The sequence below is a fragment of the Glycine soja genome, chromosome 4 (assembly GCF_004193775.1).
Source record: "Glycine soja cultivar W05 chromosome 4, ASM419377v2, whole genome shotgun sequence".
NCBI classification, from domain to species: Eukaryota; Viridiplantae; Streptophyta; class Magnoliopsida; order Fabales; family Fabaceae; genus Glycine; species Glycine soja.
The window spans coordinates 42853476-42914423 of record NC_041005.1 but is presented as its reverse complement, the minus strand read 5'-3'; the positions used below and the strand labels follow the sequence as shown (position 1 = coordinate 42914423).

The 60948-nt window shown below is 35.4% G+C and overlaps 1 long non-coding RNA gene and 3 pseudogenes across 1 annotated transcript; 3 read left to right on the top strand and 1 right to left on the bottom strand.

Annotated features, from left to right (window-relative positions):
• Positions 1 to 2474: 2474 nt before the first annotated feature.
• LOC114408195 lies at positions 2475 to 4182 on the top strand. Its single transcript, XR_003665849.1, has 3 exons — positions 2475 to 2581; positions 2678 to 3394; positions 3479 to 4182. It is a non-coding gene; the product is annotated as an uncharacterized LOC114408195 (long non-coding RNA).
• Positions 4183 to 13217: 9035 nt separating this feature from the next.
• Positions 13218 to 15054, bottom strand: LOC114410830 (annotated as a pseudogene).
• A 4193-nt stretch (positions 15055 to 19247) lies between these two features.
• LOC114410829 lies at positions 19248 to 27997 on the top strand (annotated as a pseudogene).
• A 25262-nt stretch (positions 27998 to 53259) lies between these two features.
• On the top strand, positions 53260 to 59613 carry LOC114409748 (annotated as a pseudogene).
• The last annotated feature ends 1335 nt before the right edge of the window (positions 59614 to 60948 follow it).

Sequence of the window (60948 nt, the reverse complement as noted above, 5' to 3'; positions counted from 1 at the left end):
CCTTAACATTAAAGGCAAGACAAAGGATGGTTTGAAGTGTCGTCAAGACTTGATTGACATGGGTATACGTCAGATGTTGCATCCTATCTCAAAAGATCCGCGAACATATCTACCCCCAACATGTTACACAATGTCAATTGTCAAGAAGAGAAGTTTTTGTCAATGTCTGTGTAGTCTGAAAGTCCCACAAGGATATTCTTCAAATATCAAGAGCCTTGTGTCTGTGAATGAGCTTAAGTTGGTTGGCTTGAAATCCCATGATTGTCATGTGTTAATGCAACAACTTTTGCCTGTGGCAATTCACGGTACGTTGCCTGACAAGGTTCGGGTTGCAATTACTCGCGTGTGTTTCCTTTTTAATGCTATAGGTGCGAAAGTCATTGACCCTAAACAGTTGGATGATTTGGAAAATGAGGTTGTCGTTGTGCTTTTTCAAATGGAGATGTATTTCCCTCCTTCTTTTTTTGACATAATGGTACACTTAGTTGTTCATCTGGTCAGGGAAATACGGTTGTGTGGTCCTGTGTTTTTACGGTGGATGTATCCAGTTGAGCGCTACATGAATGTGTTAAAGGGTTATACCAAGAACCAACACTGTCCAAAGGAATCAATAATGGAAAGATACGTTGCTAAAGAATGTATTGAGTTTGCCTCACAGTACATTGAACCATTGAAATCTGTGGGGCTTCCTGCATCCCATCATGACCAGGCAAGAGCAGGGAAGGGTACACATGGATACAATGTCGTGACAATGACTCGACATGAGGTGTCACAAGCACATTTATCTATATTAAACAACACAGTAGAGGTGTTAACATACATAGAGGCTCACAAAAAACATGTCACAGATACTCACCCTAAAATGAACATGATGAGGGTGTTGCAAGAGCACAATAAAAATTTCATCAATTGGTTTAGACAAACAATATTTGCTGATAACAGTGGTTCCAAAAGGCTAAGATTGTTAGCCATTGGGCCAAATCTAAATGTCCCTACTTGGAAGGGATATCACATTAACAATTATTCCTTCTACACAAAGTCACAAGATGATAAAAGTTCTGTACAAAATAGTAGGGTCAGTGTTGATGTTGATTCGGATCACTTTTGCAATACATCGAACAACAACCCCATTTGAGCATCGATGTGTTACTTTGGCATCATTCAAGTTGATTATAGTGAATTTAGAGTGCCTGTTTTTAAGTGTAAGTGGGTGAACGAGACTACGGGTGTGCATCAAGATCCATTGGGATTTACTTTGGTAGACCTTAGCAAGGTGGCTTATATGGAGGAACCTTTCATTATGGCAAAACAAGCTAGGCAAGTTTTCTACGTCGAAGATCCATGTAATTCAAGATTGTCTATGGTTTTGCAAAGAAGACCAAGTGGAATCAATTACCATAATGATGATTCAACCCTTGACATTGGTGAAATGCTTGGTTTTTCACAAAAAATGCCTCGTATGAATGAAGCTGTTGATCTCGATGATGGACATGCAAATCATATAGATCATGATGAAGGTTTATGGGAGAACATTCCTACATGACAAACTTCCATTGCGTAAGACTTTGAGTTAACGTTGGACATTAATAATTTTTTTGTTTTTTTTTTTTCACAGGATCATGGCCACACCTTTGAGGTCTCCTCCCCAGTCCGATGGTCAGTCAGAGGCCACTTCTAAGAGGAGTAGACAAATGGCACGACTTAGAAGCTTAACATTAAGAGCCGTGGATCAGCCCAGACCGACGGTTAATGTCGATCCCACTACTGGGAGAGGATCAAGACCTCAAAAGGAAAAGTTCCACAATTATCTAGGGGTAGTTGCTCGAGAAAAGGTTCCCATTGTCCACAGTAACTAGAAAGATGTACCTGAAACGCTGAAGGAGCTAGTGTGGAATGACATTTTAGTAAGTCCTCAAATTTGTGTTTCCTTTATTTTGATGTTATATTTTTAAAGTATATCTTTAAATTGACAAAACATAAAATAACAAATGTATATATGCAGGCTAAATTTGATATCCCAGAAGCCCCAATGGTGAAGAGAAGGGTCATGTCAACGGTTGCGACAAGATGGAGGCAAAGTCCACCTTGACTAGAAAATTTGTGTTTGGTAACATTGAAGGCCAACAAACGCAGGATGTTGTTACAAAATATGGGCTAGATCTCGAAGCTTGGAAATAATTTGCAGTAACCCGACCGACACCTAACTGAGAGGTTAGTTTTGCATGGCAGCCTAAGTTCAAATGAATATTTCTACACCAATTTCATTATTTTGATTTGATAAAATTGATGGAAATTATATATGCGACATTACAGGGTATTAGGAAACGATCACAAGAAATTCAAAAACACAACGACTGCGCTCACCTACTTTCACGTGGAGGATATGATTTGCTTAAGAAGAAACTATTAGACGAGAAAAGAAAAAAACTAGAAGAAGAAGCACTATTGACTGAAAATCCAGGAAATATTGAGGACCCTCCCCCCTATCTCCAATTAAAAGACATGTTAAGTGGAAGGTTGCTCGCACCAAGGCTTATGACAATATGACATCTAGTCGGCACAGGAAATATCAGATAAAATAGTGAGTTCACCATTATTGTTGAATTTCATTTCTTTATTTATTTTATAATGACAATCACCACACATTGTGTGTTTGTCTCTGACATGCTTTGTGTAGGACTCGTTAGAAGAGCAGGTTACACAAGGTAGCTTTGTACCCTATGGTTGTGACGACATACTCAACACTGCCATTGGGCGACCTGACCATGGGGGTCACGTTCGTGCAGCAGGGTCAGGTGTGACTATTACTCAGTACTATGGAAGGGCATCATGTACATGCAGTAACTCGTCCACATCCATCAACCAACAACAATTAGATGAAGTTCTTGCAAGGATTAAGGAAGACATGAGTAGTTAGATTAGGGAAGAATTGAGGAGTCAGCTAGAAGAGGAAAACAAGAAGAGCTTGGAAAAAATGACTATGGCATTGAAAGAGACCATTAAAATAGAGTTGTCACAAAAAGGATCCCCGGGCTTACCCCCAATTGAGCTGGACATACAACAATTAGGTGCTCGTGTCAGCATAAAGGGAAGTAATGCTGAAACCAATGTGCACCCTTCAGGGGAAGATGATGCTGATGTCATACCAAGTATGGGATTGTATGTGCAACGTTATGATCGTACACACTTGGTGGCATTGAGAAAAATATTACAGGGGGGTTCCACCATACACAGTGTGGCTTATGCATATGATGTGGTAAGGGTCAGTGTTGAAAAAGTCATCGATGCTAACGCTGAAGTTCTGTATCCCACCTCAAAAATTTAGTATGTCAGGCAGGCCCTTGACACATTCATTACATGGCCCACACAGCTTGTCAAAGTTGTATCACATGAGGTAACACGTTTATTATGTTGTACATGAAGTAACACATTCATAGATTAGACATGAACTACTGACGCACGTTCATTAACCATGCAGGATGCACAAATTACTCCATACAAAGTGGCTGCACATGTGCCAACACCGACTAATGTGGACGCAGATGATTCGATGCGTGGGATGATAAAGTTGAGTTTTGATATTTACGACAAGCCAATAGAAATCAAGTTTGATGGGAGTAAATTTGGAATTGTAGATGGAGCTACATCGATATTCCTAACATATTCTGATGTTAGTGAAATAATAGCAAGTGACAAAAGTTTGAACATATCTGTACAACAATTATGGATGATGTAAGTCAAATCCTTATTTTATTTGTTCCTTATTCAATCTATATACATGATCCAGTCCATTAATTTCAAATGTCATCAATAGGTATATGGATGAGTGGAGTCAAAGCTTGGGTCATGGTTTCGTGTATGCATTCCTTGAGCCACAACCCTTGAACATTTCAAAGGATAGACGTGATGAATGCCAACAATATATTGAAAGATAGCTTAAGGAATCCCAACGAGAGGTGTACCTCGGAGCTTACTTCACATCAATAAGTGATGTTTAACAATAATACTTTAACCGATGTTTGTGTTATACGTATGTAATGTGCATGAAATGCAGGGCATATTGGCAACTGGTAGTTTTGTGTCCTAGGCAACATGATGTTGTTTGGTTGTGTTCGTTACGTATAAAACCTGATATTCATATCAAAGCCGCAATTAACAGGTTAAATCATAACATATAACTTTTTCCATGCCTTCTTTAATGTTCATCATTGAATATGTTGTCATTCTATATGCGTTGATGTGGTTTTTTTTAACCAATGCAATGAACAAATTAAAGACGAGTTCGTCTGGTGATACTAAGCCAACTGCACCTAAGTGGATTGAAGTTAAGGTTAGTCATATCTAGCATGCCTTATTGTTGTCTACTAATGTGATGTAATATTGTAATGTATAGGATATTCAATTATTTTTCATATGTAGAGTCACGCTCAAATCGGATGTTATGAATGTGGATATTACGTGATGCATTGGATGTGGAACATCGTAAGCGGGGAGATGAAGAGTGATTGGTCCCTGGTATACATAAAGTCCACTTTCTAAGATTGTTGACTATGAGTTGTACTCAATTTTGTTATTTGCATTAGTAACTTTTAAATATTAAAACTTGTAGTGGTTTGGTGATGACAAGTCATTGGACAACGACACCATCACAACAATTCGGAAGAAATGGGCAAGTTATTTTTTAAAGAATACAGACATTGGGCGGGTGTAAAAAGGCTTAATGATGGGTTAGGAATAACGATTTTCGTGTATTTGAGACAATTGGTATAATTTTTTTATCAGGACTTATACTATTTTTGATTCATAGTAGTAATACAGTTATATTTTTTTAGTAATAGAGTTAGTAATACAGTGAGGAATGACAATTGATATAATGCTCATGTGCATGCCCATTGTGGTCATCTTTTTTTATCTGTAGCATTGTCATTCCTCTTTGTAGTAATACAATGAGATTACTCCATTCATTTGCATTGCCCCTGCATTTGATTCATAGTAGTGAATATTGCACCATTGTTGTTATTGTGGCGTATGTCATGTCTGCTTTTGTGTAGAATCATGGCCACCCTGTATGTTATTTTTGCCACTGGTACATGATTTTCCATGTGGAGTAGTTTAGTGTTGCTCTTATTTTTCCCACTGAAGCAGTTTAGTGTTGTTGAGGGGACCACCAAGATTTTTGCCACTGGTACATGATTTTCCTCAACGAATGGTTGAAGTTGGTCAGCAACAATAGTTAGTCAAAAAATACAGGTAATGCTTGTTGGTGTTTTGTTGTATTACATTCAGATCCCTCCTTTCATGTGTATTGTGCCTGGATTTAATTCATGTAAAAGCATAATCTGCTCATATGCATGCCCATTGTGGTGATCTTTTTTTAGCATTACATTGTCATTCCTCTTTGTAGTAATACAATGAGATAAGTTGGATTGATTCAAATTTAATATTTTTAAGTTGAAGTGACCCATCATGGGAATTGAATCTTATCGGTTTTTTTATTGGTAAGTTTTTAGTTTTATTTTATTAGAATTAAAATGTTATTGTAAGATTTAAATCTACCACATGTCCACGTCTCCTCTTCCTTTCTCCCTTAAACTCTTTAAACCTTCTTTCCAATCACCAAGCTAACTTACTGGAATTGAGACAAGCCGTAATTTGAGTAATCTTAAACGTGTGTTTATCGACTAATTAAGACAGGAAAACCTCATGAATGTAATGAAACTTGCCTTGGGGCAACAAGTTTCAGAAGCGACAACAAAAGAACAAGTGCATTGCTTAAATTAAGAGTGAAAGAAATAACATCATTATGTGTTGTAGGGAGACAAGTGCATGCGACCACCTCTTCCTTTCTAAGTGCCAAGTGCAAACGACAATGCCATTTTCTACACTCTCTTCCTTTTGTTTCCCTTTCTTCCCTTATCACTTTCTTTGTACCCCTATAAATACACACCTTGACCTCATCTCCAATGTCCTTCTCTTTCTTTCTCTCTCTCACACTCTTTCCTTTGTGTCATCTTGTCTATCTTTTACAATTCTTCACCCACTTTTTGGCATTTTTTATTAACCATGCCCGCTACCAGTGTGAGGGAGAGGGTGCTAGACACCCTGTCTAGGTACCGCAACGAGTTCATCTCTTTTCTTTCCAGGTGAAGGTTAAGTTGTGATTGGCAACTGGGTATTCTTAAATTCATCTTTATGAATGCTAAGTATGTGTGCTTGTGTGTAATAAGTAAATAAATAATTACTCTTTTTGTTGCAAAGGTATGTTGCTGGGGCAAAGGAATACTACAACCACACAACCTGCTGTACGAGGTAGAAAAGCTTCTTGAAGAGGATGAAAGGATGCATAAACTCAAAGATAGCCCTTTTGTCAAAGATGGTGTATGACCCGACATAGAATATGCTTTTTAACCGATGTAGAAGGTCCTTTCTTTAGTAGTGATATGTATGTATGTATGTATATGTATATGATGGATCTTTTGATGAAAGTGAAGTGATCAGAATGTCACAAAGAAGGGGGGTATTGTGACTTTGTCAACTTTAACATTTATGAACTTTTACTCAAGATTACCTTGGTGTTTAGAAAATCTTAACAGAAAGGTTCAAGCACTTAAAGATTTCTAATTTCTAAGTGGTTAGTCACAACACTCATTATTAAATGTTTGATATAATTATAAGAAACTAATGTCAATATGCATTTGCTCATGTACAAATGATCATTACATAGACAATGTATCTCTTAATTGTTGTGAAAACACAAATTATCACTACTAAAAGAACATGATTTTATGACGCACATTCGACATCGATTCTTCGAAACCATCTTAAAAAAATAATCAGTGGTATTTTTGTAATTATTATGTGTTAAACGATGATAGTTTTGCTCAACCCATCTTGAAATGAACAATATAACGACAACTTTTATTTCCACCATCGTAGAAATGAGAAATCCAAGATGTTGCTAGTATACACCGCCGTGGTATGCGCTGTCAATTAAGTGAATAACCCTTGCACCTGAAGTCACTAGTGACTCATGTTACATTTTCCCCCTCACTCAGCTCACATCTTGGCCTCTGTGACTTAATGGTCGTCGTAGGTGTCTTCAAAAATCGTCCCGTCGTCGAACATCGCACGCGCTGTCGTGGTGTAACATTGACATTGTTCAAGGTTTGTTTTGAGTCTCTCATTTTTGCCTCTAAGTTTCATGCTTTATAGGGTTGATTGTGTAATGAACTGTTGGGGGCTGAATAGAGCATTAGTTGGCTCAGTTGAATGTTCACCCAATTCATATTTTGAACTCTTTGATGGTATTTCAACACTAGCTAGGCCGAGGTCGTACTATTCCCTCGACAGGTTCTTCTCTAGGTCACTGTTACTATCTGTGCTTCATTTTTGTCCCTATGGTGTTTTATTTGACCTTGATGCCAAATGAATAATGGTCATTCATGGTATTCAATGTAATACATGGAAAATGCTTGTCAAATTATACTTACTATCATTTTCCCTGATTTGTTAACATAACGTATTATTATCAGCGGGTAGGTTGCCTATAAACATCTGGTTTTATTAATAATTTAATATGTTGGTGATGTTTTAAATAGATTAAAATCCATACGAGCTACTAAAATTTTGTAATGATATGTTAAATGTGTATGTTGTAGCATGGCATTGGTTAAAGCAATTCATGTTTCTTATCAAATATAATTATTCAGAAGAATGAGATAAATGCTTGTCTGATGAGTTTCTACTTTCTACATATATCAGGATACACCATTACTTTGAATTCTTATAGAATTGACTGTTGATGCCATTACTCCATCTCTCCCGCCCTCTGTTGCAGACTCATTAATAATTTATATTGATTATAGGAAAAAGTAGTATTGCATGTGCTCTGACTCCAATCTTGCACTCCAAAGGGAAATTGTGTTACATCCTTGAGGGTGACAATATTTGAGTTGGTCTAAACCAGGATCTTAGTTTTAGAGCAGAAGATCGTTATGAAAATATTAAAAGGATTGATGAGTTTAGCTATATTTTTGTTGGGTAATTTTCCCCCAATTTCTTCCAGTCATATGTTGTTTTATTAATAGTGTGGCATGACGATTTTAAAAATTTTAGCTGAGGTGGCATAACTCTTTGCAGATGGTGGTGTTATTTGCTTCACTAGTTTAATATCATCATACAAAAAGGATACATATGCATGCAGAGCACTACTTCCAAAAGGAGATTTGATTGAGGTAATATTGTTATTTTGGTGATCCAAAATAACAAATGTTAAATCATGCCTCAATTATTGGGTTATACTTTATATAAATAGGTTAAGGAACAACAATTCTTTTACTGATATGTAGTAACCATGTGTGAACCAATAATCGAATCATTATCAACATTAACCATAGAATTGGTTAATCAATAACTGAGTAACTATTAATTGGTGTAAAAATGGTGTAAATCTAAAGGGAAAATTGGTTATGTTTTGGATGGGATACTTTATTCTATTTCATTTTCTAATTTGTTTTCGTTTTGTTTGGGTTCTTTAATGTTTTATAGATAGATCATAAGCTTTCCATATAAGCCAAATGTTTCATAGTTATGAAGTACTTGGCTTTGAAAATTGTTACTAGTACTACCTATTTTAAGTTTGGTTTGGCACGAACAAACTACAAAGGCTTCTTGTTTAAGTAATGTTCATTTACTTGTGCAGGAGTTGATATTGTGTATAGTTTAAAGTCGTTGTAGTCAACCATAAGCTGAAGTTAAGAATTGCTTGTGTTTTTTAAGCCATTGTTACCATTTTCAAACCTGAAACCAGGTTTAAATTAACCTCTAAAATGTTGATTATTAAATTATTAATTAATCTTGCATTGTATTATGAGTACTTCTTCGTTATGAATGGGGTTCATTTAAAGTAGGACTATTATTATCACTTTTAAAGGACTAAATTAAAATTACAAATTACATATATAATACATTTTGAAATAACAAATTAACAATTTGGTCAAGTCATTGTAGCTGTAAGCCTATATTAGTTCCCAACTACTGATTAGAAATAACAAGTCCAGTTGGAGGTAAACTATATAATCAAATGTAATTATAGAAGCTAATGTGGATAAGCACAAGTCATTAAGGATTCTAAGTTAACTCTTATTTTCTTTATGGACGTGGGTTCAATTTTGTATAATACCACTTAAATTTTGCTTGGTGTGAACTCTTCTCAAGAAGTTTACTTAATGCTTAGAGACTAGTTAAATAACTACAAGTTGATAAAAAAAATGCTTTTGTAATTTTGGCCTCTACAATAATCTTTTGAGTAACTCTTTATTCTTATATGATAGTATTGAGTATATCTTTCTGTTCTTCTATTTTTGACTTGAGACCAAATTTGTAACATTTTTTCCTTATAAAACCATATCAAAGCCATTCCAGTCATTTTTAAAATGATTTATAATTTGGTAGTAATCTTACTTATAGACTAGGCTCCTCTTGTTGATAGCTATGGCTACCTTTTAGTCTTACCTTTGATGATAATATCACCACTTTGCTAGTCAGGCCACATGTTTGTTTGCCATTTGAGACCTTAATAGCAGTGCATACAATTTTGGATGCTTTTAGTACATTGGTAGCTATTGCTGCATATGGGACACAATCGTCTAAGCCTATATGAAAGGAGTGCAAATTTTGCTCTATACAAAAATATTCATAGAAACTTGTCAAACACCATTTGCATTGCATTTTATATGTATTGTTCATCTTTATAGCTAAGAGCATCACCATAAACGTTTGTTTATTGTTGGCAATTTAATTTTCATTTCCAAAAGCTCAGAATAGGCTTGTATAAAAGATTTTATGAGCTTCCCCTAAAAACTAATTGGGCAAGAGCCATGCTGAATTAGTGATTACTCTCAACCTCTAGGCTCTATATAGGCAACTTTTCCCTTGTTTAACAGCGATGAAGAAGAAGATTAAGGGCACCACATCAAACAACCAAGATGGAGTGCAATGTATCACACATTTACATTACACCAAAGCCAAACAAACAATTCTGGAAACAAAACAAAAAAGAAACAACTACTATATACATTTTAGGACTTTTTGACAAATAATAGCAGGCATATTACATATTATCTAACTTTATTTTTGAACACATGTTTTTATTATTGACTTAGACCTATATATGACAATATGAGTTATTGTTAATTAAAACTTGGGTTGTCGGCCAACTGCTAAAAGGACAAGTCTTTCAAGGATTGCATTGGTCATATCATATTTTAGTTGCTAGTATGTTGCTCTAAATGGATTGGGGATCTGGGGATGTGATGTTGCTGCTGCTATTTTACAACATTATTACTAAATTAAGGTATGTCAAACAATTATCTTTGATTGCTGGATTAGGAAGACTCTGCTACCAAAGTCAAATTCTATTTCATTGTGTAATGAATCATACCATATGGGCTAGGTCTTAGTGTCATACTAATCCAGTGATGCCTCTGGAATCAAACAATTTGCTTCTATTTGCAAGAAATTGGAAGATTATTAGCTATTGGCTTCTATTTAAGATGCTATGTGTTACCATTGACATTGACAACTTCCCATTTGGAGTTGAATTAGTAGTCAATGACAACTTCCCATTTTATATTGTATTAGTAGTCATTGTCATAAGCGCGGTGTCTTTTGTCTTGCTTCTGAATTTCATACAAGGAGTAACAAACTGTAGAATGCCTCTATAATCATGCCCAACTTTGTGTCCTTTAGCAATTGAAGCAAAGGTGACACAATGGCAGGTCTAATGGCCCTACCTTTATTTACAAGGTTGATAGATAAGTTAAAAAGAACTCTAATAGCATGTTTGTTCCCTTTGTTAGTGTCCCATTCCTCAACAAATCTACCAAAGGCTGAAATTTCCTGTTTGCTGTCTATAGGACATATTTCAATACCTCAAGAATTGTATTTTGTTGGGAGTTTGAAGTTGTTGTTGTCACAACATTCTTCAATGAAGCTTTTCAAAGATTCTAACTCCTTCAGTCCAGTCAAATAAGGGATGTTGCCTCAGAGTTTGTTTTCCCCAAGCCAGGAATAAGCAAATATTGAAAAAAAAAGAAAAAAAAACATGATTTAGTTCCCCAAGCCACCTCTCAGATTCATTTCCTTCATTTTCATTGCAACCTCCACAAATCATCTACCACCACCCAACATAAGCCAACCTATCTTTTCCTTTTCTCCTCAATACAATCCTTCAATTAACCAAACCATCGACAACCTAACATGCATGTACGTGTTCCTTCTTTTTATTCCCTAAGCCAAGCTCTTCAATAGCTTAAGTAGGTGTTCTTAACTCATCAGCGGAGCGTCTCCTTCTCGTAATATAGGAAACAAAGCAGTTTTATAAAATTGTGTCTTTATGTTGTAGTCCATTTTATAATGGAGAAATTCTGTTAATTGACCATGGTGTGATTAGGAATGCTTCAAATATTTAAAATAGATCTCTGAATGGCCACAAAGGTATAAGGTAAGGTAGTTCATAGAGTTGCTTCACAGGCCAAGATTGAATGTCAAGGAACAACAATTACCTTGACATATTATACATGTGTGTGTATTGTACAAACTGATGTTGGAAGTGCATTAACTTCTGTTATAAAATTCTGACTTTAGAATTTATTCATGATTTGAATGCTTTAATTTATATGTAATATGATTACTTAGAAGTTACATATACATATGATATGAAAATGAGATTCTTTAGACACTTGTTCACCAATGGATGTGTTTCTATATTAGGAAAAGCTAGATGAAAATGAAAGTTCAAAGGAAAATTCTTTGCCATCCCGTGGTCATTTATTGTTGATAACAACCTTGTAGTTAACAAATCTTGTACTTAATGATTTAGTGCTGTTAATTCATTTGCAAGGACCAATTTGAGAAAACAGTTTATTTTTTTTTTAAGAATCAAAACATTAATAGAAGAACATTGGCAAGGCCACAAGGAGTGACCAGACCAACACAACAAAACAAATCATGTAGAAGTTGTAACATATAGATGACCCCTTGCCCAAGCCCAGTCCCAACCATTAAATTTTAGAGAGCCCTCTGCGAGTACCATAGTCGAACCAAATCATAACAGATTACTGAGAATAAGAGCTTAAGTTCTACATAATGGAGAAAATGCACCAAACGATGTGGCATACCTACTTCTGAATCAAGCTGCTCTTATCTAGTTGAATTGATTATTCTATTGATAGCAACCTTGTTACCCTTTTACCTTTATATAGCTTCTAACCTTGAGTTTACAAAGTAAAGGGAAATAGTAACATGAATTTTCATAAATGGAGTCAAGCTAATCTGCTCTGTTTCCAGGTTGATAAAAAGGAACAAAAATAAAAGAACCAAGAAACTTACAAGAAGATATAGTGAATAAGGAGATCTAACATCCTGTACCCATGTAATGTCTTGACATTTGTTCAATCATTTAGTTTCAAATTGCCCACCTCAATGGAACCGTACCATATTTGGAATAACTACATATCCAATAATACTATTCATCACTAATTACTAGAAAATACAAATTGCATACTGGAATTATTTATAATCCATATCACTATAAAATTCAGAATAGTCACAAACAAAAATGCTAAGAAAGCTACAATAACACCTCAAGTTTAAACAGACAGGCAATAAGGCAGGATTTGAATCCTATATGTGCAGTGAATTGCCCGAAAAATTGACTAACAAGGCAAAACTATTACTCATTGACCTCAAACAACTATTGGACACTACCCAAGAAAAGGTTTTACGGTAATGGTAATGCCCTACCACATTATCTCTAGCCTCTAGGACAAGCATGTTTGAACCTTACACATAGAAGTTCAAGTTCAAACATTTTGCAGTTTACACTTAAAGTTATTGTATAATTATTTGGTGATGACCCAAAGATAAAGTTATTGTTTAATTATTTGGTAATAATATTAGTGATTTATTACCAATCTTATTAATATTGAACACGGTAAAAAAAAACATTCTCTCTCTATATAGAGAGAGGGAAAGGATCACACACATACACCCAGATACAGGAAAGGGATCTATTGACTTAAATAAAATTGTCTTCCATATACGATATATGTAATCTTAAACAAAAAAGACCAAACTCGGATTTTTCTTTTACTTGTTTGTTTGCAACATTATATAGATATTTTGAAATAAAAATTCATTCAAATATCTCTTAATTGAATCAGCATGAAAGAAAAAACAAAGACTGGATCCAAGACTACAATATAATAGGAAGCTCAGTCCAAGCCCCCCTTCCTTATACAAAAAGAATATGATTACAAATGATGAATCCTTTCCTGACACCCGGTGACATTCCCTGTTACTCTTCTTCCTTTCCTTCATTTGCAACTTCATCCTTTGATCAAATCAATCCTTCCACTCTTGCCTTACTGCTGTTTAGTTTAGCAGTTGTCCAATTAAAAAAAAGGTTACAAAATAGGCATGTCCAATACTTGCAAGACATCTTTGAACTCAAAATCATGTGTTTGTCTCTTGAACCTCTCAACCAGTTTGTACCTAGCATCATTCAAATAAAAAGACTGAGCAGCTTCCAAAAGCCATTTTGCCTCCGAGTCAGTAAGCTTGCTGGTAAATACGACATCCCCACGGATCAGTACCAAGTCCTTGCTCTCTGCAAATTCTGTGTAAAAGGACACAATAAAGTAAGGAGCCGCTTGTGTTCCCCTGGCCTTGTAATCTTCAAGACCTGTAGAAACCATGTGTGGCGTCTGGACTGCAAGAAAAGAACGAATACGTATTGTGAGACTACGATGGAAGTGTTGAAAAAGAAAACACTCGGAATAAATAAATCATTTTTTACATGTTTTTTTAATAATATTTCAGTTTCTGTAAGTAGAAAATTTGTTAAGAGGAAGCATGTCCATAACTATGTGCAGGGAGAGATTAGAATTTGATTTCTTGATAGGTAAGGTATATCCAAAGGGTGTCAACAGTAGTTTATATGAATCTAGAAACTGTCCAGGACCTAGTGGCAAATTATTAACATCTTTTTATATATGTAACTAAAACTGCATCTCTTTCTCCAGGCTCGGGAAGTACATGAATTAGCTACTAGACAAGATTTTGTTAAGTTGTATGGCCAGCTAGATCTTCTCTTTCTCACAAAAGGATCAAAATAGTCACCAAATATGATTTGTGTATGTTTATTAATGCTTTCACTTTTGGTTGATTTTTAATGGTTATGTTATTTGCAGTGTACTGTACAATCTAACCCTTTGAACTTGCTAATTGCCAATTAGGATATCCTTATTTGCTTAGCGGATAACAATAGAGTCCATGAATATAAGTGGACACATTACAATATCTTTGACCCCCGTCTGAAGATATTAATATCAAGAAGGAAAAAGTCCCTATCTTTCTAGTTCTTTGATATACTCCCAACCAAGTAATAGATAATATCATAATAATACCTATATATAATGAGAGAGAAAATATTTCTCTCTCGGTCTTCCCAAATACAAATTAGCAATCAGGTGGATTCAAAATAATTATTGATTTTTTAGAAATAAATAAGAGAGTAATTTTTGTCAAACCTTGAACAAACATTGTCGTGTATCCACTTCCCCTCCATAAAGGAATGACAAAAATATCGGCTGCCAAGGATAAAGAAAGAAAGCTGAGAACATAAAATCTAGGATAGCACAAATTCATAGTATCAATATTGAACAAAATGAATACCATTCTGAAGCTCTATGCTACAGCAAGTAATAAAGTTTTGCTTTCATTGTTGCTCCAATATGACCTCTTCCTATGTCATAAAGTTTTAGCTGTCCACTTGTTACAATAACAAGTTTGTTTCAATTTTTCTGCCTTAATTAATGTTCAATGTTTAAAAATTGGTTTTCTTTGTAGGTACAAGTATTTGACTCAAACTTAGGAAGTCAAGTCTTGTTGGTCAAGCAGTGTACTTGAGTCCATACTTGTGAACACCATACCAGTGCCATCTTCACACTCCTTGCTTTTGTTAATGACCACCTTTCCAGGTATGTACTTCATTGTCCCACTCCTCTGCTTATTACATTGTTGTTGTTATATGACTATTGCCACATGTAAGCAATTATGTGCATTGAGAGTCAATCTTAGTTTTTCGTTTGAGATTGAATACAACTATTATTTCGGACAATTTGCATTAATCAATGTATTCAATCTTGAATTGTCCGTTTGGATAGTTTGGGAAGACTAATTTTTTTTATAGTGAATTCATACTATAGTATAATTGTCTTTTGTTAAATTTGATGACATTTTGGTATACTACATTTCACTTTGTTCTTCGAGTGCATAGTTGAATGTGGTGGATGATGACATGCCACCGGTTTCATCTTGTGTACTTTGAGACCAATGCAAAATACTGTTGAAATTTCGACACATTTAACAAAAAACAATTACCCTTTACGTACGAAGCTACTATAAAAAATGTCTTCCTGAATGGGATAGGGCCACAACTTTTATGAAAAAAGTTAGGTTTTCATGCATGTTAGATAACTTAATTAAGTGTCATAGCAAAGGGGAAACATGGATCGAAGTTGGATGCAAGCATCATGCATTAGTGAGATGTATGAGAATGGGGTAGAACAATTCCTACAATTTGATGAATATAATGCATCTTCTTTGCGCGAGAAATTTTTCTGTCCCTATGTTAAATGTGGGAATGGGAGACGCCAACCTGTAAATAACATAAGATCACATCTTATATGTGACGAGATCATTCCTTCTTACACAAAATGGATATGGCATGGTGAATTGCCAGACATGCCAACTGCCCCTCAAACTCAGTTGGTTGATGAAGACATCAGACATTGTATAGAAGACATGATTTGTGACCTTGGGCAAGATAGTTTTCAGCAAACACATGCACCTTTGTATGAGAAAATAGAAAATGATTCTAAAAAGCCTTTGTATTCAGGGTGCACAACTTTCACAAGGTTGTCATCGGTGTTAGCTTTGGTCAACTTGAAGGCACGATTTGGGTGGAGTGACAAAAGCTTCACTGAATTTCTAGTGTTATTGAAAAAAATGCTTCCTGAAGATAACACGTTGCCAAAAAATCACTACGAGGTGAAATTTTTTTATGTCCGGTGGGAATGGAGTACTAGAAAATCCATGCATGCCCTAATGATTCCATTTTGTATAGAAATGAGTTTGTAGAAAAGTGTAATTGCCCCACATGTGGGGTATTAGGGTACAAAGTGAACGATGGGGAATGCAGTGTTGATGTAATTGCAAACAACAGTCGTCTAGCAAAGGTGTGTTGGTATGTTCCAATAATACCAAAGTTTAAGCAATTGTTTATTAATGGACATGTTGCAAAAAACCTTACATGGCATGCAGACGCCAGAAAAACTGATGGATTCCTCCAACATCTGGCTGATAGTCCGGAATGGAAGGCAATCGACCATCTGTATCCTGATTTTGGGGACGAGCTAATAAATCTAAGGCTTGGTCTAGCTTTGGATGGAATGAATCCTTTTGGAAACTTAAGCACTAACCACAGTTCCTGGTCTATTTTGTTGATGATTTATAACCTCCCTCCTTGGTTGTGCATCAAGCGAAAGCACATAATGCTTTGTATGATGATAGCGGGTCCAAGGCAGCCAGGAAATGATATTCATGTGTATCTTTGTCCGTTAATTGAATACTTGAGAAAATTGTGGGAAGACGGGATTGATATGTGGGATAAGAATCTGCATTAGACGTTCGATTGTGTGCAATGGTATTTTGTACCATTAATGACTTTCCAACATATGGGAATTTGAGTGGATATAGTGTCAAAATACATCACGCATGTCCTATCTGTGAGAAAAATACAAGTTTCTTCCAACTCAAACATGGAAAGAAGACAGTATATACCAGGCACCGAAGATCTCTCAAACATTATCATCCATATTGGCGATTGAAGATAGCTTTTGATGGAACTCAAGAAAATGAAAGCGTGCCAAATCCATTAGCTGGAAAAGAGGTTTATGATTGGGTAAAGGACATCGTAACTATCTTTAGGAAGACACATAAAAATCATCATCTGATGCAAACATATGGAAGAAAATGTCAATATTCTTTGATCTTCCATGCTAGTCCAATCTTCATGTTAGACATTGTGTAAACGTCATGCATGTGGAGAAAAATGTTTGTGATACTTTAATTGACACCCTCCTTAACATTAAAGGCAAGACAAAGGATGGTTTGAAGTGTCATCAAGACTTGGTTGACATGGGTATATGAGACTAGTTGCATCCTATCTCACAAGGTCCGCGAACGTATCTACCCCCAACATGTTATACAATGTCAACAAAAAGAAAAGAGAAGTTTTTGTCAATGCCTAAATAGTCTAAAAGTCCCACAAGAATATCAAGAGCCTTGTGTCCCTCAATGATCTCAAATTGGTTGGCTTGAAATCTCATGATTGTCATGTGTTAATGCAACAACTATTGCCTATAGTGATTCATGGTAGCTTGCCTGACAAGGTTAGGGTTTCCATAACTCGTTTGTGCTTCCTTTTTAATGTTATTTGTAGCAAAGTCATTGATCCTAAAAAATTGGATGAATTGGAGAATGAGTCTGCCATTGTCCTTTGTCAAATGGAGATGTATTTTCCTCCATCATTTTTTGACATAATGGTTCACTTAATTATTCATCTCATGAGGGAAATCTAGTTGTGTGGTCTTGTGTTTTTACGGTGAATATATCCATTTGAGCAATACATAAAGGTGTTAAAGGGTTATACCAAAAACCAATACTGGCCAGAAGCCTCAATTATCGAAAGGTACATTGTTGAAAAATGTATTGAGTTTTGCTCCCAGTACATTGAAACAATTAAATTTGTCGGTCTTCTTGAAACTCAACATGACCAGACACGACGAGGTAAGGGTACACAAGGATACAATGTTGTCACAATGGGTCGACATGAGGTGTCACAAGCACATCTCTATATATTAAACAACACAACAGAGGTGTTACCGTACATAGAGGCTCACAAAAAAATGTCACAACTACTCACCCAAAAATGAACATGATGAGGGTGTTGCAATAGCACAATAGAACTTTCATCAATTGGTTTAGACAAACTATCTTTGTTGATGACAATGCTTCCAAAACATTGAGATTGTTAGCTATTGGGCCAAATCTCAATGTCCCTACTTGGAAGGGATATGACATCAATAATTATTCCTTCTACACGAAGTCATAGGATGATAAAAGTTCTGTGCAAAACAATGGGGTAAGTGTAGATGATGATTCCGATTACTTTTGTAGTGCATCAGACAACAACCCGATTCGAGCCTCCATGGCTTACTTTGGCGTGATTGAAGAAATATGGGAGGTTGATTATAATGAATTTAGAGTGTTTGTTTTTAAGTGTAAGTGGGTTAATGGGAATACCGGTGTGCATCAAGATCCATTGGGATTTACTTTAGTAGACCTTAACAAGGTAGCTTACATGGACAAACCTTTCATTATGGCTGAACAAGCCAGACAAGTGTTTTACGTCCAAGATCCATGTGATTCACGATTGTTGGTAGTTCTACAAGGAAGACCAAGTGGTATCAGTCACCATAATGATGATTCAACAATTGACATTTGTGAGACACCTGCATTTTCCCAATGAATGCCTTATATAGATGAAGATCATGATGCGAATGATGTACATGCAAATCATAATGATCATGATGAAGGTTTATGGGAGAAAATTGCTACATAACGAACTTGTATCAAAGTAATGTATTGTCTTTTTTCATTATTTCTAGAAAAAAAAAATTTCTGCACTTTAGATTTTGTTTCGTATTCAGTATATGTTTAATTGATGTACATTATTGATTATTAATTTTATTTGCACAGGGTCATGGGCACACCACCGAGGTCTCCTCCACATTCAATCATCCAAGAGGAGTAGACAATCGACATGGCTAAGAAGCTTGACTTTAAGAACATTCAATCATCTAAGACCAACGGTTAATGTCAACCCTAGTACTGGGAGAGGATTAGGCCTACATAAAGAAAAGTTCCACAACTATCTGGGGGTCCTAGCTCGAGAAAATATTCCTATTGTACATAGCAACTGGAAAGATGTACCAAAATCTCTAAAGGACCTAGTATGGGATGACATTTTGGTAAGTCTAGTAATAGATGGTGTATTTAATTTTCTATTATATTTAAATTAAAAATGTTCACATTGACTAAATGTAACACAACATTATGTTATGTGGGCTAAATTTGATATCCCAAAAGCACCAAATGCCAATAAGAAGTTCATGTCAACGGTGGTGACAAGATGGAGGCAATTTAAGTCTACCTTGACCAGCAAATTTGTGTATGCTAACACTGACGGGAAACAAACACAAGATCCTTCATCAAAATATGATCTTGATCCTGAAACTTGGAATGAATTTGCTGCAACTTGCCAGTCACCTAACTGGGAGGTTAGATGTGCATGCGTGTAACTTTAAATATCACTTGTCGAATATACCATTTCATTTGAATTCAATTGATGGAAATTATATATATGCCATGACAGGGAATAAGGAAAAAGGCACATGCAATTCAAAAACCCAATGACTGCCTTCACATACTATCTTGTGGGGGTTATGATTTGCTTGAGAAGAAGCTATTAGATGAGAAAAGGAAGACTACAAGAGGAGGCAATGCTAACTAAGAGTACCCCCCCCCCATCTCCAATTGAAAGACATGCTAAGTGGAAGGTGGCTCGCACGAAGCCTTATGGCCATATGACATCTCAGTCAGCACAAGAAATATCTAATAAAATAGTAAGTTAATGCTTAATATTGAATTTGAATGTTTTGTTAATTTAATAATAACAACGACCTCATTTGATGTTTGTCTATGTCATCCTTCATGTAGGACTCCTTAGAAGAGTAGACTACACAGGGTAGCTTTGTTCCCCATGGTCGTGACGACATACTGAACACTGCCATTAGGCAACTGGACCATGGGGGTCGTGTTCGTGCAACGAGGTCTAGTGTGACCATTATTCAATACTATAGAAGGGCATCACGTGGCTCCAACAACTCCTCCACATCCGTCAGTTAGCAGCAGTTGGTTGAGATAATTGGAAGCCTTAAGGAATAGTGGAGGAATGAGATTATCGGGAACCTTAAGGAAGAAATGAGGAATCAAATTGAAGAAGAAAACAAAAGAAGCCTTGAGAAAATGAAACAGAAGTTGAAATAGGCCATAAAAATTGAGTTTTCACAAAGGGGATCACAGTACTCACCCCAATTGAGGCAGACATACAACAATTGGTGCACATGTGAGCACAAAGGGGAGTAATGCTAAAACTAGTGTCAACCCATCAAGGGAAGAAGATGTTGCTGATGTTATACCGACTATGGGATTGTATGTGCAACATGATCATTCTACACACTTGGTGGCCTTGGGAAAAATATATAAGGAGAGGTCTACCATACACAGTGTGACTTATGCATATGACATGGTAAGGGTCAACATTTAAAAAGTATTCGACGGTGACGCTCAAGTCCCATTTCCCACATCAGAAATACAGTATGTCAGGCAGGTCCTTGACACATTCATTGCATTATGGACACAACTTGTAAAACTTGTATCACATGAGGTAATGTTTATTTTGTCTTACATGAATTAACACAATCGTAGATTATACTTAAATTAGTTACCAACATCAGTTTAATTGTTGTTTTCATTAACCATATAGGATTCACATATTACTCCAAACAAAGTGGTTGCACTTGTTTGAAGATCAATTGATGTGGAGGCAAATGATCCCTTGTGTGGGCTGATTAGGAGCTTTTTTGATATTTACGACAAGCATATAAAATTTTTGTTTGATGGGACTAATTTGGGATTGCATATGTAGATGCATCCGTCTTCCTAACATATTCTGATGTAAATGAAATAATATCAGGTAACAAATGTTTGAACATATCTATACTATAATTGTGGATGATGTAAGTAAATTCCTTATTTGTTCACTACAAATTAATATTCGTTATGATTTACATGATTATCGTTTTTAATTTCAAACATTATTAATAGGTTTATGGATGAGTGGAGTTCAAGCTTGGGAAGATTCCATGTATGGATTGCTTGAGCCTCAGTCCTTACATAATGCAAAGGATAGACGTGGGGAATGCCAACAATACATTGAAACATGGGTTAAGGAATCCCAACGAGAGGTCTACCTAGGAGCTTACTTGAATCAGTAAGTCATATTTATCAAATGCACGTAAACAATGTCTATGTTATATGTATCTAATTCGTTTGAAATTCAGGGCCCATTGGCAGTTGGTTGTTTTGTGTCCTATACAAGATGTTGTCGTTTGGTTTTGTTCGTTGCGAAAGAAGCCTTATATTCATGTCAAAGCTGCAATTAACAAGTAAAGTTTTAACATATAACTTATAATGTGATCTTATTAAACATTGATACATAAATATTTTGTCCTTGTATATATGTTGATGTTTTTTTGTAAGCAGTGCAATGAACACATTAAAGACTACTTTGCATGGTCATACTAAGCAAGCTGCACCTGAGTGGATTGAAGTTAAGCTTAGTGATATCATCCATGAATTATTTTGTACTACTGATATTTTGTAACTTTGTAATGTATATCATATTTAATCATTTTTCATATTAAATGTAGAGTCACGTTCAAACCGAAGGCTATGAGTGTGGCTATTACGTTATGCATTGGATGTGGAACATAGTAAGCGGGGAGTTGAAGACTGATTGAAGCATGATATATTTACTTGTTCAATTTCCTTATTTGTTGAATATCATTTGTCATTCATTTTATATCTACATCACTAACTTCTATATATTATAAATTCTAGTGGTTTGGTGATGGCCCGCCGTTAGACTTGGAGACCATGACAACAATTCACAAGAAATGAGTAGCATATTTTTTAAAAGTTAAAAACATCCGGTGTAGAAAGTTAAACATGACATAGGAAGAATGAATGTGTTGTATTCGATACAATTGTTTAAATATTGTAAACAAGTTTCTACTATTATTGACAGTTATGTGACAATAAATATATTACATTGTTGTGAGGTGCTTTCCTTGATTGCCACTCTTTCATGTTTTTGCTTACGTTGCTATCCATGTATTATGAAATTATGATTACTTTGTCATTTTCATTTCCTTAACGGACGGAGGTAAATAAGTTGGCCCTATTCTGAAGCTTGTTATTGGCCTATGTGTACTAGCAGTGGTGTTGGTTGTGTATGTCATTGTTCGTATTCTTGGAAGTATTGTTGGTGGAGCAGCCTATGGATTTCTTCCACCCATATTTGCTACTTTTGAAGCTATACAAGAAGGAAAAGTGACAAATTTATCCACAGGCAAGTCATTGTATGTGTACATTCATTACTCACTATTGAACTTTATTTGCTTCTCCTTCTAAGTGTTCTTTTATGATTTTGGTGAAGAAATGGATCCTTCTCAGCCAAACCATTTCAATGCTGTAATAGAGAAGATTGAACGCCTTTACATGGTATTTGTATATTGCTTGCTAAAATTGTTACTATATGCTTTGCATCAGCAACATGAATTAGTTATTTGAAGCATTGATTAATATCATAGATGTGTGTTAATTATTAATTTGTAGCTTTTGTATTGTGAATAAATGGGACCCTGAATCATTTTCAGGGTAAGGATAGTAGTGATGATGAGGATCTGCTTGATGTTTCTAATGATGATTTGTATGATACTGAAGACTCTTTTATAAATGATGCTGAACTGGTTGGTATCTTTGGATTATTTTTTTGGTTTATTCATCACTCTCTTGACCTTTTATTGCTAAGACAGGAATTGTATTGTTCTGTTTAATGGACCTTTTTTTATATTTCATGATGTTGCTGAGGCCTTGCTCTCAGCTCACCTCATTGTTGGTCGTGGTTCACAAACGAATGCTCCAGGGATCACCACAACATTAGAGTTTGATGCAACTTCTGTGGCGGCTGGTATTCCTCTCCTGACATATGGTCACGAGGTTAATTGATTTTTTTTAAATCTCATGGTTGTAAATGACATTTCTGGGTTTTGGATGTCTAATTATGATTTTTGTCTATTAAGGATGTTGGGATTTCTGCTGATAAACAAGATTATTCCCCTATTCATGCATCACGGGAAACAGGTTCATCCAATGCCTCCCGATTCATCTGTGCCAGGTAAGTCATTTTATTTTGTTTTGGTTTGCTTGTGCACAATAGTTTATGCGATGTGCCTTATTATAACTTGTTTTATGTTCAACCTATACCTATGGATCCTAAAAAAAGATTTAGCAATTTATCGATATGGAAGTGTCGCATGGAAGGAATGAATGAAGGAATGAAAGAAAAAGCAGAATGAAAAAATTGAGGTGGTTAAGCATGAAATGGGTAATGATGGTGGGAAAAATGGTAATAAGCTTCATGATCCTGATTTGCCAAAGTAAGTGCTATTATGTAATTCTTATCATTGCTATTCCATGAACTTATATCTTTTAGATTACTTAATATGCAACTAAATGTGCATCAATTTCTATTGTATCATATCTTTTCCTTCTATTTGGTTTAAAAATATTTGATTTGAAACCGTGTTAACAGAATGGATGAAGGCAGACAACCACTGTGGAGGAAGTTGCCAATTAGTCCAAGCAAGATTAATCCCTATCGAATTATAATAGTACTCCGGATTGTTGTTCTTGGTCTCTTTTTCCATTATAGAATTCTCCACCCGATCAATGATGCATATGCATGGTGGCTAACATCAGTAATATGTGAAATCTAGTTTGCTTTGTCATGGATTTTGGATCAATTTCCCAAATGGTGCCCAATTGAGAGAGAAACATACCTTGATCATTTTCATCGAGGTATGCATCTTTCTGTGTGCCTTGGAGTTTTTTTCCTTAATTATTCAACAACTAATTCTTTACAAAAACTAAACAGGTATGAGAAAGAAGGAAAGCCATCTGAATTAGCTGATATAGACATTTTTGATAGTACAGTAGATCCTATGAAAGAACCTCCACTTCTAACTGCTAATATAGTAATATCCATCCTTGCTATAGATTATCCAGTGGAGAAAGTTTCATGTTGTGTCTTAGATGATGGTGCAGCTATGCTGACATTTGAAGCCATTTCAAAGACTTCAAAGTTTGCAAGAAAGTGGGTTTCGTTCTGTAAGAAGTTCAACATTGAACCTCAGGCTCCTGAGTGGTATTTTGCCCAAAAGGTTGACTATCTGAAAGACAAAGTGGATGCAACATTCATCAAGGAGCATCGTGCTATTAAGGTTTGAAATTTGAACCAATTCTCATTATGGTTTTGTTTTACTTTGTTGCTATCATCTCAAAGCCAATGATAAATTTTATTTCATGGTTTCAATGTTGGCAGAGGGAGTATGAAGAGTTCAAATTACGTATCAATGCATTGGTTGCAATGGCACAAAAGGTTCTTGAGGATGGCTGGAAAATGCAAGATGGGACTCCGTGGCCCGGGAACAGTGTCAAAGATCATCCTAGAATGATTCAGGTGAGTACCATTTTGGTCTGAATTCTAGGTTGTGAAAATGTTGTGCCAGTTTTGATAAGTTCAACTATGATGCACTTGCACAAGTTTTCCTTGGTCAAAATGGTATTTATAATATTGAAGGGAATGAGTTACCTTGTCTTGTCTATGTGTCATATGAGAAAAGACCAGGATATGAACACCACAAAAAAGCTGGTGCTATGAATGCCTTGGTAGAGTCCTTTCCCTCTTGCTTACATAAACTTCTAATATTTGATGTGTCTTTCCATTTTACTGACCAATTTTTATGATGTGTTGGTTGATTAATTGTCAAGGTGCGAGTCTCAACAGTCATATTAAATGCTCCTTACCTACTCAATGTCGATTGTGATCACTACATAAACAACAACAAAGCACTTCGTGAAGCCATGTGCTTCAGGATGGATCCTACATCAGGGAAAAAAATATGCTATGTACAATTTCCTCAAAGATTGATGGGATTGATCATCATGATAGATACTCAAATAAAAATATTGTATTCTTTGATGTAAGTAAAAATTTGTAGTGGATTTATACTTTCATATATTTTGGAGGAAAATCTAATATGTGTTTCATTATATTTATATAGATAAACATGAAAGGTTTAGATGGCATCCAAGGACCAATATATGTGGGAACTAGGTGTGCCTTTAGGTGGTAGGCGCTCTATGGATATGATGCCCCTGCTACGAAGAAACCACCAAGGAAACCTTGTAACTGTTGGCCCAAATGGTGCTACCTGTGTTGTGGATCTAGGAACAAGAATAGGAAAGTGAAGTCAGGTCCAAGAAAGAAGATAAAAAAATAAGGATGCTACAACTAGAAAATATTGAAGAGGGAATTGAAGGTACAAGATTCATTAAATCGGCATTGCCTTTCATTTGGGAACATTCTAAATCATTCTAAAATACTCTCTTTATAGGTGATTGCATTATTTGCTACTATTAATGTATATTTGCAATTTGTTGCTGCTAGGTACGTATTTTTCAAACTTTTGAGCTTATTTTCTTCTACCTTTTGATTCATTAACCCAATGATTGTTCATATATTATTTATTATGTGATAATGAAAACAAAGATGAACAATGCAACTTGATGGAAAAAACTATCACCCAATTGAATAATAGAATTGCCCAAAATATGTTGAAAAAATAAAAACTACAATTTCATCATAATTGATGAGCCTCTTACTCCAGTTCTTCGTAATAACAGTGCCCTAGTTGGTAGAAGAGCCTATGGAGGCCACTTAAGTAGAAAGTGCTTTCAAAAGCATGCAACTTCACTTCACGTTGTGTTGTTTTCTCTTCATTCATGTAAGCCCTCTCCCTCCCTCCACCTTTTGGTCATGGAGCGTTTTAATTGTGTATTCTTAACTAAGATGTTATTTTCATGTGGTTATTTTGGATGCATATGTGTGGTATATCTTGTGAAGATGTTCTACAACTATATTAGTGGTACCAGAATTAGAAGAGAAGTAAGTGTTTGATGGAGAGAAGGCTAATTTGCTAGTTAAAGATCTCCAAAAGAGCTTTGATTCAGGCATGATTAAGAGCTATGAATGGAGGCTTTCCCAGTTGGAATCCATAACTAAGATGTTAGAAGAGAAAGAGAAGGAAATTACTGAAGCTCTATATAAGGACCTTGGAAAACCTCATGTAGTGAGGCACTTAAAGAGCTGAAAGAATGGATGAAGCCCGAGAAGGTAAATTGCCAAGAAAACACAACAAGTTTCAACATGGCTTTATTAATTAACAACCAAGATTCTTTTTTTTTACCCTTTTAGGTGAATACTTCAATCACAATATATCCATCATCAGTAGAGATTGTGCCAGAACCACTAGGGGTTGTGCTGGTCATCTCAACATGGAACTTTCCTTTCTGAATGTAGAAGATGTTCCCTTTTCACACTATTCACATATCTAAACCGTACTTGGTTATAATTAAGAACATGTTTTCTTCATCTCATTCAATTTCATCACTGTGGAGCTCTTGTAGTAGGATGTATTTGTCTTGTAAATAAAGCTCTTTGGCACTCTTTAAGTTTTCTTTGTCAAAATTCAAATTTCACCAGTTATTTTAAGCTCTAGAATTATTTGTGCTCTCTGTGTATGAATTTAGCCAGAGGTTAATATTCCATTGCTTAAACTTTCAATAAATTAGAGCCAAGTCTATTATACTTTTGTGACCTTCTCCATATCAACATAATCTTTTGATATTCACCAATCATGACTTGCCATATCTAATGTGTTGACTTGGCATCTTCTCCATGTCCTTTCCTTTCCATTGAGTAGTTCTTATTTCCTATCTTCAGTGTTATCAATGGATCCAATCATTAGAGCCATTTCCATAGGCAATGTTGTGGTCCTAAAACCATTAGAAATTTCTCCAGCAACATAATCCTTACTTGCGAATTTGATCAAACAATATCTGGACAACTCTACCATAAGAGTTGTTGAAGGGGCTATTCCCAAAACATTTGTACTCTTGGATCAGAAGTGGGATAAGATACTTTATACAAGTAATGTGTCTTCTAATTCCTATTGTATCAATATGACAATATCCTACAAGATCAAACCATATCAAACAAATTCATCAGTCTCAAAGAATATAAGCAATGTGAATAGTAAAATATCAGTTTAATAGTATGGTTCAATTGTTTTATATCATTTTCTTTTGAAGTTGTATGAAATTTGGCTCTAATTTAAGCCATCCCATATAAAAGTCTAATTCTAGTAATTACTTATCATAAGTTGCATCAAGAAATTTCAGTTGACACTGTTGAAGCTTTCACTTGATTATAAAGTTACATGTATTTAGTTCATTTAACATGCTTAATTACTTCATTACAAGGTTCCATGCATGATAGACCAGCTTTTTGTAGGTAGTGCTAGAGTAGGTCGCATTGTCATGGCTGCTACTGTAAAACATCTTACTCCAATGATTCTGGAACTTGGAGGAAAGTGCCCAACTGTTGTTGAATCAGATGTCAACTTACAAGTAACATCATCAATGGATCTTGTTATTTACACATCAATGTAATTTCATGTATAACAATCATTGAATTTTCAGGTTAGTGCAAGGAGGATAATAGCTGGCAAGTAGGCATGCAATAATGGACAAGCATGCATTTCTATTGATTATATCATCACAAGAAAAGAGTTTGCCCCAAAGTTGGTAAGGTTGCCTCAATTTTACAAAATCATGTGTGCTGCCTATTAAAATATATTACTATTGATAATTTCTCACTCAACAGGTAGATGCCTTAAAAGAAGAATTGGAACAATATTTTGGTAAAGATCCTATGGAGTCAAAAGACATGTCAAGAATTGTGTCTCCAAACCAGTTTGTGAGGCTTGTGAATCTCTTAGATGAGGATAAGGTATCTAACAAAATTGTTTTGCGAGGTCAGAGGGATGAGAAGAAATTATGAGTTGCATTCCCTTTAAAAATTTTAAGATTGCAAATATTACTTATACTATATCATAACATTAAAGCTTTCTTATTGAATCTTTTTTGTGATTGTTGTAGGGGTTGGATGAAAATGCAGGTCCACAGATCATAAAGTTGTATGCTAAGGTGGTTCATATTTTCTAAATCTTTCTTTCAATAATGGTTTTGTAGAGATACTAGGTTGCTTGCATTGTGTTTTTCTGTCTGAGGACCAAAAACTCAATTAGCTTGGTTATTGAAATTCTTGACTTATTTTCTCTAAGTTTGAGTTGGTTTATTAATTCCTTCTTATCTAAACTATTATACGCACAAATTATTTGCGTACAAAGTAACATAACAAACTGTTAATTATGAAATCCCTCGTTATATCCATAGAAGAAAACGAATAAAATGATTTGCAATTTGTTTTAAGCATTTTTATTTTTTATTTTTTTTTCCAACAACTTTCTTCTTTCAGGAGCATTAGTGTTACTTAACATACCATATATGTGTATGTGTATACTGAATGTATAGTTTATGTTGCATGACTTGGGTAAAGTTAATTTGTTTGTATTCTATGGTCAAATATATTTATTTTTTAAACTTTCAACTTTCTTGTCTTCAACTTGCACAATTATGGTCCAATGGTTACATGGACAATGATGGGATCAAACGTGGAATTTGCAGGGTGAAATAGAGGCACAGAGCACTGTATAACAACCATAAGGTATGCCTTATTCAGCTAATAATGGTTTTTTTTATTAGTGATGCATTCTTCAATCTCACCCTTTCTCTAAAGTAGAAGAATTGTCTTCCCTTGTTCTAAAAAGTTTAACTAAGGGCAAAAGTAGAAGAATTGTCTTCCCTTGTTCTTCAATCTCACCCTCTCTCTAAAGTGGAATTCACATGAACATTGTATGTGCTCTAGACTATAGTGTCTTGTCTGGAATTGCAACGTTGGAAACTACACATGCTTGGGGTGGTGGTAGTTAAGGTTGCCAGTGTCATATAATTTACCGAAGACCATATAGTGAAATGTGAATAGAAAAATGGATAGTTGGATCATAAGGTCCTACTGCAATTCATGTTTTTTTTAAAACATTTCAAAGTTCTAAAGGTGCATTTGGATGTTGGGAGGGGAAGAGAAAAACCCAAACTAAAAAGGGAAGGCAAGAGAATAATTTTTTCCCAGCCTTCCTGAATGGAAGAGGGAGAAACTCACGTGCCTAACCAAAATCAAGCAGTTGAACCCTATTGAAACCCCAAGCTAAACTGAAACCCAACATGAAACTTTAAGATGAAGTTCTGGTTGTAAGCTAAGCACAGAGCTTCAAAACCCAAGGCCATGCTAATTATGTTCATGGTTCTAATAATGATAGCCTACCTGTTTAGAATGATATGTATATTTTATCATGCTTCTTGGGGATATTAGACAAATGTATATTGGTTGTACCTCTCCTATTGGCGTATTCCTTGCATACTTTAAGTGTTAGAAATAGGTATATTAAATGAATGTGTGGCAATACAAGAAAAGACAGGATACAAAATGACAGTATACGAGAAGATATTAGTGACACTATGATCTATTAGTCTATAGTTGATTATATGGAATATCAATGAATAAATGTCTACCATTGATAAAAAAAAGTGATGAATAGTTCACTAGAAGTACTGCTATTTTCATTTGTATTGAAGATGAAAAATTGACGAATGGTATTAAATTTGTACAAATTATTCTGTTGTTATCGTTAGTTTGTTTTATATTCACTACTACAATCAAGCTTGGTGAAATAGGTGCAGTGGAACATAAACATGACTTATAATTAGAAGGAGCGCATTCAAAGATGGTTATTAGAAAATAACCATCGTTGAATGGTAGCATTCTAGGATGGTGTTTACTTAAAAATCGTCTAGAATGAGACCATTCTAAGATAGTTTTAACTAAACACCGTCGTAGAATGGTATGGTGTTTAACTTAAAAACCGACTTTGAATGATGGCATTCTAAGATGGTGTTTACAAAAACACCGTCTTTGAATGTGAGAATTCTAAGACGGTTTTTAAGTAAACACCGTCGTAGAATGCAATCATTCAAAGTCGGTTTTTAAGATAAACACTGTCATTGAATGGTACCATTCTACGTTAGTGTATTGTTAAAAACTATCTTAGAATGGTCTCATTCAAAGATGGTCTTCAAATAAAAAACGTCTTAGAATCGTTGACTATTCTAAGATGGTTGTTGACTGACCATCATCGAAAGTCTTTGCTTTCAATGACGGTGGCTTCAAAGACGATGCAGAACCGACGTAGAATGTCCGTAATAACCGACGTAGAATATGTTTTTTGCACTAGTGTATGTAATGATGATTCAACACTTGGAAAGTTGTTGTGTTAATTGCAATACTTAGAATTTTGTTACTAAGAAAGACATTGTTCAAAATGTTGTGTTCAAAAAGCTATTGTTCAGAATGTTGTTTCCAACTTTTCATGCACAAAACTATTTTGATGTTTTATGAAAGCTTTCATTCTTTGATACATATAATTGAACTAGTATAAAGCAGATCTTGTTATCACGCATGATTTAGTTTAGATATGCTACTTTACAAAACAATTACATTTGTTACGAAAACCTTCTTATGTATGTATTTTGATTAAAGTCATTTTGATGCTCAGAATGTTTTGATGCAGATGCAATATATATGACAACAAATAACATAATGTAAAGAGGAAGGGAACAAAAGATTTAACATAAGGACTTTTGTGTTGGTTCACTCCAACCTTGGGCTACGTCTAGTTTTCACCCAAATTGATGAGATTTTTACTAACACAACGAATAACATGTTGAATTTTTACAACTATCAACCGCTTATTAGACTTCACAACATCTCTTTCACCATAACACCACACCCGATCTTGGCATGGAGATAACTCGCCTCAACCACAACACCATGGGAGAAACAATCCAAGTATTCTTTTCCTCTTCATGTGGGCTTAACCGTTGAATGATTCTCCTCATTCTTGGAAGCAAAAATTACACAACCATGACACCTACTTGGTCATGGGAGAGACAATACAAGTATTTCTTTCACCTCTTTAGGTCGCCCAGGTATCATTTCAGTCTAGCCTCTTCAAGTTGCCATTAGAGATTCTCTTTAAGCTACCTACCTTCCATGAGATCTCCCTATCACTTCTCTCACATCCAAACTTAGTCCACATGGTTAATTTGGGATACACACAAATTACAAACAAGGAGAATATGTTTAAGAGATTTATACAACTTTACAACACTCATTGGGGTCGATATTCTTTGAAGCTCTAAGTTGTATGCACTCCTGCTACAACCATTATGAGCTTCAAAACACATGGAGTGGAGAAAGGGGATGAATCAGATTTCTGCACAGTGTAGGTTGTATTGTACTTTCTTTCTCATGTATTGCAGTTGTCTTTTGTCCTTTTATATGCCCCATATGTCAACCTAGCTGTTATCTAGTTGTTATGACAATTGGGTAACTTCTTTTTGAAGTAGCCAAACTAGTTTTAACTTTATAGTTGTCATGTCCTTTCTGATCAGTCCATTCTGATGTTGCCATTCTGATGATCAGTTTTTGGGCAGCTTTATGATGGTCTCTCATAAATATATTTTGATGTTTTTGAGGAAGGACCTATTATGATGTATGTTTCTTCTTATGAAAATAACATGATATGACAATGTAGAACTCAACTCCATCAATCCAAACACTTTGTCACAACATAGATCATTTTGAAGTAGCATACTTAAACATAGGTAACATGTGAAGGTTGTTGTTGTTGTTGTTGTTTTGTTAGTGTTTTGTCCTTGGTTTAGACTTCACAAAGTCTTTTCAATCTTTATTTTGATGTTGTACACCAGATTTTCTCAAGGACATTCTCAACTTTCAACATGTGCATCTTCAAATGTAGTTAGCTTCACTTTCTAATATTCCCTCAATGTGTATGGTAGCATATGGAAAGTGAGATAATTTCAACCTCAATCTTCTGATGTGCCCTTTGTATGTGTGGCAACATATGGAATAATTGATGTTGTCTTTGATGTGCATTATGAGCCATTTTGAACCATCTTGAACTCCATTCTAAAGTTTAGTTTTCATAGTCAAGTTCTTCATCATTTTGATGTAGATATCTTAGAATCTATCTTGTCTTAATTCATGTTTTTCATCAGAGTATCATTCTAATGTCCTCATTCTCAGAGTCCTCAAGTACACCATTCTGATATTGACTCTGAAATAACTTTATTTTGATGTTATCTGCTAAATGTAGCCTTTGATAAATCTTTTGAGTAAAGGTTTTTTTATGTCTTTGTAACATGATGAGATTGAGATCTTCACAGGAAAGCACTGAATTCATCAACATATGGGCTTCTTTCAAATCTTCTGAAGCTTTTCACTTGAAATCATGGTTGAGACATCCATTTTGAGTTTGTTCTGAACTCATAAGAATACTTGCTATGTTATGCTCTTTCTATATGTATCTTTTATATATATGTTGGCTTGCATAGCTTTCTTGCATATGATGTTATACTTTGAGGTAGTTCTCTGATGTAGACAGAAAGCCATTAGATGTTCATTTTATAATACTTTGATGAAATGGTATGATAAACTCGTATTCTAAATATTTTGTTGTGAGCTTGTTGTCGCATGTTATGCTTGCTACTGTTTTTGACTTATTTGACCCTTTGTGTGGGCAAACTAGCTTTTGATGTCTTCATGAAAGTTGTATAAAATTCTATCCTTAACATATTGGTCTCATGTCATTTAGACCATTGCATCATAAACAATCTTTAAAGCATTACATTTTTGTTATATTGTGAGTACAAAATGGCATATTTATCTTCATGATTTGTTTCTTCCAAGATCCAAGCCTTATTAGCCCATGACTTCTTCATGAAAGATGTAGATCTTTCTCTTAGATTTCCACAGCCACTAAGATCATCTCAAATTCATTTCTTTAGCTCAAGTGATCTTTAAATTACTACACACATATCAAGCTGTCAAGGTAGACCAACGTCTACAGGTTCAAGCTCAATTTTTTCCATGATCCAGGTTGTATTAGACCACGGGTTGTTCATGAAAGTTGAAAATATTTCTTCAAGCTTTCCATATTCACCAAGAACAACTCAATTTCATTTTTGGAACTCTATATACAATGCACATAATGAAGTCATTATATGGATGAAATTCCATTGAGTGTGTTGCAACAATGTTGTTCTTCATGTCATGTTCATTTTGAAGATCTTCATGTCAGTAACGTTTTTCTTACCCTTTAGTTTTTTTATTACTTCTCATGGCTTGAAGTTTTTCTCTTTATCCAGTGAGCATGTTGACTTCTTCATTGCAGTACACAACCAATGACACTTTGAGTCTTCTTTTGGCATTTCAAGCTTATCATCCTTTTTGAGTGACTCATGATAGCCTTGAGTTTACTTCAATTGTTTTTTTATAGAACTTGTCTTTTCTAAATACCCTTAAGCAAAATCATCAGTAAGCATAAACTCATAAGGCTTATGATTTGTGTTTAAAAGGTTGGTCATAATTAAAACATATAGGGTTTTGGACTCAACAGGAAGTGCTTGGATTGTGTTATGAGATGGGAACATGACTTTCATTATGGTTTGATATTTATGGAAATTATATGAAAAATCTTTTAATCCTTAGGCTTTGTTTGTTGGTAGAGAAAGAAAGCGAAAAAGACAAGAAATAAATAGTAAAATGAGGTGGGACTCACACTTTTACACTCTACTTTAATTTAAAACTTTTTTCTCTTTTCATTTTCTTTCCATTTCTTTCCACTCTACCGAACGATACCTTAACATGTTTTGTTTTACATTGATTTGGTCATCTCTCAATTAACTATTTCACAAACATAGGCCTTGCTTTATTTAAATGGGTTTACCTTTGCATTTTGTGTGACTGCGATTATTGTGTTGTTTAACATGAGACTAGATGGTGAAAGTGATTTTGAGGAGTATGTTGTTCACAGATTATGAGGGTCTTGCTTTAGATAATTGTGACCCGAAGATGGGATCTTTGTTGGACTTAGGGCCAATCTTTGATTCTTGGTTGTCTTTCTTTTATTAGCTTAATACTGACCAATTTAGGAGGTTTGTGTCTTATGTTTTGGACCATTGATGTATTTATTTTTAGGCATAGTACTCTTGGGCCTATTTAGCATGATGATGTTTGTGGGATTGTAGTGTCATAAGGTACAAAACTTATTTATTCCTCCAATGCTTGATAGCATACATTAAGTTTTGTTATAATGATATTGACTAGATATAAACGTGAAAATTTTCTACATTGTTTCACAATAACTTTATGTTAGAACTAGACGATCCATCACTAGACAATCCATTCGTTCCCTTATGTTTTGAAGAATAACAAAGATATAAATTTATTATTAATGATTTACATGTAAGAATACATGAAACATCATATGGAAGCATTATGGTAATAACTTCCTATATTTTAGCTCAATTTATTATTGTCATCCACTCTACATTTTGTACCTGCTCTTAAAAAGCGATGTCCAACATCCAATGCGCTACTAATAAAACAAACGTTGAAAAATAGTGGACCACCCACTATGCTCTTATTACACGACCAAAAGGACACTTAAACACTTACATAAATATTTCTATCTTTTATAAGTGTAGTCCAATTACGAGTGGATTCGTTCATATTACAATCTGTCTACTTTAGATTGTTATTTATTACTCTGTTTAAACTAATGTTTGAATCTAGCATGATTGAGACAAATTTAGAAAGGATTTATTCAAGAACGATTCGCTACTAGAATCATGCAGAGCTTGCCTTATTTAGAAAGATTTGCACTTCCAATTGTCAATGCGCCATAAAGATTGACAATGATCAAACATTGAATACGTTGATCCCAGTGAAGATCTGCTCCTCCAAAAGCTGTAAAAGACAACTCATTTCAATGTTCAAGAAAGAGGAGATAAAAGATGAAAGATGAAAAACAGGAGAAAAGTGATCAAATTGAAAACTCAAAGAGAAAAGGATATTATTTCAAGAGAAATAAATATTTTCATTGCCTAGCAAAGTTATGTTCTAAGATTAATATTTTCATTGTAAACACACTCTGTGAGTGTTGGAATCTCTTATTCTATTTTCAATTTTTTTTGAGAAAGCCACGAGTAGCTTAGTGATAAAATAATACTTGGGTGTCTTAGATTCAGGGGGAGTATAAGGGTTATGCCAGTAGCGGCCTAGAGAATACTTATAAACTAGGAGTGGCAGGAAAGAATACTTGTTGCAATTGGTTTGATTAGTAGAAACCTTTACTAGTTAGTAAGAGAGAATTGGACGTAGCTCAGGTTGAATGAATCAATATAAAACTAAGTGTTTCTACCACTCTCCTCCAACTTCTTATAGTATTCATAAGGCGTATTATTGACACATCTTTACACACAAGTTTTATTTCAACTACTATATATGTTTATAAATCAATGGACAACACTTTATTACTGTTTGTGAAAAATCTACCTATCACTGGGCGATAGTCCTTGTGAATTATTTTTTTTATAAATCACTTCCATTGCGAAAAGTTCTAAAAAGTTTATCTAACACACTCTTTAACCCCCCCCCCCCTCCTTCTAGTGTGACTCATTGTATTTCACTTTAAATTAAAAAAAATTCTTTAGTTTTATTAGGGGTGGGTATACAAGCCCTAGTCTACGAGTCGAATCGTTATGGCCGCAAACCTCACGAATAATGGCCAGTTTTTTTAAACCTACACAACTATAGGGAATATTTGAGTCTGCACCATGAAATCTGAGGACTTGATGAACTTAGTCCGCAGGCTGGCCCACCTAGGCCACTTATTCTAAAAGACTAAAACCAAAGACACAACATAAAACACTTACACTTTCAACCTAAATGACCAAACCTAATTAGAAGAACACAAACCCAGACCCTTGCCTTTCTTGTTTCCTTGTGTCAGCATTGCCCTTCCCTAAACCTGCCTTGGTCGTGGCATTGAGCTACCATCAAACCACTATTGTGTCCTTGTCACACTCGTGTTTCCTTGCCAAACACTGTCATGGCTCCTTATGGATGCAGTCGCACATCATTGGCAATCGTCTTCCTACCACTAGTACGCATCATCGTCTCCCCATTGTCATCTAGTTGTCATCGTGCCGCCTTGAACTTTGCCCTTTCACCATTTGCCTCTAGTTTGAATGTTTACTCTCATAAGTTGTTTATCATCAAGTGAGCCCAAAACACATTTTTTCACAAGGGATTCTCTTGACAAGTCTATGGCGCCACTATCACAATTGATTTTGTGTTTTTTTAAGTTTAATTTTTTAGATTATTATTTGGGTCCACGGACTCTGCCGAACCAGATACAGCCTTAGAAAAAAAATCTATTTATTTCTTAGATCGGACTTATTCAGTCCGTCTAAAATGCAGATTTCATGGGTCAGCCTTTAAATAGGTCAGACTAGTCCGTATGTCTACCCGTAAGTTTTATATATAATGATCTCATGTCTTTACATGAGCTAACAATAAAAAGTTAAAAGAGTAGAAGTTGTTTGTCAATTATTATTTTTTGGCTTAAGAGCACCTTTTAAGATAAATGTCTCGTAATTTTTTTATAAAAAAACTATATTTTTCTTTAAAAATAGTTACCTTATCCAATAAAATATATATTTATAAAAATAATAAAATTAATTAATTTACCTAAAATTATTTTAATGATAATAAAAATATATAAAATTTTCAAATTATATATTTATTAAAATTATTTTTTTTAAATGTTAAAAATTATTTTATAATGATTAATTTTAGTGATGATTTGAAAGTTATATATATAATATTACTCAAAGAAACTTAAATTTTGTTTAAAAATAATAAAATATTTAACTTATTCTATATTGTTGTTTAATAACATTTAAAAAATAGTAAATAAAAATTTCATTATAATCAAGCATTAATAAAAAGAATTAAAGTAATAAAGAAAGTACTTTGATAATAATAATAATAATAATAATAATAATAATAATAATAATAATAATAATAATGATGATGATGATGATGATGATAATGATGATGGTATAGGTATATATACAGCTAGAAAACACAAAATAGCAATAAAATACAAACATATAGTATTTTAAGTGTCCAATATCAAAAAGTTCCTCATAACTCTAAAACTCCTCCAATGAACTTTTTTAAAATATCCTTATTCTCATGATTTTTCTATAAAAAAAAAACTATTTTAAGAATTTTTATATAAAAAGTTTTTTTATGCACGTAAGTGCGTAAAATATTTACCAAACTTTTTCAATAACTAATTTTTACTTAAAAAAATCCAAGTTATCGTCTTTTTTATTGTGTGTATACATTAAAATTAAAGTGGAAAAATCAAACCTTAATAATTCTACCTAAACCTCCATATGCAAGTAGGTTACTGGCAAATTTACTGTAAGGGGTTACTTTTAAAAACTAATTACGAAAGAGGGTATGTTTTTAAACTTTTTACGAAGAGGGTCTGTTCCTCAATGGATGCCGTCAGAAGAACTGGAGACATAGGTGTTGTTGGAGGATGCCGCCAGTGGCACAGGCGAGACATGCTGAGCTGGAGGGTGTCGCCAGTAACACAGGCGAGACATGTTGACATGAAGCATGCCGCAAATAAGAATGGCGGGACATGCAAGGTTCACCAATAGTATAAGCTTTTACTTTTAATGTGCTGGGATCATTACACACATTAAATTAATTTGAGAAAATATAAGCTTTTACTTTTATACTTAAAATCATGCTTATTCTCAAATGGTCTAAAGCGGTAACATTTAAATATAAAGTCTGATAATTATTTTATATTTTTAAAAACATTTAATTATAAAGGTTTTAAAAATTTTACTAGATGGCAACATGAGAGTTTAATCAAATTTCGTTCTTTTAAAGGAATAGTTAAACAAAGCAAACCACTAACGACAAAAAATGACAAAGGTGACTAGGAAGGAAAATAACGTAAGTGTGTATATCTAGATTAATTGATTAAATACTTTTATATAAAATAACATATAATTAAAATTATCAACAAAATAACAATAACAATAAACATTTCTTACAAAAATAAAAGTTTCATATCATTTCTAATCTTATATATAAGAAACAAATGATAATATATTTTACACTATAATTTGTTTCTCTTATACATAAAATCAAACTTAATAATAGATGTAAAGTGTTCGTATGTGTGTATATAAATATATATATATATATATATATATATATTAAATTTATTTATTTTTATAATAATATTTTTTAAAATTATACCAAATGATTAATTAAAAGTTTAAAAAAGCTTTTGAGAATGGTGAAGCCATGTCGCATTAACAAACATGAAAATGAAATGCCTACCACGTGCACCATGTTTGAAATTGAAACAAAGAATTTGAAGGGTAAATACACAATAAAAAAAATAACAAGAAGCCAAGCATAATCATATGCTAAACTTTTATTAAAAGATAAGCTAAGGGATCACCATTCACCAATGGAGTACTTTGCATATTGGGTACTGTATGTAAAAGTCTTGAAGGCTCTAGTAATTAAATGAAACGTCTTGAAGGCTCTAATAATTAAATGAAACTTTACATATTGGGTACTGGCATGTCCCGCCATTCTTATTGGCGGCATGCTTCAGAACGTTGTCATTCTTATTTGCGGCATGCTTCATGTCCCGCTATTTTCAATGGCGGTATAGACTTTATGTCAGCGCTGGCGGCACCCTCTAGCTCAGCATGTCTCGCCTGTGCCACTGGCGGCACCCTCCAGCTCAGCATGCTTCTCGCCATCTGTAATGACGGAACACCTATGTCGCCAGTTCTTCTGGCGGCATCCATTGAGGAATAGACCCCCTTCGTAAAAAATTTAAAAACAGACCCTCTTTCGTAATTAGTTTTTAAAAGTAACCCCCTACAGTAAATTTGCCGTAGATTGCTCTATCCTAAATGCACGCACATCTTGGATCTAACCCTATATATATATATATATATATATATATATATATATCAAAATAAAAAGAGTTACAGGGCTGTATAAAGAATCTCCCTACAAGATGCACAATTCTAAATTCTAGCTAATCCCTAGAGCATTATAATACCCTTAGGGACCTTTGACAACGGATAAGAAAATTTTCAAATTACCAACTTGTTAGTCAAATAATTAAGAAAGACCATTATTTCGGCAGGTAACTTCGCCAGCTCCGTAGACTAGGAGAATTAATATAGACTCCAATATGCTTTGTTAGGAACTTAGGATAGAATTTACCTCATAACAATTTTGTAAACCACAAAAACAAAAGGGAAAAGACAGAAATGTGAACCTTGTAATAATATCTCATTAAGCCTTGGGATAAGGCTATAGTAGTAGCTGCATGTCTGCCTCAATAAGAGCTTACCTATCTAATAAAACCAGTGGACCTTTTGATTTGACACCACATAAGAAATATTCACCTAATAATCAATGTAAGCGTATGCAGCCTATGTCATGGACTCATAGGAGGAGATATCTTAGATGAGGAAAGATTTTTCTTCAATATATAATAATGAACCCCAAGAATCTAACGAAAAATATTTTAATGAACTATGTTATGAAACTTCAATTGGCAAAGTCATCCTTTATTCAAGTCCAACAAATTAATACCCGTACGGACTCTAAATACTTTTTGATTAGTCATTTTACAAAATCTTTTTTGTATCACAATGAATACTCTGCCTTAGTACATATTTACTTTTCTATATGGTGACGAGTTTTCGGCTCATTGCATATTTACTTTTTTGTATGACAAGGAGATTCCATCTCAAACATATTTATTTTTCTGCACGACAATGCTTTAAAATAGGATTAATTATATTATTAATCTCTAAATTTTTTTTCAGAATTTAGTTATTAATTAGTTCCTAAATAAAAGTTTTACTAGTCTTAGATACTAAACTTCTCTTGTATCACCTGTATTGTTTAGAGTGCACAAAATACACGTAACACTCTACATGACACTCTAAGACACGTGTTAACCCTCCATGTCAGTCCTGCAACAGGAGCATAGACACTTGACCCTTAGCAGCCGGACTCCTCAATAGACAGGTTATCTTTAACCTATTAATATTTGAATATCTTTATCTATTGGCAGATAGCTAATTATATACAAAGCCACATATTATCTACAAGGTACAATTATCTTCTAGCTTTAATCTATAAACTATAGTTTATCTCTAATATTATCTGCAAGCTACCGGCTATTATATAAGCCAGAAATTATTTTTAAAGGTTATAACAACCTCTACAAACAAGGACTTGCAGCTATGCTCTACTCCTATAAATACTAGATTTCATCGAACCCTCAACACAATCCCATACACTAGCACGCAAGCAACAAGTCTGTGCATATTTCTCTCTCTATCGCTCTCTCGAGCCTATATTTAAGCATATACTTGTTTTATCTCCTAACTCATATACTTACTTGAGCGTCAAAGTCCTTTATTTTACAGGTTCCCCCTACTGTTCTCTTAACAAAGGTGTCTCTCCAAGCCGACATATGAAGTCCAAGAGCCCACTTTGGCCACGTCCACCCTAACGCGTCATAGCTTAGGATTTTGGTAAGTACATTTGGCGTCCGCCATGGGGTCACGGTAAAACATATCCCACGATCTCTTGTCAACTCTTTCATGTTCATTCATAGTCAACACTCGGTCTAGCCTCAAACGCGAGACCTCTCTTGAAGACTCCCATCCTCATCCGATAGCTATGATAGACACAAATACTTTACAAGAACTCCAAAACTGCATCATGGAGATGGAACGACGCCATGAGGAGGAGCTAAGAAAGCTAAAGACTGACCATGATTAGCTGGAGGCTCATGTCAGACGTCCCAAGGGGAATCACACTCGTGACACATAGTCAACACTCTAGATGACTTAAGTTTCTCCCACATGCACCGTCCAGCAGGGCGGACCACCTGTCGGCATCCCTTCATCGACTGCATTATGCAGGCTGACATACCCTTGCAGTAGAAATCACTCAACCTTGAGTGGTATGATGGGACAACAGATCCAAATGAGCACCTAGATGCCTTCCTGACTCAAGCAAACCATGACGACGCCATTCTATGACGTTTCTTCCCAATGCCCCTCAAGGGGACGGCATTGACCTGGTACGATGGACTCCCACCTAGGTCCATAGACAAGTTCGACACCCTCGTTGACCGCTTCAATGGGCATTACGCAACCAGCAGATCTCACCACATAACCTCAACTGCCTTGGTCAGTCTGCGACAAGAAGACGACGAGTCTCTTAGAAAATTCATGGACAAATTTGGGCACACAGCCATCCAGATCTGGAATCTTAACCCCGAGGTAGCGTTGCATTCCATCCTTAAGCCCCGACAAGTTCGCGAACAATCCGTGCAAAAAGCCCCAAGTAGCATGGGCGAGTTATGCGAGTTAGCGAAGGGCTACATCCAAATGGAAGAAATGTCCAGATTTAGGAATGAAGTCCGATAAGCTAAACAAAAGCGTGACAAGCAAGAAGAAAGTACCAAGACCGACTTACACAAGTCGAACAAGAGGCACAAGCCAGACAAGCACCAATCTCTCCAAAAGGTACAAGTGTTATACACCCCTAACATCCAATCACACTACCATTCTGAAGGAAGCTTTCAACTTGGAGGTACCCATTAGGCTACCCCGATGAAACCTCTTAGGCCGGGGTTAGACGCAACCAAAAATTGTAGGTCTTATCATGGTATTGGTCATAACATAGAAGACTGTTGGGCCGTAAATGATAAGATAGAAGAACTTATATAGGCTGGGTACTTAGCATATTTTGTTAAAAGGCCGAAGCACCACCAAGTAGGAGCAAGACCTAGAGGACAACAAGAGGAACAACATTGGAATCACGAATCAAACAGAAGAAGAGATAGAGCAGAAGACCGAGGAAGATAGGGACACCAGCAACAGGGGCATGAGCGACAACCTCCACAAGAACAGGAACCCACCCAACAGATCATAGGTGTAATGAACACCATTGCGGGCGGATTTTCCTATGGAGAACAGTTCAGCTAGTCCTAAAAATGCCATATCCACGACATTCGGGACATTAACATCAATTTTGTCCATGCACCATTAGAACGAAGTCTCCCTTCCATCACCTTTACGGATAGGGACTTCAAGGGACTAGTGGATTTGCAAGCGAGAAAGTAGAGACCAGAGGCTACGTGGACTTAATGACCACCTTCAATCAAGGCAAGCTCTCCAGGAGCTTCACCATATAATATCTACTTGTTGATGCAGACACATCATATTTTGTTTTAATCGATAGGAAGACACTTAGCAAGCTTGGAGCCATAGTCTCCATGCCTTATTTGAAAATGAAGTTCCCTACCCTGACCAGGGAGATTGTAACCATCAAGGCAGACCAAAAGCAAGCACGATAGTGCTATGTAGGGAGCCTGAAGGTAGCACTATATCCTTCCACCTGGGAGCTTGCCAAGTTTCACCCCCACAACGGCTGAAGGCACTCAAGTCATGAGCGTGGACGAAGGGTCTTAAATTCGAGCCCTGATCATCTACCAAGCAAGCTTAGGTGATGAATTCGACATAGATCTGCGAGACGACACCTCTAACAGAGGCCCAAAACCCATCGAAGAGCTTGTCAAGTTGCAACTCAGACCTAAACCTAGGCAGTGCACGTAACTCAGTAGGGACCTCACCAACCATGAGCATCGGCGCATCGTCGACATGCTATGCAGAAATGCAGATTGTTTGCTTGGAAGTCATCTGACATGCTGGGAATGCATCCCAACATAATCTGCCACAAACTTGCCATCTGTCCCCAGGCCAAACCGATATCACAAAAGAAAATTAAGATGGGAGAAGAACGACATAAAGCCATAAAAAAAGAAGTCGACAAACTCTTCAATGCAAACTTCATCAAAGAAGTTAGGTATTCTACCTGGCTCACCAACATCTTCATGGTCGAAAAGGTCAATGGCAAATAGTGAATGCGCATCGACTACATTGATCTAAATAGGGCATGCCCAAAGACGCATACCCTCCGCCCAGCATCGACAGGCTAATCGATGAAGCGTCAGGGTTCCAAGTGTTAAGCTTCCTAGACGCTTACTCCAGATATAACCAGATCAGGATGCATGCTCTAGACGAGGAGAAAACAACATTTATCACTGAAGATGCCAACTTTTGCTACAGGGTCATGCCTTTCAGTCTAAAAAATACAGGTGCTACATACCAATGACTAATGGACCGAGTCTTTAAATAGCAGATCGGGCGAAACGTCAAGGTATGTGGCGGACCTGGAAGAAGTCTTTGGGGAACTCTGCAAATATGACATGCGCCTCAACCCTGAAAAATATACTTTTAGGGTAGGCGAAGGCAAGTTCCTCGGCTTCATGATCACTCACTGGGGGATTGAAGCCAACCCCGACAAATGCACTACCATACTGGAGATGTGTAGCCCAACCAACGTCCAAGAAGTCCAGAAGTTGAATGGTAGGCTAGCATCCCTGTCCAGGTTCCTCCTAATGCTCGCCAAAAAGGAGAAGTCATTTTACAAACTACTCAAGAAAACTAAGCCCTTCCTATGGGATAAGAATTACAAACAAGTTTTCTTGGCTTTCGAGAAGACCATAGCCACACCGCAAGTTTTGAGTCGACCCAGGCCAAGAGTAACCCTACTCTTGTATTTCTCACTAGTTGACGAAGTTGTTAGCTCAGCCTTCGTACAAGAGGAAAGGAAACACCAACTTTCTATCTATTTCACTAGTCGTATACTCCATGATGCCAAGAAGCGCTATCAAATGATAGAAAAAGTGGCGCTAGCACTCATTACCTCGGCCTGATGACTTAGGCCCTACTTCCAGAGTCATTAAGTGGTAGTCAAAATGAACTATCCATCAAGCAGGTTTTGAGAAAACCTAAACTCGTAGGAATGATGGTGGCCTGGTCTATAGAACTTTCAAAGTTTAACATCCAGTACAAACCTTGTGGCCTCATAAAGACGCAATTCATGACTGACTTTCTACCAGAATTCACTGGAAATGACACAACCACCCCAGACTAGTGGAACCTTTACGTTGACGGTGCATCCAATGTAAAAGGAAGCGGGGCAGGAATCATCCTTGAAGGCCCTAACAATACTACCCTAGAGCAAGTCCTCAAGCTCAACTTCAGAGCCTCAAACAACCAGGCAAAATACGAGGCACTCATTGTAGGTCTGAAGTTAGAAAGAGAAGTTAGAGCTAAGAAGCTGCAATGCTACACATACTCGTAGCTTGTCCAAGGACAGGTTCCAACATATACCAGACCAAGGAAATAGTGTTGCTCAAGTACTATCACATAATGAAAACTATCATTGATAATTTTGAATGTTTCAAAATATACTACATTTCCAGGGAAAGCAACACTAGAGCAGACCTACTCTCTAAGATGGCCAACACCAAGAAAGTTGGGCACCTCAAGACTATCATCCAAGAGATGCTCCCAACTCCTACCATAGATGCTGAGGAAATTATGGTTGGAGAAGAGGAGGAACCAAGCTGGATGACCCCTTACAAGAACTTCCTAATTCGGAGGGTACTACCATCAAATGAGAATGAAGCCCAACGCCTCAAACGGAAGGCCAAGTACTTCGTCATCCTTGATGGCAAGCTATTCAAAAGAGGGTTGACAGTGCCCTTGTTCAAATGCCTAAACAGTCAACAAGCAGACTACATCATGAAGGGATATGCGGTTTCCACACCAGAGGATGCTCCTTAGCCACCAAAGTGGTACAAGATGGCTACTACTAGCCAACACTCAGGGCAAACACCCTCGACTTTACCAAGAGGTCCAGACAATGGAAAGAGTTTGTTGACATGCCATGAATAACGACACTCAATTCAAAGCTCAGGCTTACAAAAATTTCCTGACAAAGCTAGGCATCAACCACCTAGTCACCTCTGCCGAACATCCTCAGAACGAAAGTTAGGAAGAGGCAAGTAAATGAGTCATCCCTAGGGCCCTGCTTACTAAACTCGACAAGTCTAAGGGTCTATGGAAAGAAGAGCTCTCCAACATACTCTTGGTATACCATTATTCACCCCAGATAGCAACCAACAAAACTCCCTACTGACTCACATATGGCACAAACACCATGATCCCTGTTGAAGTCGAGGAACAATCGACAAGGAGACTACTATTCCAGAAACAACAAAATAAAGAAAATATGAGAGTGGAACTCGAAACCATAGATGAAGTCCAAGAAACAGTAAGGATCAAGGAAGAAGTTGCCAAACTCCGAGCAGCAAGGAGATACAATACAAAGGTTCAATCACGAGCCTTTCAACCTAGTGACCTCATATGGCAAGTCCGAGGTGAAGCCAAAAAAGATACTTGAGCGGGAAAGTTTGGCCCCTACTAGGAAGGCCTATTCAAGGTCATAACCAACCTTGACAACGGAGCATACAGACTAAGAGACCTGGATGGCAAAGCAATTCCAAGAATATGGAATGCCACCTACCTGAAGTTCTACTTCAATTGACCTAAATGCAAACCCAATGTTTTACTCTTTTTCCTACTCAGGTCTTTTGTCCCAAAAAATAGAAAAATTAGGTTTTTGGCTTGAGAGGTTTGAACGAGGCACATTTGGGGTAACGAAGAGAATTTGTACTCAATCAAATACATTGAATAAAAATTCTGCATCTCTTCCTTTTCACATTTTTCTTATCAAGACAAGAGCATCCATAGTCATAGTTCCAAGGCTCTTAAAACCCAAGGACCGCCCTTGGTGAGCCCTCCTTCTAGCACTAAGTCTCTAGTACGTGTCACCTACGATGAGTAAGCGCACTACTAAGTCTCCAGTATATGCCACCCCAGTAAGTGACATGTATGCATGAGCACACTACTATGACTCCAGCACATTCCACCCACAACGAGTAACATGTACACACAAGCACACTACTATGACTCTACTACATGCCACCTACAACAAGTGACATGTACGCACAAGCACATTACTATGACTCTAGTACATGCCACTCACAGTGAGTGACATGTACGCACAAGCACAACACTATGACTCTAGTATATGCCACCCAAAGTGAGTGACATATATGCAAGAGCACACCACCATGTCTCTAGTACTGCCACTTCGTAAGTGACATGTATGCAAGAGCACACCATTACGTCTCCAGTATATGTTACCCATGACCAGTGACATGTATGCAAGAGCACACCACCATGTCTCCAGTACATGTCACTTCGTAAGTGACACATATGCAAGAGCATGCCATTACATCTCCAGTATATGCCACCCACGATGAGTGTCATGTATGCAAGAGCATAGCACTTGCGCTGCATATAAGACCCGTTAAACCCAAGTTCCGCGCTTGGTGACCCTCATAGGTTCATAAAATCCAAGGCTTGTCCTTGGTAAGCCTCGACACAGCTCCACAGGCATGAGAAAACCCAAGGCAAACACGTTCTCGGTCTGAGGCTTGACAAACCCAATGTTCACCATTGGTGAGCCCTTTCTATTACTAAGTTCCATCTCCACAGGAACTAGGTACGTAAGCTCTGCCCTTAATGATCTTTTCTATTCCCAACTTTTATCTGCGCAGGAATACAAGTCTATCAAAAACCCAAGGTTCGCCTTTGGTATGCACTCCTACAAAACCCAAGGTACCCCCTTGGTTCAGCTCACTCACAGCAACTTCGACGACCATCGTCAAAGGTCCAAGGTCAACAAAATGAACTACCACCAGACAATTTGGCAAGACCTTTAATCAGGTGTAAGTCATACTTACTCCTCATAACAATTAGAGGAGAAGCTTCGCAGGTCAAAATGACCCATCATCAGATTGAGTGGCAATACCTTTAATCAGGTGCAGCTCATACTTACTCCTCATAACTATCAAAGGAGAAACTCAGCAGGTCAAGTGACCTACCCCCACACTAGTTGGCAAGATCTTTAACTAGGGGCAAGTCAAACATACTTCTCACAACCCTCAGGGGAGAAGCTTCACAAAGCAGAAGGAAGCCCAACCAGATGTGTGACAAGACCTTTAACCAAATTGAAATCAAACCTGAGATGATTTCATGTCATCTAAATTTTACAAGACCACCATGGTCCTACCTCTACATCGACAAGGTCTTACTTCCTACTCCATCAACAATTCCACACTCATCATCACGATGACCTATTCATACTACCATAAGTACGGAGTGTTGCATAGACAAAGGCAACATACATGACATACACAAGACATACATAACCAGTGTGAAATTCATCATCAAAGGAAAGCATATGCATTGAAGAAAAATAAAAATAATTGTCATAGTTACAAGGTTTGTACGACCAGATTTCAAACAATGAAGAAAAAAAATAAAGACAAAGGCAGCCTAGACATGGGCATCATTGCCTTGCTTCGCAACACCCTGCTCCTCATTAACAGTCTTCTCCTCCGCAACAAAATCCTCCTTGTCAAGCAAGACACCATCCTTCACATCCTTGAAAGGGTCAAAGAGACCCAAGTCAAGGTCCTTAGTGAAGAACCCAACCTGCTTGATAGCCTTGTTAAATCCTTTTTCATGTTGCTCCACGGACTCCTTCTTGTAAACGAGTAGCTCCTCCTCAAGCTCCTTGTTGGCCTCTCTCTCTTCTAGCCTGGACTCTGACTCCTTCAATTGGGCCTCTAAATCAGCAACCACTTTCACAAGCTCATCCCTCTTCGTCGTATGCCCTTCAGCTTGTCAGCCGAGTATTTTTTTCTCCATCTGCAAGTCCTTGCAACGTTTAAACAATTCAACACCATCCAACCTGGTGCGGAGAAACTAGGCCAACACACCACCAACTTTGGAAGATAGTTGGCAGTTCAACCTTACAACCTCAACAAAGGCGATGATGACGTTAGCCCTCCATTTGGCAACCTCCTCCTCCGAGGATGCCACCTTGTGCAAAGCCTCCTGGTGTCGTAGTTCATTCTCTTCCAGAATCGCCAAACTTCTCTAGAGAAAGACAAAAGGGAGAGAAGACGGAGAAGCCGATGTCGCTGCCAAAACAGTAGAGGGGGAGACCATTGGAGCTAAAGAATAAGGAGGTAGCACCACATGAGTCCTAGTGGTTGCCACATCGGCACTTAGCAAAGGTGCAACAACGGTGGACGATGGTGCCACAATAGAACTAGCCAAAGTAGTTGGCACATTAACTTTAGCAACATCAAGAGTGGCCTCCTGAATAGCAATAACAAGTGGAGGTGAAGGAGCAGGAGTAACAACATCATCTTAGCATGATATTGGGGAATCTCATTGCTACTACCCAAAGAAGCATGAAACTTATGCTTGCGCATTCGTTCATAGGTTAAATCAGATACAGCAGGAGCCTCGATAATTGGTAGAGCTGAAGGCACATCCTGCACGATCAAAGGGCGACCCGCACCGGGCATCAACCCTGTAGCCTACGTCAAGGCATGAAAGCTCATAGGGGCCTTTGACTTCTTATGGCCAGACGTCCCAGCACCATTATCTCACTTCCTCTTTTCCAAAACAAAGGAAGGAGCACTAGGGTTGACCTTGGAAACAATAGCAATAGGGCCAAACTCACCAACAGGTTAACCCCCTTCTCCGGCAGCAGCAATAGCAGCAGGTGGTGGCAAAGCCCCACCCGTAGGTCCCACCTGCTTCACGAGTGTTAGTTTTGGCCGACACCAATCTCAAACACAAAATAGGGCAAGGTTAGGCACTTTACTATCCAAGGTAGCGAAGGGATCGCTCACCGAAGGAAGAGACAGAATGGCCCGCGTGTCCAGCAAGGTCGATAGCTGCTCCAAAATAGCCTCGTCGACCCTCTCCACAGGGGTCAGTAGATCCTCGTCAAACGACTTGAACCTAGTAGGGTTAAACTGCCTATAGAATGGGAAGTGGGGCTCCCCGTCCCTGTTGAACATCAGTGACAAACCATCAACCAAGACATCAATAGATAGGACCTTAAAGAAAGTCCTTAAAATGGAAAAAGATATTTGTGTCAAACTCAAACAGCTTCTTGGAAATGCTGTTCAAGGAGACCCAACCAATCTTGCCAGTCAGCTTCATTTGAAAGAAAAACAAGAAGATCGACACATTAGACTGGATGTTGAAGAAAAGACACAAGATTTCAAAAGCTCTCACCATTGGCCAACTGTTTGGGTGGAGTTGAGAAGAGGACATATCCAAGTGCTCAAGCAAAGCTTATTGGAAAGCGGTAAAGGGGAGAATAAGACCCAAGACCTCAAAAAGACATGTATACATAAAAAAGAAGGGCAGACTGCCCGACGCCGCCTCTAAGAAAGGGAAGTTGTCATTCCCACAAGCCTGAACGACCAACTTGCGGTAGTCCTCAAGGTTCGCCAGTTTCACCTAGCGATGAAGAGCAATGACACTCACCACCGAGGTGAGAGAGGACTTGTATTTCAGAATATCATCCCTCACCCACGCATAGCCAACCATGACAAGTATGGATGACGACGACCCAGTTCTATGGCTATGTCGCACATGGGGAGACGCCTTTACATCTCCACTGCCGCTACCTCTCCTCACACCCCAAAAGCATAAGAGATGAGGATCACAGTAACAGGGACAGGCTCCCCAACAATAGCGGAAGGTCGCACCCTTCCGCAAGGGCAAAAAGTGACCCTACAAGTATGACACAAAGCCCTCACCCTCTCCAAAGAGAAGAACTCATTGTCAGAGGCACCACAGCGAGTATCCTTCGACAAGGAACTACCAATAGAGATGACCTCTCGGTTGATCATGGGTTGTTCAATTGAGCCCCTAGAATCACCGTCATCCATGCCAATGAAGGAATCAAACAAGAATGAAGACATTGTCAGAGAAAATGAATACCTTGAAGAAACAAACGAAGAAGAAAGGGGAAATTGTAAGCAAGAAAGCAAGGAAGCAAGGAAGCAAGGAAATTTCAAGAAAGAACAGTGACCTAAAATCAATTGTCTACTCCATTTAAAAGGGAGACAGACTCTTTGATAACTGGCGGGAGTAGAAGTGGTGCCCTAAATTTTCGCACCATGACGCACCCTTACTCACGCACAAACCACGTTTCTAGTATGTATTCACTTAGCAAATGACACGTATGGAAGAGTACTACGCGTGTGCCACACACGTCCGTAGTAGTAGACAGAACGTAACGTGTGTCTTCAATGCTCCCTACAACAATCAGAACTTCCTTTACCTGACACACCAAAGACATGCCCATCCCAGATAACTTGACAAAAGCAACCCGGACAACACTTGTCCAGGCTCGAGGGCTTGACAAGCCACATCGACCTGCAATTCCCTCACACTTGTCGAGGGTACCACACCCGACATCGGACAACATTCGTCCACGCTTAGGGGCTCAACAAACTTGTTGCCCTCTACTTGTCAAGACTATTACCCCGGACTTCAGATACTCTCCTTTGACACTAAACAATCTCTTTTGCCCGCAAGCTAGCTTAGAGCTTAGGGGGCTTATGTACTGTTCAGGATCCACAAAATACATGTGTCACCCTACATGGCACTCTAAGACACGTGTCAATCCTCCACGTCAATCCTGCAACAACAGCATAGACACTCGATCCTTAATAGTCGGGTTTTGCAACTGACAGGTTATCTCTAACCTATCAATATTTGAATATCTTTATCTATCGGTAGGTAGTTAATTATCTACAAAGTCACACATTATCTATAAGGTACAATTATCTTCTAGCTTTTATCTATAAGCTACAATTTATTTCTAACATTATCTACAAGTTACCAGCTATTATCTATAAGCCGAAAATTATCTGTAAAGGCTATAACAATCGTTACAAACAAGGACCCTCAGTTACACTCCATTCCTATAAATACCAGGTTTCATCGAACCCTCAACACAATACACCAGCACACGAGTAGCAAGCCTGTGCACATTTCTCTCTCTATCGCTTTCTCGAGCCTATATTTAAGCATATGCTTGTTTTATCTCCTAACTCATATACTTACTTGAGCGTCATAGTCCTTTGTTTTGCAGGTCTTCCCTCCTGTTCTCTTAACAAATGTGTCTCTCCAAATCGACGTGTGAAGTTCAGGAGCCTACTTTGGTCACGTCTACCTAGATGTGTCATAGCTCCAAATTTTGGTAAGTACATCACTTATTTTAGTCCATGCCATTTGTTTGTACCATTAAATGTACAATGATGTGGCAAAATCAATATGACTACCACGTCTTATTTTTATAATTATTTAAAGAGGAATCAATTTTTAGAAGTTAAAAACGGACAGAAATAATTTGATTACTTTATTTGGATTTTATTAAATAATTTATGGGGACTAAAAACTGCCAACGATTATTTCCACATTGAGGTCCACGAGAAGTCGTTGAAGGTGGACGTTGAGGTCCACATCGTCACTACCCTAAGCTCCGAGTTGAATTGAGTGCAGATAGACGTACAAGAGCTCGCAGTGGCTCGCAGTGGCATTGCTGCTAGATAACGTCATGGGGGTCACAACAACATAGGACAAGACACTTAGTTTGTTAGGGTCCATGAGGGTTTGGCGGATGAGGAAAAAGAGGAAGATAGCAACGGTAGATTCAGACTCGTGCACTATGTTAGGTGGCGAACCATGCATGAGATGGAGAATCTATAAGCATCAAATGGTATGTCGTTCATTATCTAAACATCTTCCTAAATAAAAGAAACATTTTCAGTTGTAACATTTAGTGGTGTTGCTTAAAATTACGGATGATCGAACTTCAAACATACGGGTAAGAGATTAAATTTAATTTCTAGAACAAACATGTGGAAACTAAGACGAAACAAACTTTTTTTTATGAACTAAAAATTAAATTTTGACAAAGTTAAGGGATGAAAAATATAATTAATCTTTAAAATGTATATGGTACGTATAAACAAATACTTTGAAACCCTGGGGCCTGGATATCTATCCTTTTAAAAATGAAAACGCTGTCCTTTTGAAAATGAAAATGAATTTTATTTTAGGTAAAATGAAAACGCAGTGACAAGAGATGTAATTTTAAACAAATCTAAAAATATATTTCCTTTTAAAAATGCATTTTCATGTTTTTATTTCTTGAAAGCAGAAAACAAGAAGTCAAACTAAACATGTTTTTAGAATTCTAATTTTTTGAAAATGAAAATAATTTAAAAAAAAAAATAAAAATGCAAACTAAAGGCACTCTTATCTTTATTCTTTTGATAATAAAAACATTTAAGAGAGTTGATATTATTTAGTTAATTTTAAAGTCCGCACATATAACGAGTCTCATGGATGATTTGTTTTAAACATGGAGTCAGCTAGCCCTCTTCGGCAGATATTTAATTATAATAACAACCAAAGACAAGACAAAGTAGCTCTAACAAGTAACAAGATTAACATAAAATTTAGGATAAATTACTATTTTGATCTATGAATATATGATTTCTGTTAATTGATACAACATTGATTTATTTTAGAACTTCCCTTCTTTCCTTTAATAAAACTTTCCTTCTTTCCTTCAAACCGTACATATATAATTTAATGATAAATTGATTTTAAAATTTATAATTAATGTCAAATTAATTTTAAAAAATAAAACTTAATATCAAATTAATTACTAAATATTATAATTTAATTATAAAATAATCTTACAAAATTAACAGTTAAACATAATTATTGCACTTTTTAGGAAATAAAATATCATATACTACTAAAAAAATGCATTAAAATAGTTTAGAAGGCGAAAAAATATTCATGTAAAAGGAAAAGGTTAATTTGGTCATGAGGAAGCAAAAAGTTTGACCGTGAAACCCTAATTTTCCCCCATGTGACTCTTGCAATGTTCGAAAGTTCAACGATGCCACTTGGATAGTAGGCGGTGTCTGACCATTGCGGCTTCAACCCCTCTTTCACTTTCTCTGACATCTTTTCTGAAACGTTGAAGTTGAATTCTTCCACTTATTATATATATTCTCCAGTTTGAAACAATAGTTTACTCTTATAATGTCTTTCGTTGTTTTCTTAATTTCTTTTAGTGCAACTGGATTGGTCCATGTTTGACATTTTAGTTGTACGTATGTATCGTGTTCGCTACCCTCGAGTTCTAATTAATAATTGTCTTTTTTATTTTCATTTTTAATTGTTATTGTTTTCAAGAGTCAAATACTTCATGAAGGTCCTCTCTCTATATTAACATAGGAAGAGGCCTTGTTTGCTGACCCAACAACGCAGAAAGAGAGAAAGAAAGAAAAGCTCTCTTTTTGAATATGGAGTTTGGTTCGGAAAGATCTGGTCATGAAGTCAAGGATGAGAAGAGAAGTGAATCTAGTGTTGGAGATGAAGAAGATCGTCGCGAACAAGAGATTATCACGCAGGTGAAAATTAATATTAAGCACACCATGATGAGCTTTAAAGTTCACAAAATATCTATATCTTTCTTTCTATATATTGAATTGATTCCGGACTTTGTGAGTATATATGGTGTTTGTGATTTGTTAATTAGTCAAAAGGGTTAAAAATAAATTAATCAAACTGTTCATGATCTCGGAATTATTTTGTTTTTCAACATATGCAATCCATCTTGTTAATTTCAAGATAAAATTATCATCTACCCGTCCATCTATACTGTTTAAACGCACGGTTCAAACATTTTTTATTTATTAATTTATTTATGCAATATAGTTAAAAGTAATTCGATCATATCTATAATAATACATACAAATACGTTTTTCAATAAGAATGTTTATACATGATATTCTGAAGAGCTTTAAGCAATAAATCTATTTATTATTTTTTTGAAAGAGAACTTATTTTAAATTATATAATAATTCCAATGTAATTATAATAATTGATTCTAATTAGATTTTTTATAATTATAATAATAAAAATGATTAACAATAATTTATGATAATTATACATTTATATTTTTTTACTACATACGTATTATACTTATTACTACTATTATTAAACTAATTGTTTATTAATGGGTGCAAGTAGTTAAAAAAATTAATTATATTATACAAAAGAAGGTTTTATATATTGTTAAACTAGAGTGTTGTGCCCATGTCATGCACTAATAACTAATTATATTATAAGTTGATATATAAATTGAATAAAAAGTTGATGTTGATAGTAGAAATTTTGAAATTTAGAAACAAATAAAAATATTTTTTTATTTGCATAATAAAGTAAAAAAAATTAATTTTGATTTGATTGATTTATATTATAAAATACATAATTTTATTTTTTTTATGGAAAAATACATAATTTTATTTTTTTAATGGAAAAATACATAATTTTGTTAAGTGTGATAAAATACTACTTTATATTTTTTTTTCTTGAGTCAAAGACTATAGGATATCTTCTAACTCATTGTAATTCAATAAATAAAAAACATTTTAAATATAAAATAAAAATATTCAACATAAAATACTCAATCATTTCTTATTTTAAAATATTTAATTTAATTAATTTAAAATAATTAAGAGTAATATATATTTTAATTCGGATTAATTAATTACATTAATATATTTTTATTCAAAATTATAACATATTCAAATTAAGATAAAATGTAAATAATTTTTTGAGTGAACATAAATTTAATTCTTATTTTTATTATTTCCATATTTTTAAGGTATAATAATTAATTGAATCGTCTATTGACTATTTATATTACACAACAATAATTAATAACTTAAAAATTGTTATATTTATAATACATTATTTATATCTAACACAAAAATATTAATTTTAGTTTATATTTTTTTATTCAAAATTTTAAAAATTCTTATATGTTAAAATTTTAAAATGTTTTATATTTTTTTTTTCAAAAATCAATATATATATATATATATATATATAATGAATGACATGTGTCACATAAATTTAAGTTTTAATTTAAAAATACATAATTAAAAATATCATTTTATAAATTTTTTATTATAGACAACAACTCTAAGTTTAAATTGTTTGTAAAATTATTTACCCGTGCATGACACATGTCACAACACTATAGTGTATATATAAGCAAGGGAGCATGTGTGTTTTTCTATTAGATCAATAAATAAAAACTAGCTAATTGATGAAAATATTGAATTGCGAATATATAGCCCTACTAGATTGAAAAAAATTGGGATTTTGGTAGAAGATTATGAATTCATGTTGTGATAACTTAATATGCTATATAAAGATATGCATCATATATTCCATTACGCATATATATAATTCAACATATAGCCATTTTATTGGTTTATAGCTTCAAAAGAAATTTAATAATTAATCCGCGGCTTTGATAAGAGTTGACTCATGCATGTGCCGGGAAAGCTAGAATTGATTATTATTGATATCTAAAATATGACAGTTCATTGCACATGCAAAACCGAAAGATTCTCAGTTTCTTCCCACACCATAAAAGAAGGCAAAAATTCTCAGGTTGTTAGTACATATGCATCTTCATTGCATACACACTTTCCTCATTATTTCATTCCGCAATAGTTGAATTCTAGTTTCCACCGCCATCAGAAAGCAAGTACTCCCAAATTTCTTTCAATATGAAGAATAAGGAACTATAAGCCGTTGGTAAAACCCTCGTAAGATACTTGCATACAGGGGGAAAAGAAAAGGAAAAGTAACGAGAAAATTACATTTGATATACATATTAACTTTTTAATGCTTTTTTGGGATATTTACAGGAGCCACCCCTGTCTACTACAGAAAGATCCACGGTGGAGGTTGGGCCAAATGCTTCTTCCCTGACCAAAAAGGAAGAGGTTAGATTTTTCAATGATAATTATAATTACAATATTAGTATTTTGCCATTTTCATTGGTCATACAACTATAGATATAATTAAAAGCAACTATTTATAATTACAGTGCACTCGTTTGGGTCTAACTAGAAGCAAGCTTCATTTTACATTGCATGAAAATATTGGGTTAATCTTATGAAAAGACAATCATGTCCTTCCGTTATGAATAATGTGTTTCAGTCTCTTTTCTTTTTTACACGTTATTCACTACTCATGAATTATATTGAAAGTCATGATGAGTCATGTTGGAAAAAAATGCAAAGAGAAGTGTGAAATGTGTTTAAAAAATGACTTTGAAAAATCAAGATTAGAATTTCAGTCCAAATATATTTGGGATATAGGATGGGTCTGTGTGTGTTTGCTCATCGTATAAATTCTATATAAACAGTCGTATATAACATACACTTACTTGATATTTTTTATTTTTCTTAATCACTCTTTTAGTCACATTATTTATTATTTATATTTCTCTCTTCTATAAATGTCTTTATTATTTCTTTAGCTAAAGATTAGCATAAGTATCAATATCTCAAATTTGTTTGAGTATTTTATGTAGACAATATTTTTGATTATTTTATATCAATTTGTATATTTTCCATTTTAATTATTGAAAAGGATTTTTTTTTCTTTTTTACAACACTCCATATTTTATTATGGTCAATATCATTTCAAGAAGTGAAAAGAAAAAAGAAAAATCTGAAAGGAACACTTTTTTCTAGTACTGTATGATTTGTCTGACCTATATGCATGGGTGGTTGCAGGCTGTTGATGAACTTGAAACTGCCAAAGCCGAAATGGGTGAAGTGATGGAAGAAAATCAACGACTAAAGACGTGTTTGAGCCGAATACTAAACGATTACCGCACACTCCAAATGCAATTCCACAACAGAGTTGAACAAGAGACAAAAGACTCTTCTGATCAGAAAGTGAACAACAACAATGACCATCAAAGAGAGGAATCAGACCTAGTTTCCCTCAGTCTTGGAAGACTTCCAACTAGAAACAATGAGAAAGTTAATAATAAACCATTGAAAGAGGAAGAAAAAGAAGATAAAGAAGGCTTGTCCCTTGGATTGGACTGCAAATTTGAAACATCAAAATCTGGAAGCACAACTGAGCACTTGCCAAATCAAAGCCCTAATAACAGTGTTGAAGAAGTGCCAAAGGAAGAAGCAGCAGGTGAGAGTTGGCCACAAAGGAAGGGACACAAGACAGCTAGAGATACTACTGGTGAGGATGAAGTTTCTCAACAAAATCCTGCAAAGAAAGCAAGGGTTTGTGTTAGGGCAAGATGTGACACCGCAACTGTAAATATCTCCTATCATTGCTCATTTCATGCAATTTTTATCTTTTTTTACTTTGATTTTATATAAGTTGGTTACTGAACAGTTTTAATATATATATATATATATATATATATATATATATATATATATATATATATATATATATATATATATATATATATATATATATAAATGCTATTCTTTGACAAACTGATGTTCTTTGAACAGATGAATGATGGATGTCAATGGAGGAAATATGGACAGAAAATTTCAAAGGGAAATCCTTGCCCTCGAGCTTACTATCGTTGCACGGTTGCACCATCATGCCCCGTAAGAAAGCAGGTATCCATTACAGCTATAGTGTACCACTCTTCGGGTTTCAATTTGACAGAGAAGTAGTCCTTGGTCTATGGTTCCCCACATTATGTATTTAAAAAATTATATGACATGTATTTAAATTTTTAAAAAATAATTAATTACGCTTAATTACATATATAGGTAAAAATTATAAAAATTATAGACCAAGTGATAATTCAAAATCACCTAACAATTACACCAATTTGACAAATTGTTGAATTTCCCATGGGAGTCACCATATTTTTAGACTCTTTCTTTTACAGTCACACCTCAGCTCTATATTTTTACCTTTATTTTCTTTTTTTATTGTTACTTCTATTTTCTACTACATTTATATTTGGTTCTTCTTATTTTTCTTTTTTCCTTTCACCTTAATACATTCCAAATTGAATATGTCTTAAGTTTAGTATTTTTTTTCTTATTATACTAATTAACCCACACTTATTTTTATGATAAAAAAACCTAATTTCATTTAAATTTATCTCAATTTTATTTTATCATAAAGAGAGATGTGAGTAGGGTTACGTAATGTAAAAACAACATATGCATAAAAGAAATGATTTTATGAGTAATTAATTAATAATACACATAACACTATTTTGTTTTAAATATTTCATTAACATTTATAATTTTTTTCTCTTCTTGCCACATCAGATAATATATTTTTTTTCTATTTTATATCAAAATACAATTTATTTATATGGGTGACAAGATTATTTCCCAAAGAAATCTCACACACTATCTAGTTTCTCATTCTTTAATTGTAACATAGAACAATTAATACTATTAACTTACACTCTTCCTACACATGAAACATTTCAGGTGCAAAGATGTGCTCAAGACATGTCCATATTAATGACCACCTACGAAGGTAACCACAACCACCCTCTTCCACTTTCAGCCACAGCCATGGCCTCCACCATTTCAGCAGCTGCTTCCATGCTATTATCCGGCTCATCAACCTCACACTCCGGATCAAGGCCTTCAACAGCCATGACCACCGCCGCTTCCTATCAGACGGTTCCAAATCAAAGCAATACTTACTTGTCCCATCCTGCAGCACTCTCATCTTCACCTTCACACCCCACCATCACTCTAGACCTCACTTCCAATAATAATCCATCCTCATCTTCTGTTCCTCTTGTTAAATTCACTTCGAATTCAACCTTTAATAACCCACAAAGGTACCCTCTTTCCACAAGCCTAAACTTCAGTTACTCAGAATCCAATAATGCAACTTCTTGGAGCAATAATGGGTTCCTCAGCTACAACAACACTCTACCATATAATAGCAATAGAAATGTGACAAATGTCCTTAGCAACATAAACCTTGGAAAACAACAACAACGACCATTGGAAAACATCTACAATTCCTACCTGCAAAGAAACAACAATATTAATCCAATCCCGCCACCACAACATTCTCTACCAGACACCATAGCTGCAGCAACAAAAGTAATCACAGCAGACCCCAATTTTCAATCAGCTTTGGCAGCAGCACTTACAACAATTATTGGCTCTGGAACTGGAAACACTACTCAAGGAAGCCATGGTGCTGCTAGGAAAACCTGAGTCAGCAAATGAAATGGGGTGAATTGTTTCCTTCATCTTCTTCTGCATTACCTTCATCTTCAACAAAAGTCAATGGTTGTGCATCAAGCTTCTTGAACAAATCAGCCGCTAATACAAAACCAGGAACAACTTTGATGTTTCTTCAGCCACTTTTGCCTCTTTCTAGCCCCAAAAGCGCTTCTGGGTCTCCAGGAGATCACAGAGACAAGAGAAATTGATTATTGGCATGTTTCAAAAATGAATCCTCTCACATATATAGGAGGGTCCAGTTTTTTCTTTTCTCTTTTTCAGTATGGGAGGTCATATGTTTAAAGCTAGATTCAACAAGGTCATGTTTAAATCGTGTGTTAATTTATTTAATTTTGTAGAATGGAAGATAGACACGTGATTTTAATATGACCTTATCATGTTAAAAGTTTGACTAGCTAGGTAGCAAGTTGGATTGCAATTGTGTAATTAAGATGGATAAATAATTTAGAGGATGTAAACATAAATAAAGATTGCTGGACGTAAAATTTCTCATTGATTTTGTGATTATGTATATCACTTAATTTGTAGCTGTTGAAGATAAGAAAAATTGTTTTTCTTGTCTTTTACCGTGTAACTTAAACTTATGTTAATTTAGATACTTGCCCCAAAAGTTATATAATTTAATTAAATTTAAAATGAAACAGAACATACGCATGTGATGTTCACACTTTCATCAATTTCAAAAATTATAGTATGAAAAGTAGTCTAACAATCTTATAGTAACATAATTTGTTAAATAAAATCTCAGTCCCGTATATATATTTTTTTTAATAATCCGTATTGTGCTCATAATTTGCTTACTTAGACAGTGTTTAGAAGATAACTATGAGCATATATAATCAATTATAATTAAAATATTTAAATATATTTTTTATTTTTGAAAAATAATTAGCTTTTGTATTTGGTTTCTAAAAAAATAGATTTTTCAAAGTCCTAAAACATTTTCAAATTTTGTATTTGGTTTCAAATAACGTTTTTTCTTCTTTAATTTTGTTATCTGAAAAAAAAAACAAATTGTATTTTGTCTCTAACATTAGATTGACTCTAAAGAGTCAAACAACAATTTACAACTTTATATATAATGTAGATTTCGTTATTCAGTTATTAATTATTTATAAGACATGAAGTTTAATACAATACGTTTAATTTAGCATAAAGAAAGTTTATTTAAAAAAAAATACACTCATTTATTTTCTGCAACACATTTTTATTTATTGATGATAACATAGTTGGAGCATTTATTTTCTGCAACACATTTTTATTTATTGATGATAACATAGTTGGAGTAAAGGATGTCAAAAAGACATTAAATGCGGCGGTGAACAAACGACAACCAATGCATATCAAACAAATGTTGAGCTTATTGAATGTCCACATTGTATAGGGTGCAGACTCAATAGATGACTAATAATCATGTTGAAACATCACTTAATATGATTTTAGATAAATATTGTTCATATGTTTTTTTATCCATCATAATCGGAGACAAGTATTAAAAAGTTAATAACAACTCAATCATATTATTTAATCAATTATTAAGTTAGACTCATAGTAGATATATGTTTAATTGATGGTTTGGACTTTTGAGTACATCAATGTCTCCGCATGTGCAAATAAGCGGCTATTTGGTTTAGTTTATAGTTAGATGATCGCACTAGCAAATTCTCAACATGTTTTTTTCATTGATATGCCTTGGATAGCAACAACTGGGTATATATGCAATGAAGAGGTTATTTGCTTTCTCTTTGCTTTGAACCTTTTTCTTTTCTATCAATTTACTAATATGCTTATCTATATTTTTGAGTTTTGACGGGTGGTATTTTAAGATATGTTTAAGTATGGATTA